Genomic DNA, 72089 nt, shown 5'->3' on the forward strand with positions numbered 1-72089 from the left:
TTAAATGACTTGCTCATGGAGACCTGGTCAGTGACATGGCAGCTAGAGGAATTCAGGTCTTCGGATCCCTTATGTACAGGCTTCTCTTTACTGCTCTGCACAAAATGTTAATTGCTAGATTAGACAAACCTCTAAGTAGAGGGTTGGCCAGTTTTGTGATGAGACAGCTACCGCTAGCAAAGGATACTAGTTCCCGTAAGTTTTGTACGGCAGTCCTGGACAGCTAGCTCCCTGGACACCCTATTGAATTAGTCTTAAGGTGTGATGGTGATTTTGGGCATGCTAGAATATAGCATCAGAGACCTGGGGAGGTCCACGTAGTGGACTGGAATAGCTGCAGCTATTAAATATCTAGGTCATCCTTTATAGAGGCTTGTGATATATACTCTAGCTTCTGATTTCAGAGCTGACAGAAAGGAAAAAAAATCCGTCTTGCTAAAATGTAGTCAGACAGCAGTTTGTCTTTCCAAAACATTATTAGGTATTATTACAGAATGTGAACACCTTTCATTCCTGACAAACAGGAAATGTATGCTGCACTACTGGTATGTCAATCAGAGTGATAGCATCAATTTTATGGTTTTTAATTCATCCCCACCTCCTGCCGAGCCTTTTGCTCATCCCAAATTATGAATCTTAAAAGGTACGTGATTAAGAAGAAAAAAAAAAATGTCTCTGCCTGTGTGAACTCCCGTGTGAAGAGCTTGGAGGCAGATATTTAAGAGATTTGTAAAGTGTATCCTGACTGCACAGTGACTGGACAGGTGACCTCCATTTCCTGCAGCCGGGATTGCCTCCTCGTGTTTTTGCTTTAGTACTTTGCCAGCAACTCAAATGGGTATAGTTTATATGCATGGCACCTTTACACTTTTAAGGAGCAGAAAGAAAATAAGTAATGTTATTAAAAGCTGTATTTGTCAGTTCATGATATGTCAGTTACATTTTCAATTTAAGTTTTTAGTATCTGTTTCTTTAGCTGTGGTGTTTTCCTTTATCTTGATTCACAGTCAATAATTAATACAAAGTCAGTGCTGGAGCCTGGCTTTGAAGGAATCAGAGCAATTTCTCTCAAAATTCTTGTCTTTCCACCTCTTAATTCTTTTTTTTTTCGACATGAAGAGCATTACCAGTGGAAAGTGAGGCTGATTAAAAATAAATAAATAATGTGTGCATGTGCACACGCATGCACACACAGACACACACACACTTTACTTCTCAACAGGGGGTTTGGGAGCCTGAGGTGTCTGAATCTGTCTCCCATGCTTGTTTCTTGTTTCTGGTGAGGAGCCATTTTTCTTGTTTTTTCTTTTGCGGCTCCACCTGGACTCCACTTGCTGCCACAAACTCGGCAATTATCACACACTTATTTAAGATTTGGGGGTGTGATCTGATAGCGACTGATTGAAAGGTGAAGCAACAATTAGCAGTTGGTCAATATCAGTCTCCTCTCCTGGTGCTGACTACAGAGTGAGTGTTTCATCTTTGACAGAAAATTCTCTCTCCACAGATAGCCCAAGCTCTTGGATCTCTAGTAAGAACTTTCAGTGTTTGGGGGCCTCCACATTTAAATCGCTCTTGGCCATTTTAACTTTTGCTTTCACGTTTTGAGTGCTTGAGTGTTTCCGCAACAGAGCATGGAGCCTTGAAGTAACCCATGTGGTGTTTGCTTGTGAAGAATTTCTCATTCCGCTTTTACCACAATTTCTTTATGATTCAGAGTTGAAGTATGCTGGTTCTCTCCCATGCAAGAGAGCAAATGCAGGAAACAAGCAAGAGCTCTTCTTTTCCTGGTGGAGCACTGGTGTGAAACACCGAGTTTTGAGACTGGTGATAAGCAGCCATGCACAAGTGTGGCTAGTGCAGCAGGGCCTGTCTTCCCAGCAGGCTGAGTCCTGCAGAGAAGCTTGCGGGGATGGAAGGTGTCACGAATCTTGTTAAAGGAGGCTTGGAGGAGTTGGCCACACTGCTTTTCTTTGTGTAGGTGGTATTAGCATTCCCAAAGCACATTTACTTACTCTCATTTGCTTCCTCAGCTAGGAATATGTCACCTGGGTGCTGAGTCTTAAGAGATGAGCAGCTTGCTTTCAGATCACCTGGATGGTGAAGCAGCAAAGCTGTGCTTTCTGACTCCAAATCCGGTGCTCTTTGTCCTACCCTATGATTGCTTATTATTAGAGCCACAGACTTGGAACACGTTTGTGTTTCAACTCCCAATTAGATTGTTTAAGTGTGAATTTCTTAATAATACTGATATGTTTTATGACAGGGCTTTGCACATGGTATACACTAAATGAGTACTTTTGATTAATGAGCTATCTGGTTTTCCTCCTCCCTTTGTGTGGTGTGGCGTTTAATCACATCATAGACATTTACAGACATCACAAGGACTTATGTTGGATATTGGGAATGCAAGGTGAATGCTATGGACTAGATGTTTGTGCCCCCCTCCCCAGCATTCATCTGTTGAAGCTTTAACCAGCCCCCACCCAGTGTAGCTGTATTTGGAGATGGGGCCTCCAAGGAAGTAATTAAGTTTGATGAGTTCATAAGGGAAGAACCCTGATCTGACAGGATTAGCGCCCTTAAGTCCTTAGAAGAGACAGCACAGAACTCCCTCTCTCTCTCTGCTATGTGAATGTACTAAGGAAAGGCCACGTGAGGACAAAGCAGGAAGGCAGCAGCCTTTAAGCCAGGAAGAGAGCTCTCACCAGAAACTGAATTGACTAGCACCTTGTTCTTGGACTTCTCAGTCTCCAGAACTGTGAGAAAATAATTCTCAGTTGTTTAAGCCATCCAGTCTATGGTATTTCCTTATGGCAGCCCAAGCAGACTAATACAGTTATTAAAACCAAACCTTGCTCAAGCACTGCATTACCCTGCAGAGTAGAAAGAGAATAGCTATAGTCAAACAGGTGGGTGAGTCAAACATGTTCATGTGCGTGGTCCCTTTGGGAATCAATCTCAGGGTTATCATCATACCACTGGGGTTCAAACACCCTCAAAGTCAGAATGGTTCAAAACATGCTGTAGTTTTTAGAACTGCATGTAGCAGTACTTGAGTGTGTATGGTCAGGGTGAAAGTGAGAAAGATGGCAAAAGCCTTCAAAGAGATGATGTGAATCTGTGTCATGGAGAGTGACTAGTGTGTTTCCAGGGAATAAGGCAGAAGAAAGTGCTCTGTTTTCGTCAGAGGAAACAGAAGTATAAATGAACATGGTGGAATCCTGGATTCTGAGACTTTAATTAGTTCATTAGGGCTGGAGCTTAGGATGGACATGGAGGAGTTTGAAAGATGAGGTTGGGAAGATAAGAAAGAGCTAGTTCCTTAAAAAATGTTCATGCGTTCAGCTTAGAAATTGGACTTTAATCTGTAAGCGATATGGGTGATATAAAAGAATTTAAACCTGTGTAGTTTTGTAGTTCTGAATCAGATTTGTAGTTTAGAAATCTACTTTGTATGTACTGTGGAGATTGAACTGAAACCTAATCTTGGGGTTAGGGCTTGGGATGGGATTTCAGGGAGTGATGCTGGCTCATAAATTCTCTATGAAAGATTTCACAAAAAATCAGGATGCTGCCTTTGATATTACCTCCTTAGCTAAAAGACACACTTCGAATTTTCAACCATTTTAGAATTCAAGTAAGCCTTCTTGCTTTTAATTACGGCATTGGAATAGCTCTTTTTAAAATTTTTTTCTGGAAGAAGAAGTGACTTTTGTTCATGGGAATGCCACACATCATGAGTGACACCCATGGCTCTGGTCCTCCTCCTCAAAACCAGAGTGGCTCCGAAATGAGCAAACCAGGGGCCTGGTGTGAAATTCAGCATTCTCTACTTCTTCTTCTGAACACTCTCTGGTTTCATTTTTAGGAGGTACCCCATTTTGCTATGCTGCTCACTGGAGCAACTTGAATGTTCTTAATTGGATGTTTCAGAGAGCAGTTAAAGAACAAGTAAACGTGCTCACTGAGCAATTCCTAATTCAAGCCCTGAGCCCAGAATTCATAAAAGACACAATCTCACCTTCACCTGGTCAGGGCGATTTAGCCTGCAGTTAGTTGAAGCACAGGGAAAAGTTCAAGCTTTTGTGGTATGAATTGGATGCTTGTGTGTGTGCCTAACTTATGTGTTTATAGCAACTGGGAACTCGCTCCTCTTTGACTCTCTGAAGAGTAACTCACACGTGGAAAAAGGTGGACAGACTGTCCTGTGGTCACTGTGCCTTCCTCTCAGCCTTCTGTTCGTTCTTTCCTCTTCAAAGTGTCAGTCCACTGGAGAGGGACTGTTCTCACTTTTATGTGTCACACAGAATCCTAAAAACTGACGTTACCTGTTGGTGCTAACGACAGTGGTGACTGGGTGTTGTGACACCTGCAAACGCCTTTCTTCCTGGGCGCTCATTGTCAATCTGGGAATTTTGTCACCCCGGTTACCCCAGAATGTTTCCTTATGACTACATTCTTACTAGCTCTAAGTAACTCTTTTACTCAACGGGAACAAGGGCCAGATGGCATGCAGACATGTGCTTGAGACTGGGTGAGTCTTATTTGTTCTCTATTTCTTGTTACTTACTGTCACTCCTCAGCTAACCACACATAAGGAACCCACCCTGTGGGCTGTGTTTTTTTTTTTTGCTGTGCATATCTGAAACATGATTATAGTAATGTGCTTTTTATTAACATTATTGCTATTATGGGTTTCTTTTTGTTGTTGTTGTTTCAATCCACCTCATTTTTTGAGGGGGAAGGTGAGATATAAATAAATTCAACAATGTCAGCAGGTCAGCCAGAACACAGATGTGTAAATACAATGAATTTCATCCCCTTCTAATTAAAAAAACCTTGAAATTGTTCCAACAACACTGTTATAGCTCAAAAATAATTTTATTTGGAAAATTCTCTTTTGAAAAATGTCTTCAGAGCTTTTGCCTATCAATCACAGCAAATCATTGTTCTCTGAGGGTGGATTTGATCTTTTTTTTTTTTTTAATTATTGAACAAGTAATTATTAGGTGCTTACTAAGTGGCAGGCAGTATACCAGGTGCAAGGAGCAAGACAGACATGGTTTCTGCCTTCAGAGACATTTAAGATCAAATCTGAGATGAATGTCTGAGCCCTGGAAAATACCTTTACTGATAAGAACAAGATGTGACTGTACAATGACAATCTTAACTGCCGCAAATGACAATTTTAAAGAAGAGATTTAAAACATTTTGAGTAATGGCAGCATCTCTGGAATAACTCAGACACACTGCGTGGAAGACAAGCACTGATTTTTCTTCATGCATCCAGTATAGTTCTATATAGTTTATAAAGCACTTTGTATATATTATGTTAGTCTCTTCTCTCCGGAGCTTCAAATTATCAATCAGGTTTGAGTACCAGTTTCCTCCACTGGAAAATGAATGATCTCTATGTAGGTGTCTTCTAGGCTAAACATTCTGTAATTCTTATGTCTCCGATCCCATGCATTTATGCTGTGTCCATCACTTAGAATAGTTCCTTGTGATGTCTTTTGCCAAGGACTTTCCAAGCAGAGATGGAAGTCTAGTATATTCTCCTGGGGTGGCGAGCAGTGGTAGGTGGCCTGGCGTTCCACTGAGCTGAGCATTTAGAAGCCTGGCAAGGGATGGATTGAGCTCATCTCTCAGCCATAGAAGGAGGAGCAGAGGGAAGCTGAAGTTGAAGTACTAAGTGAGGAAACTTCCTTTGCAGTGAAGAAAGTCTGAAACAGCAAGTTCAGGGGATCAGGCAGAAGGAGAAATAAGACTCAAAGACTGAAAAAAATAACTGGCTAGATAAAGAAGTTGAAGAGGTAGAACTTAAAAAGCTACCTGAAGAAACATGATTTATTCTTCTGGGTGCTAGAGTGAGAGCCTAAGAACCATTAGAATGATAAACAAACAAAAAAAAAAAACGGAAAAAAAAATTAAGTTGATTTTTTCCTTAACACCATTAGTGGCTGGACACAGAAAATAAAGTGAAAATGTAGCTCTGTTCTACAACATTACCTTATCAAATTTCCAAACCAGAAGCCCATTCCTGTTAAAAAAAAAAAAAATGCAGAGTGTTCATCAAAGAGAACATCTTGATGATTTCCAGATAGAACAAGTATTTAGAGATTGAAATGGAAATTTGTCTTGACAGCTCATCCTCAGCATTTTGGACCTTCTTTGTCCACATCGAAAATAAGATGCCAGTCAAAGTATTAAGTAGATATAACAATCTCTTCTTATGAAAAAAAAAATTGTATACAGCATAAAAAATACAGAAGTTTTATTTTAAGACTTTGCTGCTGGGGACTTCCCTGGTGGTTCAGTGGTTAAGAATCGGCCTGCCAATGTAGGGGACACCAGTTGGATCCCTGATCTGGGAAGATCCCACGTGCCTCAGAGTAACCGAACCTGTGAGCTACAACTACTGATGCCCAGGTTCTAGAACCCATGCTCCACAACAAGAAAAGCTACCTCAGCAAAACACCCACACACCGCAGCTAGAGAGTAGCCTCTGCTCGCTGCAACTAGAGAAAGCCCACTCACAGCAAAAGACCCAGCACAGCCAAAAAAAAAATAATTACTTTTGGTTATAATTCTACTGAAAATCTTCTCATAAAAATACTTTGCTGCTCATCCCAGAAAAGTAAGTGGAGTATTTGCAAATGTCATAGCCATAATAAGAGATCAAAGAAGCCCCTGGTGGCTTTGGCCACAAACACACACACACAGAGACACACAGACACACAGACACACAGACAACACACATACACGTTATGGATTCAGGAAAAATTGTGAGAGCATCTCCAGGAGCAGTGGGTATGACAGGGCCTCTTTGCTGAAACTTTTCCTTTGGGCCCAGCATTCTGGCTCATTTGTACTGCATGTTCAGAGTTCATACCTGTGTTCTCCTGGCACAGCTTACCCATGAGCACAACAAATTGTTCCAGGTGGGAAGAAGATACAGCGGATATAAGTATACAGAAATCATGGGTGTAAAAAGCTGCTGATAATGTGTTTCTAGTTTTCTACTTATGTTTTTGTGTCATTTGCACCTCTAGACACATTTTGGTAGCCGCATTTCAGCCTCATCTGCAGTTTGATTTTGCTTGCTGTCCTGCTTACTTTTCAACCTTTTTCTGGAAGTTTCCTAAGTATCTAGGTGTTTTGCTAGTCAGCCACCTTCCAGAATTTCAGCACCAAGAAGTCTGCTCACAGTACTTTTTGTTTTGCTGTTGCTGTTTTCTCTCCCTCAACAAATTTGTAGCAGTAGGTCACACTTTTATCGAGAAACTTTATTTTACATTTGCTCTCCATTTTGGCTCTATTATTAGGCTATGCTTCTGGTATTCTGATCCCGCTTCATTTCCAGGATGCTTGTTGACGTCAGTGGGGGACCTAGGTAGAAAGGTGGGCACAGTCCTTGGCTGGGCTGCACGGACTGTTTTGGGAAAAAGTGTATGGCCTCCTGGAGGTGGGACATCTGTAGGATGGACCCCTGTTCATTTCCTACAGACAGTGGAGCCTCTGCGTCATGTTTAATGCAACTGCCGGTACAGGATGATATACTTGCTCAACCACCCAAATATATTGACTTTCTGTTAAAAGGCTTTTAACATAAATTTTAGGAGATTAACAAAACACATCACAGACTGTTGCTGAGAAGGCAGGCTTTTTAACTCCGTTTCTCCTCCATTGATTTTAGTTAATATATTTCCACCCCCCCTCCTTAGTTTACTGTACCTTTTAATTTGTTATTCATTTGTTTGAAACCAGAACTCTGCTGAGGCGCTCTGGACCCACAGGAACTGAAATAGTTTGCCTTCATTATCGGGTAGACCTGCTCGAGTCTGTAGCCCCTGACAGAAACCACAAGACTGTACAAACTGGCAACTGTGGGTTTGTCTGTTCTCTATTGATTCTATTTCTGGAAAAAAACACGAACCAATGGGTGAGCCATGTGACTGTACAACTGACCCAAGGCTCCCATCAGAAGGGGGATGGAGACCTTTTTCAGACTGGCCGTAATGGGACCTCGACACTTTTCAGTTTGCTTCTTAACCATGGCCTTTGATAGCTCTGACTTAGAAGTTTAACTCCTTGTATTCTGGAATACAAAACTGCTATAGAATCTTAAGATTCTAGAGAATGTTATTCAAGATGCCATCCAACCATCTTGTCCTCTGTTGTCCCCTTCTCCTCCTGCCTTAAAAAAAAAAAAAAAATTTGGTCATTTTGTCCCAAATATTTAATACAAACGTGATGTAACTTTGCTTATAAAGTGTCTTTGTTCTTCTAATGTGAGAATTACAAGACAACTCCACCCAAACACTTCAAAAGAAAATGATACACGCGTACCTTTTAAACTATGGAACTGCAACTGCTGTAGTATTTATTTTTCTTGAGCTTTGGTACTGGCGCTAAATACCAATATTCAAGTAAATAGAATGCATGACGCCTATGTGGTATGGCCTAATGGGAGAGTTCTGGCCTTGCTGTAAACAAGCTCTGTGTCCTTATCTTCTCGTTCCTTCTCCCATTACATGTGAGATGATCAGATGATCTCTTAAGATCTATTCTAGCTCTAAGATTCAGAGTGAGTAAAAGCTCTTGATAACACCAGAGACATCCAGGTAGGGAGAACACATCCTATTAAACACACACACACTCAACAGAAAAACCAAAATAGCTCCCCACACCTCCTCCCCCAACAATGACAATGCAGCCATCTGTTGGACGTTCCATTTCACTTAGCAGCTGCTCGCAGATACAGAAATCTGCATTCCTCCCGCTCTCGTGCTGGTATGCATGCAGCATGTGTGGGTACTAGCATTTGACTCTCCCACCCAAAGGAATGGCTTTCATTGAATAAAAATGATCACAGAAGTTTTCCGTACTCTCCCAATGCTGTTTTCCTGATAATAAGCATTTGGAACTATCTCTCCTCCCCTGTGTATTAAAATAAACCCTCTTAAAGATATGCACATCAAACAGTCATCTGAAAATTGAAGAGGACAACCAGGAAAAGGCTTCCGTGAAACTCCTGTTTTGTCAGAAACTTCCGCTTTGCGGGAGCGTGGGAGAGGTTGGAATGTAAAGTTCCATTTTATTTCTATTTTGTCAATACCTCCAACACTGCACTTAAGCTCTGAGAAATAAATATTGTACAAAAAGGAACCAGGAGGCTTTTAAAAGCAATAATAATCTCACCCTCAAACTAAATGAAAAAAAAAAAAATAGGATGAATCTCCAAAGGGGATAGAAAGTGAAGTCCTTTAAATCCTTTCACCCCCACCCCCTTGCCTCTTCTCCAGGCTGAATTTTGTCCTCTACGTGGTGGACTGTATAAAGTGGTATATCACTTAAAAAGAGGCACTTGGGTTGGGGTTGGGAGGAGCCGCAGTTACGAACAACAAAAAGGGGTCCTACAAGCCATGCAGACGGAGAACCTTGGGTAAAATTGGATCTGCTTTTGAGTACATAATTTAGGACATTTGTTCCAAGATTACTGTGGTTTTCTATAAATGTTAGTTTGCCGTATTATTTTCCATGAACTACTTTTCCAAAATGCAGAATATTTTGCCCCCCAAACATGGAAGCACTAAAGCTCAGATGAGGCACTGATTCATGGGGAGTCACCCAGAAACAGCTGGTCAGCCATCTGCAGCCCCAGAGCCCTCTTATTTTTACTTTGTTCAGCTAATTCTTTATGTAGAGGGGAGGAAGATGCGTTGGTCCTGGGAGAAGTGTGTGACTCGTGTAAGAAAACGATGACTAACTCCTGCCCGAGACTGGGATCTGGTGGCCTGATGTGCTGATTTGGAGGGCACACGTTTCCTATGTGCATTAGGCTCTCAGCTCTTGACTACATGTGCATTATTTTCTGTGCATCCGGTTCTTTGGGAAAAGGAAAGAAATGATGATATGCCATTGATCGTTCTGTGGGAATTGTTCCAGGTTAGAGCACCCCAGAGAGCCATAACCAGTCTTTTCAAGGCAGGCAGAAGAGCCTGCAGAATCCAGGACTGGTCTGGAAGTCAGACCCAAGAGTCTGCTCCTTCCTCCCTCAAGGGCCCCCTGAATTAGGCCTTCGAACTGCCCTAGAGTCTGTGGTCAAAAAATGGTGGGGATAAAGGCACTGGTTGACACCATTTAAAAGAAAAACCATGGCTCAGTGCCATAGTCATGTGAAGTCAAAATGCGGAGTAAATGTTTAGGTGGTGCTGTTTGATTTTACGTTTTGTCGTTACTCTCATAAAGCTGTGGCTAATTCAAGCAGAATAGCCGTTTGCCTTCCAGAGTGAGTCAGGGGGTCTTGTTGACAGAAGGTGGATACTTCCATTATCCCTCCCTTGTGGTACCCAAGGCAGTTCATTCAGATGACAGAGCCAGATGACTGTGTGGGAAGGAAAATGCTCTTCCGGTTCTAGAAGGAAGGTTTTTTGGTGCACAGGTGTATGCTGCTTACAGGTAGGCATAATTATAGTTTAATCAGATTCTTCAGTGTCTCTAGAGACCACTTTTGGCACACCGTTTAATATTTTCCTCGAATCATCAAAATCTTTTACCCATTCCCCCCAAAACATGAGTATATGTGTGTGTACACACACATACACAATACATATGTATGTGTATCTTCCTTGTTTGATTGAATTTTTTAATTGAAGTATAGTTGGTTTACAGCATTGTGTTAGTTTCATGTGTGCAGCAAAGGGATTCAGTTATACATATATACATATATATATTTTTTTCAGATTCTTTTCTTATATTGAGTATAGCTTCTTGTGCTATGCAGTAGGTTCTTATCAGTTATCTATTTTATATATAGTAGCATGTATATGTTAACCTCAAACTCCTAATTTATCCTCCCCCCTACCTTTCCCCATTGTTTTCTATGTCTGTGGGTCTACTTCTGTTTTGTGTATAAGTTAATTTATATGTTTTCTTTTTATATATCCCACATACAAGCAATATTTTACGATATTTGTCTTTGGCTTACTTAGTATGATAATCTCTTTTTTATTTTGGCTTGTTTTCACTAAGGTTTTTAGTTTCCTTAATGACTTTCATAACTACATTGCAAGATAAATCGTAATGTTTCTCCATAAAAGGTAGAGAAGAGAAGCTTTTACTGCTACATGTCACCTGTGGGGCATTAACCCAGGATCTAATTCACCAACCACTTCTAACTTTTCCTGGTGTACAATTATGAAAAGGCTCTCGGACAGTTAACCAGAACAAAAGACAAGCACCTTTAATTGATGAGGCATACAGTTTTTAAAAAAGAATTGAAAAACCATCTGTACTGTCAACTTTTGTGTCTCTTATTCATTCCTGTTTACTCTGCTATTCAATCCAAATAAAGATTGTTTCCACCTCAGCAACACAAAAATCCCATGGACTACCCTTCAGGCTGTCAGTCAGAGGAAAGATATACATATGCCCAGAGTATACACTTGTGCTTGTTCACAGTGTTATTTGGGGAAAATATGTTGCATGTTCTCCTGGCTCTCCTAGTTTTACATTTTGAATTAATGCAATTTATTCTAATTTATGACAACTGTTTGAAAGGCTTGCTCTCCATTTTCCCATTTATAAAGAAGTTATTTACATAGAGGGGAAGAGCAGTAGGAGAGAATTGCTCTGTGTGGTCAGCTGGAAAAATCCAGTGGACTCTGTCTTGGAGTCAGCATTGTGCCCTGAAGCTGATGGTAACTCTCTCTTCTGCCACTTTGGTGATAGGAATGAAATTATGAGAACCTTTCTCCTACTTCTTAAAGAAAGTCTTATACAATTGAGCTAATTACCTCCCCCTCCTCTCTCGTTCTCTCTTCCTGTATTTATATAGCAGCTATCACCATAGTACCTACACTCGTTGATAAGAGTGCTATTTTAGAAAAAAAAGAAAAAAAGGCACAAGGCAAGGGGGGAAAAAAAAAAACCTAGATTCTTCCTTGTCATAGTATAAGGATCCTGTAAGGCCAAAAATCATAAGTCTGAATGATTTTAGAGATTTTTAAAGAGCCCTAAATAAAAGAGATTAACCTCATTGTACCTGGAACAGTGCTTCAACTATAGTGGGTATGCATAAAGGATGTTTGTTGATTGGCATCACTAGTATCTATTCTGGAGAAGGCAATGGCACCACACTCCAGTACTCTTGCCTGGAAAATCCCATGGACGGAGGAGCCTGGTAGGCTGCAGACCATGGGGACACGACTGAGCAACTTCACTTCCACTTTTCCCTTTCATGCATTGGAGAAGGAAATGGCAACCCACTCCAGTGTTCTTGCCTGGAGAATCCCAGGGATGGGGGAGCCTGGTGGGCTGCCGTCTATGGGGTCGCACAGAGTCGGACACGACTGAAGCGACTTAGCAGCAGCAGCAGCATTATAGAATCTGGTTCTTACTCGGGGCTTTCATGAAATTCTATTGGCATATGGTGCTTATCCAGCTAATTGTGCATACACACAAAGTTGTATATGGATACTTATAACTTCAATTACTTATATCATTAAAAGAAATCACAAGTCATAGAAACTAAGACTTGTTTTTATGGGCCAGATATTGTTCTAATTCATTCATTTTATTAACTCACTTAATTCTCATAACATCTCTGGGAGGTATCAGTTCAGTCAGTTCAGTCTCTCAGTAGTGTCTGACTCTTTGCAACCCCATGAACCACAGCACGCCAGGCTTTGCTGTCCGTCACCAACTCCCAGAGCTTACCCAGACTCACGTCCATTGAGTCGGTGATGCCATCCAGCCATCTCATCCTCTGTCGTCCCCTTCTCCTCCTGCCCTCCATCTTTCCCAGCATCAGGGTCTTTTCAAATGAGTCAGCTCTTTGCATTAGCTGGCCAAAGTATTGAATTTTTAGCTTCAACATCAGTCCTTCCAATGAACACCCAGGACTGATCTTTAGGACGGACTGGTTGGATCTCCTTGCAGTCCAAGGGACTCTCAAGAGTCTTCTCCAACACCACAGTTCAAAAGCATCAATTCTTCAGTGCTCAGCTTTCTTTATAGTCCAACTCTCACATCCATACATGACTACTGGAGAAACCATAGCCTTGACTAGACAGACCTTTGTTGACAAAGTAATGTGTCTGCTTTTTAATATGCTGTCTAGGTTGGTCATAACTTTCCTTCCAAGGAGTAAGCATCTTTTAATTTCATGGTCACAGTCACCATATGCAGTGATTTTGGAGCCCCCCAAAATAAAGTCAGCCACTGTTTCCCCATCTATTATAAATTAAGAAGCTGAGCAATGGAGAGGTTAATTAAATAGCCCATGATCATACAGTTGGTAATAACCAGTGAAAGGGATTTGAACCCAGGCATACCACATTATCATGGAGTAGGAAATGGCAACCTGCTTCAATATTCTTGTCTGGAAAATACCATGAATAGAGGTGCCTGGTTGGTTCCGGTCCATTGGCTCGCAAAGAGTCTGATGCAACTGAGCACATACCACGTTATGCCTTCTCTGTCTCAAACAATTTCATATTAGAAACTAGGACTACAACAAAAGCCCTCAGGGTAGTATGATTTTAGGGCCTGAATCTTGCCAGTACGTACTAATCTGCTGAACCTCAAATTTAATCTAACATCAGGGTAGGTAGAACTGTTCCATATTATTATTTGTTTATGTAGCTTTAAAATGTTTAATGCAGGGCCTACTTAGTCTGTGAAGTCCATGGCTTTACACTAAAACCATACATTCATTATGTAGACATTTATTGAGCAACTACTATATAAAATGCTGCACATAGAATGAGAAATCATTTTGCTTTTATGGATAGCTCAGTCTGTTGGGTGGGAGAAACTCAAATACATTAACAAATGGTTTAAATGATGCTTAAGTGTCACTGGCAGAATCTACAAAATGTGGCAGCAAGGAGGAAGGACTTTGGTGTGTGGATAATAGGGGCTGAGTAGAGGCCGGGCTACATGAGAACTAGATTCTTGAACTGAAGGTTTGCAGAGGCAACTCAGTGAGAACAATCTAGGGAGTGGAAGCAGTTTGTTTAAAGACTTGAAGGTATGAAAGAGCGTGATGCTGAATGTGGTAGAGCTGAAGCGAGATGCCAAGGTGATGAGCCCTGAGGTTAGAAGTGTAAGCAGGGATCAGACCGTGAAGGACCACCTCTGCCCCTCGTCTGTAGGTAAAGGCAAACGTGAGGGATGACAAGAAGGGTGCTCCGCCTAATCGAGTTTCTTTTTTGGAAAATGAGCTCAGAATGACCTCATGACTTGGAGGTCCTGATAAAACTAAGGGGAAGAGGGACAGTGAAGGGATATTCTGGCATAGTATTAGAGACTGAACATGCTTTTAATGCTCATACCAAGCTTGTGTACCAGGTATTATCTCCAGTGCCCTGCACTGTCCAGATCTTCTTCCTAACCCTTCGACCACATCTCCCCAACTGCTTCTGCTGCCTGTCTTCTTGAGCTTTCTTCTTGGCTCCTCTGTTTCTCACACTTCTCAGCACACTCCTCTTCTTGTCCTCTGCTCATGCCCTTCTCTCCCCCTTGAAAAGCACTCCTTCTGAAGCAAGCCCCTACATTTCACAGGTTCCATTCAGAAGTCCGGGAATCAGAAGCTCAGGAATCATCTTGCTCCCATGACTTCTCTCTCAGTACTGAACTCAACCCCATGTCCTGTTTCCAGTCTTAAGTATCTTTTGACAAGTCTCTTTGTTGCAGATTTGGTTAAAGTGAACCTTGTTCTTACCTATACTCTTGCAGCAGCATTTTAGCTAGTCTTAACTATATCTGGCTATCTGAGTAATGTTTTTTTACTAGTAACCTGACCTCTACTCTTCTATTTAAAATTCATTGGCTCCCTATTGTGTTTGTGTGTGTGTTAGTAGCTCAGTTGTGTCCAACTCTTTGTGACCCCACAGACTGTAACCTGCTAGACTTCTTTGTCCATGGGATTCTCCAGGCAAGAATACTGGAGTGGATTGCCATTCCCTTCTCCAGGCTCCCTATCAAACAAATATATATATATTATATATATATATATATATATACACAAATATATATAAACAAATATATATATATACACACAAATATATATAAACATATATATATATGTAGTTTTCTAAGAATGATCTATAGGGACCCCTAGATTGGGCCAACAATTTCATCTTAAACCTCATTTCCCATTGCTAGCTAGCACATGGCCTGGCAACAGTAAGAACTCAAAAAACATTTGTTGGATGAATAAATGAATGAATGAATGACCCCCAACTTGCTTAAACTGCTGTGTTTAAAAGAATTAGAGGTATAGATAATCTAAAATACCTTCATTTTCATTTTCAGTTACTATCCCAAGGTAGCTAGTGATACTCAAAATATTAATAATCAAAGCCTCAGCATTGACCAGTTAGAAGGGGCATGGGCTGCGTGTCACTGTACATGTTCACTATCAACCTGGCTGGACTTCTCTTTTCAACACAAGTTGAGTGTGTTCTCATTTGCACCAGGCTGAAGTGGTTCTGCATAGAGTTCTCTGCCTTTGGACATTATTCTAGAAGCCTCCTCCAGCCCCATTTTGATTCTTCTCTGAAGCAGCTTAAGAGCCAAGAGACTGGAAGGATGGTTTTATAGATGAGAGATTCACAGATCTTTAAGATGAGAGCAGCCCCAGTGTTCCTGGTGGATGTGATTCAGGGAGGACAGGCACTGTACACATTTTGTTGCTGTCCCTCCAGAATAGCCTTGGAGGGTACACATAGACTTTCCCTTTTTTTGAACCACTAGTGTTCCGTGAACTTTTCAGTCAAACCCTCTTTTCTCCCATTATACTCACCCCTTTCTCATCTTTTTCTGTTACCTATGAGTGTTTCTACCCTCCCAATGCTTCTTCCTCCCTTTCTTCCTCTTCCACAAACATTCCCAGATCCTTACTTGAAGAAAATTGTGATCTGTCTTATGAATTGCGAAAGGAGTACATCAAGGCTGTATATTGTCACCCTGCTTATTTAACTGTACATGATGCAGTGTACATCATGCGAAATGCCAGGCTGGATGAAGCACAAGCTGGAATCAAGATTGCCGGGAAAAATAACGATAACCTCAGACATGAAGATGACACCACCCTTATGGCAGAAAGTGAAGAAGAGCTAAAGAGCCACTTGATGAAAGTGAAAGAGGAGAGTGAAAATATTGACTTAAAGCTCAACATTCAGAAAACCAAGATCATGACATCTGATCCCATCACTTCATGGCAAATAGATGGGGAAATAATGGGAACAGTGAGAGACTTTATTTTGGGGGGCTCCAACACTGCAAATGGTGATTTCAGCCATGAAATTAAAAGATGCTTGCTCCTTGGAAGAAAAGCTATGACCAACCTAGACAGCATATTAAAAAGCAGAAACATTACTTTACCAACAAAGATCCTTCTAGTCAAAGCTATGGTTTTTCCAGTAGTCATGTATGGATGTGAGAGATGTACCTTAAAGAAAGCTGAGTGCCGAAGAATTGATGCTTTTGAACTGTGGTGTTGGAGAAGACCCTTGAGAGTCCCTTGGACTGCAAGGACATCCAACCAGTCCATCCTAAAGGAGATCAGTCCTGGGTGTTCATTGGAAGGACTGATGTTGAAGCTGAAACTCCAATACTTTGGCCAACTGATGTGAGGAGCTGACTCATTTGAAAAGACCCTGATGCTGGGAAAGATTGAAGGTGGGAAAAATGGATGACAGAGGGTGAGATGGTTGGATGGCATCACTGACTCAATGGACGTGAGTTTGAGTAAGCTCTGGGAGTTGGTGATGGACAGGGAGGCCTGGTGTGCTGCAGTCCATGGGGTCACAAAGTCCGACACGACTGAGCGACTGAACTGAACTGTCTTACATATTTAGCATATTCATTAAGAAACATCACCTAAGAATCAAATAAATATTGCTTTTGTGCCTCCTCTCACAAAACAAAATTAAAACAAGACAAAAAGGTAACTTTTTTACTTGACTAAAAAACAAAAATAAAAATTGATTTTTTTTAATTCAATGAGGCAGTGATTTTTATTAACGAGGCAGTTGATTTATTGTATTAAAAAACAAAAGAAACCAAAACCCTATTGTGGCCAGAGTACTTAAACAGATTTAAAAAAGGCGAATGAAAAGAGAGACTGATAAGGAGGAGGAGGAAAAGGTGCAGGAAGAGAAGGAGATTTCACAGGTCAAAAATTAAAAGGGAAGAGTGAAGTCAAAGAAAGGGAACTGGACAAATATATAAGTAGCCTGTAATGACCACACCCCCTTTCTGGTTGTCAATCTTTCCCTTCTCAACTCACATGGAATCCCTGTTCAACCAAAGGAAGATGAGCCAGAAGGGAAGAAATTACATCTGATTTTGTTCACAAACAGGGTTTGAGGACCCACTGTGTACTAGGTATTGTTCTAGACGGTTGGGAATCTTTACCAGTAATTTATGTTGTGGATCTTCTGTGTTTCTTTTTATGTTAAGAGGATGTTCTTTTCAGAGGAACATTTATTTTGTCAGCCTCCCTTTTTGTCAGTTGCTTTGTGCGCCAGCCAAAACCAAAGGCAAAAAAGTAGGTAAAAAAAAAAGCAAAAGAATAAAATCCTGCACATAAAAACCTTACAGAGATTTATATTCAGTATGCTGCAGCGAGAAGGTTCAGCCCTTTTCTTGTCGTATTTGCATCTGTTTCACTATCTCCAAAAGGAATTAGCAGAATAAACCCCCACTGTACCTGGTGGAAGTAATTCACAGCGGCAACTTCACTGGTGCGGCTGGATATTCATGCTAATGTACAGGAGTTAAATATAGCACAGAACAAGTGTGTCAGAAGGAAAAAACAAAGCAACTGACTTGACACTGCAAGGGGTGGGGTGGGGGAGGCGAGATGATTATACTTTTAAGCACCAGCATAAACTGCAAACTCGGTAAACTGATGAGACAAGAATGTGGTGACTACATTGAACTGAGTCATGCTAACCTAATATCCTCAGTGGTAAACAAACAAACAAACAAAACCCCCCAAAAGAACAACTAAAAATGCTGCCTAGATGAGTGTGGATAAGAGAGTCTGGAATAGAAACAAAAATGTGGTAATGTTGATTAATAAGCAGGTTCGATAGAAGAGATGCGGTTCTCTTAAGTTTTCTGGGGTTTTCCCCCATTTCTAATGGGAGACGGCGCTAAGACCACACACCATTGGGTATAATCAGCAGTTGCATATGCTTGTCGTGTAAATCGTATAGTTCCCGTTGCCTGATTGTTACATACCACTTTGAAAACTCTAGAGGAAATGCCTCATGGGCAGTGACTTAAAGGAAGGAGCTCTGTTCTGAGAAATTGATCCACGGTCATGAGATTTTTGCCTCTGGCTATGGAAATGTGGCTTCAACACGTATGTACCCCATTCTTCCCCCAGGAGACCGTGTGATGTATGAACAAAAGCACTGGATGCGGAATCGCGACAACGGTTAACGCTTCTTTCACTAACATTAGTGCCGTCTTGAAAAAATTAACTTCTTAGATGTCATTTCTTTATTTCATTTCTAAAGTAAGATGGTTACGCCAGATAACCTCAACCCCTCTTTCTGGCTCTGACATTCCAGATTCTCAGTAGATTGAAATGCCAAATGCCCCGTTCATCACTAAATGTAGAAATGGGGGAGGGGGAAATGCCTCAACCACAGAGGATGGAGTATGGCTTTCTGTGCTTGGAGGCTGCTGTGGACGAGCCTACCTTTCCTCAGGGCATTGAACACCATCTTTAGGGGGACTTATTTACGTTAAACCATAACTGCATTATCTATACCTTAGCACAGCTGGTTCTGTATAGCTACTACCTCTTTAGTTAACTGATATGTTCCCAGGGCTTGGTACAGTCACTAGCACTTACTGAGTACTCAGAAAATCTTTGGTGAATGAGTGAAATAATTATCTCCTGGGAAACTGATACCTAAATGAGATTTAGAAGGCTGTACAGGATAATGAGCACTTTCAGGGCAAAAGATACTGAGTGCAGCCATGGATAAGAGCAAGACCTTGGTGTTCAGACCTTGACTCTTATCACTTACTATCTTGTTGACCTTAGGCAAGTGACTTAATCTCTCCAAGTCTAATGCTCTTCCAGAGAAAGTGGGGTTAAAATGTTATCTCTCTCATATGGACAAGGTGAAGGTTGAATGAGTACTGAATTATGAGGAAATGAACAGATTGCCAGCTAGTATCCAGAGAAAAATAAATTCAGCAAAGAGAATGTACAGGATCTAGATTGGATGCAGGATGTGATATGAGCTTTGGCTGAGGCATTAATACAGGGCTTTCTGTGGGGAGAGTGAGCTGGAACCATAGTGAAGCTCATTTCCTGGGGCAAAGGGCACTGGCCAGGTCAACTCTAGTGCCTGGCTAACGTGAAGGCAGAGTATTCAGAGAATATTGCCCAAATTCATGTTGGGTCCCAGAAAATACGGGACTGGTGGTGTGCACATGGAATGGTAGAGAGTTTTCTGACATTCTCCAGATGCTTTTGGATTTGAAGGTAGCCTCTCTGTGTAGGGCAGGACCAGTTTCCCAGGTGGCGCTAGTGGTAAAGAACCTGCCTGCCAATCCCGATGCAGGAGATGTAAGAGACGTGGATTTGATCCCTGGGTTGGGAAGATCCTCTGGAGAAGGAAATGACAACCCTCTCCACTATTCTTGCCTGGAAAACCCCATGGACAAAGGAACCTGACAGGATGTAGTCCTATAGAGTCAGACACAACGGAAGTGACTTAGCACAGCAGACAGTGACTCAAGGGCTAGGAAGCAAGGGATTAGAAAGTGTTGGACAGGGTGTTAGACCTGGAACAAGTGAGGCTGAGATTCAGGATGGGCCCAAATCTTCTAGAACTAACACCAAACGAAGATGCCCTTTTCATCATAGGGGATTGGAATCCAAAAGTAGGAAGTCAGGAGATATTGAAATAACAGGCATGTTTGACCTCGGAGTACAAAATGAAGCAGGGCAAAGGCTAACAGAGTTTTCTCAAGAGAACATGCTGGTCATAGCAAACACTCTTTTCCAACCACCCAAGAGATGCTTCCACACATGAACATCGCCAGATGGTCAATACTGAAATCAGATTGATTATGTTCTTTGTAGCACAAGATGGAAAAGCTATATACAGTCGGTGAAAACAAGACCTGGAGCTGTCTGTGGCTCAGATCATGAGCTCCTTATTGAAAAATTCAGGCTTAAATGGAAGAAAGTAGGGAAAGCCACTAGGCAATTCAGGTATGACCTAAATCAAGTCCCTTACAGTTATACAGTGGAGGTGATAAATAGATTCAAGGGATTAGATCTGATAGAGTGCCTGAAGAACTATGGACAGAGGTTTCTAACACTGTATAGAAGGCAGTGACCAAAACCATCCCAAAAGAAAAAAAAAAAAAGAAGGCAAAATGGTTGTCTAAGGAAGCCTTACAAATAGCTGAGGAAAGAAGAGAAGCAAAAGGCAAGGGAGAAAGGGAAAGATATACCAAACTAGATGTAGAGTTCCAGAGAATACCAAGGAGAGATGAGAAGGCCTTCTTCATTGAGCAAGGCAAAGAAATAGAGGAAAACAATAGCCTGGAAAAGACTAGAGATCTCTTTAAGAAAAGTAGAGATATCGAGGGAATATTTCATGTAAGGATGGGCACAATTAAGGACAGAAATAGTAAGGACCTAATAGAAGCAGAAGAGGTGGCAAGAAAACACAGAAGAACTATATAAAAAAGGTCTTCATGACCCAGATAACCATGATGATGTGGTCACTCACCTAGAGCCAAACATCCTGGAGTATGAAGGCATGTGGGCCGTAGGAAGCATTACTATAAACAAAGCTAGTGAAGGTGACAGAATTCCAGCTGAGCTACTCAGAATCCTAAAAGATGATGCTGTTAAAGTGCCGCCCTCAATATGTGAACAGATTTGGAAAACTCAGCAGTGGCCACAGAATTGGAAAAGGTCAGTTTTCATTGTAGTTCCAAAGGCCGGTGTCAAAGAATGTTCAAACCACTGTACAGTTGTACTCACTTCACATGCTAGAAAGGTTATGCTTGAAATCCTTCAAGCTAGACTCCAGTGTTATGTGAACTGAGAACTTCTAGATGTACAGCTGAATTTAGAAAAGGTAGATCAACCAGAGATCTAATTGCCAACATTCATTGGATCATGGAGACAGCAAGGGAGTTCCAGAAAAACATCTACGCTAAAGCCTTTCACTGCGTGGATCACAAAAAACTGGAAAATTCTTAAAGAGATGATAATACCAGACCACCTTACCTGTCTCCTGAGAAACCTGTATGCAGGTAAGAAAGCAACAGTTAGTCTTGGACATGGAACAATGGATTGGTTCAAAATTGGGAAAGGGGAATGTTAAGGCTGTATATTGTCACCTTGCTTATTTAAGTTCTGTGCAGAGTACATTATGTGAATGAGAGGCTGGGTAAATCACACACTGGAATCAAGATTTCTGGGAGAAATATCAACAACCTCAGATATGCAGATAACACCACTCTAATGGCCGAAAGTGAAGAAGAACTAAAGATCATCCTAATGAGGGTGAAAGAGGAGAGTGAAAAAGCTGGCTTAAAGGTCAACATTCACAAAACTAAGATCCTGGCATCCCATGACATGGCAAATAGAAGGGGGAAAATTGGAAATGATAACAGATTTTACTTTCTTAGATTCCAAAATCACTGTAGACAGTGACTGTAGTCATGAAATTAAAAGACATTTGTTCCTTGGAAAAACAAACCTAGACAGCACATTAAAAAGCAGAGACATCACTTTGCCAACAAAAGTCCGTATAGTCAAAGCTATGGATTTTCCTGTAATCATGTATGGATGTGAGAGTTAAACCATAAAGAATGTTGAGCACCAAATAGATGATACTTTCTAACTGTGGTGCTGGAGAAGACTCTTGAGAATCCCTTGGACTTCAGAGAGACTAACTCAGTCAGTCCTAAAGGAAATCAATCCTGAATGTTCAGTGTAAATACTGATGCTGAACCTGAAGCTCCAATACATTGGCCAGCTCATGTGAAGAGCTGACTCATTAGAAAAGACCCTGATGCTGGGAAAGATTGAAGGCAGGGAGGAGAATGGGGTGACAAAGGATGAGATGGTTATATAGCATCACCCACTCAGTGGGCACAAATTTGAGCCAACTCCAGGAGATAGTGAAGGACAGAGGAGCCGGTTGTTCATGAGGTCTCAAAGAGTTGGATATGACTTAGTGACTGAACAACACCACCACCACCAATAGCAAAGCTTAGAAGAAAACTAGGCAAGAGGCTTGGAAAAAATCAAGGACATGGCTTTCCATTGAGTTAAAAATAACAGGAGGGGAAATAGAGATTTAGGAGAGAGCACTTTAATTTAGAGACCGTAGGGCCACCTACGTCTTACTCTGCTCATGGATTAAATATCTCGTAGGCATAAGAGATTAATTCCAAGTTGCACCATGTGAGATTGACAGTACCCATATGCATTCTGCTTTGACACCATTGGCTCAGAAAGTTAAGCTGGCTGTAGAGACAGATGATAAAGAGACTTGGCAGGGGCTAGCAGCAGAGCTACAGACAAGAAATAAAAGCAGAGAGGAATAAGGAGAAAAAACATGAAGCTAAACAACACTGACCACAGTAAAGAGAACTAAATGGTAAAAAAAAAAAAAAATGAATAAAAGGCATATTTCTCAGATCCAGGAGGCAAAACAGACTGATCCCAGTGACTGAAGAATTTTCATCTGTTTCCAAAGGGACCAGACCTAGGGCTTGATAAATGATAAACAGAATGCTTTCTTCCCCCACCTACTTCTCTTGGTGATCTAAGAGGCTAGGAAGAGTGATCTTATTAAATCAGGATAAAAGGAGGCTGATGTTTTCCAAACAGTCCATAGGTCAGGGTTCAAAGAGAAATCTGGAAAAGGAAAGTGACATCAAGAATTACCTGGAGCAAATCACTGAAGGCCAAAAACAGCAAGCATTATGATAAGAGAAGAGAGAGCTTGTCAGTGTAAAGCCCACAGGCATATTATGTCCCCATACAGGGCAGACATCTGCTGATCAGTTGCCATAGGAGAGGTACTGAATATGCAGTGGTGGGATGATGTAGCTGGGATGAGCTCTCAGCAGGAAATATGAAGTATACAAAGTAAGAAAAGGCCTAGGAGTCTGGGGTGTAAGTTTTATAATAGTAACCTCACAGATTTTTGAGGAAAGGTAAGTGGAATATGCAAACCCAGCTAGAGTGTTCCATAGGGGTGCCGTGTTTTAGTACCATCTTAGTCCATTTGGACTGCTATAACAAAAACAGCATATACCAAGTGGCTTAAGTAATAAACATTCATTACTCACAGTCTGCAAAGTCCACACATGCTTAAGGCACCGGCAGATTCAGCAGAGTCGGTGTCTCACGAGGGTTTTCTTCCTGATTCATAGATGGCCGTCTTCTCACTGTGTCCTCTCGTGACAGAGGGGTGAGAGAGCTCTCTGGGGTTTCTTTTCCAAGGGTACTAATCCCATTCATGGGGGCTACATCCCATGACCTTATCACTTCCCAAAGACCTCACCTTCTAATGCCCTTCCATTCCACTGGGGGTTAGGACTTCAACGTATGAATTTGGAGAGGTAACAGAACATAACACCAGTTCAGCCATTCTGTCAAGTTTTAACTCCTTGATCAGATCTTTACTGTTGCCCACTTTGAAACTTTACAGACATCTAGAATATCAGTTAAAATGTATTATAGGTCCAGGTAATTTTAGATCATTCCTTGCCTTCCTAAGGGCTTCCGGGTGGTGCTAGTGTTAAAGAATCTGCCTGTCAGTGCAGGAGATGCAAGAGATGTGGGTTTAATCCTGGATCGGGAAGATTCCCTGGAGTAGGAAATGGCAACTCACTCCAGTAATTCTTGGCTGGACAATTCCATGGACAGAGGAGTCTGGTGGGCTACAGTCCATGGGGTCACAGGCAGAGTCGAACATGACTGTATGACTGAACATATGTGCACGCTTGTCTTCCTGCATGACTTCAGGTATCCTGAGATGCCACCCAACTGATATGATTTGCAAGATGCCGGTGACTTACACAAATTCCTTTATGTCACTGTCAAGATGCAGCTATTTTCCTTGTGGCACCACGTGCTGGGAATTATGAGTCATGAGCTTAGTTTTGGCAGAAATTTGCCTGATAGATCTGAGGCGCTGAGGTCTAGGAAAACAGGAGAAACAAAGCATGACCAAAGTGGACTTGCACGTGAGTGATTGGTAGCAAAACTTAGAAATGATGTAGATCAGTAGTGATAATCATGGGGCAGCTTTATGTGTTCAAATAGAAGAATAAAATTATAACACAAATTGTGGATATGATTATGGATATAATCATCCTAAAATTTGTCAAATCTGACTCCTACAAAGGACATACCTGCAGTAGTTTGAGAACTTGCCCACTGTTGGAGGAAATGCTTGGCACTCAATGTTCTTTCCACTTGGTCTCTTCTTCTATACGAAGATCGCAGTGATGACAGACCTTCTTTGGTTAAATGGTGGGTATAATCTAATGCAGGTAAATTGCCTTCAAGTTACAAAGTAATCTAGAAACTGATTTAAAGTCTGAAAACCATTTTTGTTTTCAATTATAGCCACTTATTTTATACTTGTGGCACTCCACTCCAGTACTCTTGCCTGGAAAAATCCCATGGACAGAGGAGCCTGGTGGGCTGCAGTCCATGGGGTCGCTAAGAGTCAGACACGACTGAGCGACTTCACTTTCACTTTTCGCTTTCATGCATTGGAGAAGGAAATGCAACCCACTCCAGTGTTCTTGCCTGGAGAATCCCAGGGACGGGGGAGCCTGGTGGGCTGCCGTCTCTGGGGTCTCACAGAGTCGGACACGACTGAAGCGACTTAGTAGTAGTAGTAGTAGACTTCCACTCATTTACTCACTAAAAATTTATAAACAGTTAACAACTATAGGAATAACATATTGTTGACTCATTCAAAGCATACTTGAAAGTATTCTTTTATTAATGTCTATTATAATGAAAATTTTTTGTCAGCGTTACGGGAAATTTGCAGAGCACAGTCAGGGGGTATGATATGACCAAGCAAAGGATCTGTGTGATTTGAGGGGCAGTGGAGAACAGAACATTTGTTTGGCTTAAATTGGGCAGCTTGATTTAAGAAGCACCAGAACAATACACAAAACTACATATGCCATCCAACCCTGTTAAGAAATACCATTCCAATGCTGCAGAGCTGTGCCAATTCAGCGTAGAGTGCCATCTTCAGCCAGCCTCATATGGCAGTGAAGACTCAGTGAAGAGTCAAGCCATTTCCAGTTTTCTTTAATCCTGGGAAATGAATTCAAGCGGCCAGCATGTCTTTTCCACATTGCTGGGAAAATAAAGCAGCAAGCACAAGCCTCTGTGAGTTCTGCTATCTTCATAATGCTATACAGAGCAAGGAATCTTCTGATACATGCTGATTTTTATTGAGGACTGCACACTGACAAATTCCAGTTCTTTGTAAAACAAAATAAGACAATGAATACTGAATAGCAGCTTCAGATTAGGCCAAGTGAATTCCCTTGGTAGGAGTTGTTTTTGTTTTTGTTTTGGGTGATGTTTAGGTCAGTCTACCATTGTCAAAAGCTTACAGTCCTTGACAGTAAGGTTCCTTCATAACCAGGAGGGATCCTGGAGACTTAATTTTGACAATATGATGGATTCTGAGATTCCATCTTTAAGAGTCTTAGCCTCATGGCCTCCAGAGGATTAACAGTAGAAAGGGCACTTATTTTCACTAGTGACCAGAGAAAAAAAAATCTTATTGGATAGCACAAATGAATTCAATGTTATAGTAGAAATGGATTACTTTTGATTTTTATAGACACAGACACAGCCTTCAATTCAGCCAGGAAGCTGGAGCATCCTGAACTTTTTCTTTCTAATCCCCTGAATTTAGATAATCACCAAGCCTCCTCTGACCTGCTTTCTAAACTGCTCTTTTGCTCTCCCTTGCTCTGCATCTCCACTGCCACTGCCTGATCCTCAGCTCTCATCGTTTTTTCTGGGGTGTCCAATTGGCCTTGTTGGTGATCCTGCCTTTCTGTTCACAGCAATCCAAATCAGCTTGCATACTACTGAAAGTGCAAATTTCCTGACATTCCTGCCAAATGACGTTAACTATCCTGATTTAAAATAAAAAACAGTGACAACAGTAAACCAAGGAACAAACTTTGGTGACTGCCCATCACTTGAAAGACAAAGTTCGATTGTGTATCAGTTCAGTTCATTTCAGTCACTCAGTCATGTCTGACTCTGCAACCCCATGGACTGCAGCACACCAGGCCTCCCTGGCCATTGCCAACTCCTGGAGTTTACTCAAACTCATGTCCATTGAGTCAGTGATGCCATCCAACCATCTCATCCTCTGTCGTCCCCTTCTCCTCCTGCCTTCAATCTTTCCCAGCATCAGGGTCTTTTCAAATGAGTCAGCTCTTGGCCTCAGCCGGCCAAAGTGTTGAAGTTTCAGCTTCAACATCAGTCCTTCCAATGAACACCCAGGACTGATCTCCTTTAGGATGGACTGGTTGGACCTCCTTGCAGTCCAGGGGACTTGCAAGAGTCTTCTCCAACATCACAGTTCAAAAGCATCAATTCTTCGGCGCTCAGCTTTCTTTATAGTCCAACTCTCACATCCATACATGACTACTGGAGAAGCTATAGCCTTGACTAGACGGACCTTTGTTGGCAAAGTAATGTCTCTGCTTTTTAATATGCTGTCTAGGTTGGTCATAGCTTTCCTTCCATGGAGTAAGCATCTTTTAATTTCACGGCTGCAGTCACCATCTGCAGTGATTGGAGCCCCCACAAAAAGGACTTCTAAATAGATTCCCATGCTGGGCCCTGCCTATCTTGCTAGCCTTAACTTCTGCCTCACTTGCTCATGCTTCCAGTGTGCTAGCCAGACAAAACTATCTGCATTTGTCTAAAAGCTTCTATGGTTTCTCCTGCCACTGTGCCACTGTACAAAATGCTCTGTGTTATCCACCTTGCAAATTCATCTCTGAATTACCCTGGTGGAATAGAGCTGCTTACCACCAGGGACATCCTCTTTGGAATATTGTGTGAGCAAAGGATAACCTTCATTTATATTCAAGCAGTTATGGAAACTGGAGTCTTCTTGCTCCTATGGTCTGTATTGTCCTAATTCATTCATTCATTTTACAGCCATGACATACAGTTGCTCACATGCATAATCATGTAACCTTCTTGTTAATCATCACTATGCCGTGTTTTCTACTTGGTGAAGGAGGGTGTCTGTTATGGAGAAGCCAGGATCTTTGAGCTTTGAGTATTCTGCCATAGCTTCATTTGTATCTTCTGTCACAAGTCTGTGACAATCTTGATTGGTTTCTTTAAGAACTTATTATGAGTATCCAGAGTCACTGCTATTCAAAACTATAACTGAGCATAATTTAGGAAAATATGTTCCTTCCAGAGGTACATGGCTTATCAGAGGGAGTGGAAGGAGGCTGTCCTTTTGTGGCAGACTGGGTAGATGGGTTAGGAAAAGGCTCCCCCTTTTTGGTGACACAGACTGTGTCGTATGGATTGATCAGACAGAAGGACTATCCTTATTTTTCATAGGTCCACTCCTCAAAGTTTGTGTGTATGAATATGTAACCATGAAAAAATGTCATAGTCATACACAGTGGCCCAAGAGTTACCCGTGTGTAGGAGGAAGGACTTGACTAGGAAGAGCCAAGATGGACGTGTGGATTAAGGCCTCAAGGAGGCCTGAATAAGAAACTCGAGCCTAAAGGGCAGTGTGATGAATTCTTACAAGTGTACAAGTCACAGAACATCCAACGAGGGAAAGAGCACTTATAACTCAAAATAGTTTTATGTAGAAATTTGCATCTCTGCTGGGCCCTTACAATTGGTAGATTTTGATATCCAGAAAATAAAGAGTGCAGGAACATTCTATGTAGTTGGAAGAGTGTGGGAAAGATATTAAGATGCCTAAATGCATATAGTTATCTAGTTTATCTGGGATATGAGGGTGGAGAAAGATGAGAGTGGAAAGATAGGTTGGAAACTTATCACAAAATTGTTAAATGTCATGATAGGGAGCTTAGAGGTTGTTTTGGGCAAGGAGGATCCATGAAAAGTGAAAAAGTGAAAGTGAAGTTGCTCAGCCATGTCCGACTCTTTGCGACCCCTTGGACTGTAGCCCACCAGGCTCCTCCAACCATGGGGTTTTCCAGGCAAGAGTACTGGAGTGGGTTGCCATTTCCTTCTCCAGGAGATCTTCCCAACCCAGGGATTGAACCCAGGTCTCCCTCATTGTATGCAGATGCTTTATTGAGCCACCAGGGCAGTCTGAGGATCTATAGTAGGATTTTAACACAAATGTTCTGTAAACTATAAAAATGGAGTTGGAGGGAGTAACCTCAAGCTACAAAGACAAGTTAGGGAAGTTTGGAATTATTCGGGCAAGCAGTTGAGAGAGTATAAGTTAGGCCAATGGCAGTGAGCAGAGAAAGGAGGCAATTAATGTTGGGAAAAGCCTGGAATGCTTTTAGAAGTGAGGGAGAAGACAGAGGGAAGAAAAAGTGAAGCTTAAGCTTTAGAGGCTGAGTGTGTAGAAGAAAGTGATAGACTTAACAAAGATTGGAATGCTATGGAAAGGCACAAGTTTTTGTAGAAGATGAGTTGATTTGGGACTCAGTGTGTTTGATTGGATCTATACACAGAGACAAGTTTTACATCCTGTGTCCCTCTTTGAGTCGTAAATAGCAAACCCTTAAGAAGCTCTAACTGTATGCCAGGCACTGCTCTAAGCACTTTAAGCATATTAACTCAATAAATATTCCAGGAACAGTGAGGTACTTCCTAGTAGTAAACTCATTGGGCTGAGAGTTGACAGGCTTAGAGTTACCTAGGGAATGACAGAGTGGGGATTTTAACTTAGGAAGCCTGACTTAAAAATCCATGCTTTTGGAGCTAGCATAATACATGGTTTATTGTAAAATCAGGGAAAGAACACTCCAGAAACAACCAAGAAAGTATAATGTGAACATTTAGTAACATTTCTAATAATTTTTTCTACTCCCAATTCTACTAGTGCCTTTGTTTCTCCTTCATTGAGTAGGAGAAGCATTCTTTGGAAGCTTCCAGACCAGTTAGGGGCAATTAAATAGTAATATTTTTCAGATAGGGAAAAAAAATGTACAGAAACATATGGGAATGAGGAAAAAGGTAGAATTTGGTGTTAGGTTCTGTCATAGAGGTGATTTCAAAAATAATAGCATGTTAGTGGCCCATGACAAACGTGGGAATAGTTTGTCAGGCTGGGCTCTCACACTCGCCGTCTTCTCTATGGTTGGCCTTTAGCCAGAGCCAATCCTCCCAACTGGCAGCTGTCAACTGTCACAGGTTACTGATTAAAGTGACAAACTATTCAGAATGATGGATAAAAATACTACAAACTCAGAAGTTTTTGAGAAGAGTCCCTTTTAACTAGATTCCGAGCATTAGGAGTAGATGTCTCTCTCTCATATCCATCTCTGGAGCAATTTTGGCTTTGCAGTAGGATAACTAGCTGGAAATAATTCATTAATGTTACTTTATAGCTTATTTGGACCCTTAGTTTCTTCACCACTTCTCTGTCTAATTCAGATACATGGTGTGTCCAGTAGTCCAATTCTGCCATGTTTTATTCATATCCTAACATTGGAAAAGACTCTGATGCTGGGGGGGATTGGGGGCAGGAGGAGAAGGGGACACCAGAGGATGAGATGGCTGGATGGCATCACTGACTCGATGACGTGAGTCTGAGTGAACTCTGGGAGTTGGTGATGGACAGGGAGGCCTGGCGTGCTGCGATTCATGGGGTCGTAAAGAGTCGGACACGACTGAACGACTGAACTGAACTGAACAGAACATATTTCCAGTGAGAAATGACTGGTTGATTATTAGTAAACTGATACTTATATGAGATCTGGCATGTGAAGGGATCCAGTATAGAGGGTGATCTGGATGAAAGTACACCCCAATTTGCTCCCAACCATCCTAATTTGGTCTTGATGTTCCAGTGTAATTATTATGACCTCCCTTTCACACTCTCAAAAATATTCTGGTTTGGTCCATAAAGTATATGGACATCCTGTTGATGGGGAAAGCATCAGAATTCTTGGCCATAAACTTATAGGCCTAATTCTATGTCTGTAAGTAATTAAGTATTGTCAGTCATTTGAAGGCAGTCTCAGAACTGCCTTCACACAAAGATGAAGTGTAATAATGAGCCGGAGTCTTACTGATGTACCCCAGAACTTTATTTTTATCTTCACTTTATCTATAATTTGATTATTGAATGTTGAACATCTGGATTATTAAGACAATTAGGAATCTAAACCTGAACAAATGATAGGTAACGGGAGTTATGCTATGATTGTAGGAAGAGAAGCAGAGGTGGTGAGCTGCCCATCCCAACATCTCTTCTCCCCCTCCTCTTTCGTGTAAGAACTCTGAATACATTTCGGGTGGCAATGTGTCAAGCTAAAAAGACTATGTTTCCTAGAGTAATTTGCAGCATGATTTGGCAGTGTGACTAAGTCGTAGTTGAAAAAGTATATTCGAAGTGTATGGTACTTCCAGGAAGTCTTATTAATAAGGAAGGAGCAAAACTTTTTTATTCTTGCTGTCTGGAATGCAATGGAACGACTGGAACTGAAGCCATCTTCAGCCATAAGTCAAAAGACTGGGAGTGATGAAGGAGCATGAAAAAGGAGGCTGGTTTCCTGAGAATCTTGGAACCACTAAGTTATAGACCGTTTGCCTCTGGGTATCGTTCCTATGGACAAAAATAAATTCTTCTTGTTTATGCCACTGTTATTTTTCCTTGTGGTTACTTGCAGGCAGAGTTAATTCCAGTCAACTCAGGAGAAAAAAAAAACAATCATGAAAATTCCATACACAGGGTTCAGAGTGAATAGCATTGACCACTGAGGAAAGTGGGATGTAGTGGAAGGGAAGGGTGCAGCAAGGGAAGAATTTCTTTAAAGTATTCACAGTACTTAAAATGGTTCAAATTACCATTTGGAAGAAATGAAACTACTGAAAAAAAAAAGTCATGTAATCTTATGTGTAGCAATGGTGGTACTTCAGGTACGAGCAGTCGAATGCCCTAAGTAGATCACAAGTGTTCCTAGCTTTCTTAGCTGAACTAAAACCAATCAAGCATCCAAGCGTCCATGCTTCAGCCTGGAGCCCTGAAATGTCCAGACAATTTTCTTTAAAGGAAGGCATACTCTAAAGTACTATGGTATCAATAGACTACAAAACGCTTTCACAACTTCCCAGAAGAGTTTCAGCTCATTTCAGCATAACATGACCGGGTATGACTACCCATTACAATATGCTAGCATGTGCGTTCATTATGTGCACTATCTAAGCCCATCAATGTTGATCTAAGCATTTCAATGGCCGGAGCTCATAAATACATCTTAATTCAAAGTCTGAAGCTTTGACTTTCAGGAATACATCACGGACCCATTGCCTTACCTCTTTGTGGAATCAGAGGGCTTACACTTGGGTATCTAAGGGCTTGCTAGGAGTGGGAGCAGATGGTAGTTTTTATATGTTCTTTTTATAAATGCATTTTGAGCAGGTTTTTTTTTTGCATGAATATTTCATTTATGACAGGGTGCTGCTTAGTTATATAAAAAGTAAATACATAACGAGCGAGGTGTAAGTATAGCAGCAATGTAGTGTTGAGGCTAATGGGTGGAGAGGATTTTAAAAATACAAAGAATTCTCATTTTCAAAAAGTACTTTGCAAACTTTAAGATAAATGACTTGTTTCTTTCCTACTTCCTTTATCTCCATTTCCCACCCCCATTCTCTGAGTACTTGTCCAGGGAAAGGAGGAGCATTATATTCAAGAAGCCAAGCATTGGATTTTCAATCCTTATTCGGAGCACTATTTGACAAGTTTGGGAAAGGACAGAAACAGCCTACATAAAGTGAAAATAGTAAGGGCAAGTACCACAAAGAGTAGCAGTGGGAGGTTAGGAGACCCTAGATAACTGGATATACAGCCAGCAGCAGGAAGAAATGAGGATGGAAAACAACAGCTGCCATAAGCAGAAACGATGGGCCTTCATCTTGGGAAGGGACAGGTGGCCAAGATATGCCATATACTTCCCATTGGGCAGCATCATGTATATGGTCACCATGTTCTGGGCTTCAAAAAATATTTCCAGCCTTATTCTACCTAGAAAAAAAAATGGTTTCAGGCAACAGGAGAAAATATTGATACATCAAATCCCATTTTTCTATGGAGTTGTTTTAGTTCATGTCTATTTGATCTGTTGCCACAATTAATTGGAGTAGATGTTTCTGATTCTTAGCCTTATTTTAACCCAAGCTGTATTAGCTAGTACCTACAACTAAGAAGGCCTTCACAGGTCGCTCAGTGGTAAAGAATCTGTCTGCCAGTGCAGGAGACGCAGGAGACACGGGGTTCAATCCCTGGGTCGAGAAGATCCCTTGGAGTAGGAAATGGCAACCCACTCCAGTATTCTTGCTTGGAAAATTCCACGGACAGAGAAACCTGCAAAGAGTCAAATGCAACTGAGCAACCACAACTAAGAAAAAAAAACCTACCCCCCCACCCCCCAAAAAACAAAAAAACAGCTTTAGTTTTTAGTCAGCATCTTAAATCTTGTGTGGTAGGAAAGTAGATATTGTAGTGATTTTGTGCACAATTTTTAGAAAGATATAAATAACATGGATGTCCTGATCTTAAGGTGTAATTAAAATGGCATTCATGTCTGGAATACTATGAAGACAATTCAGGTTGTAAAAAGGTAACTTGGCAAAGAATTTTATATTTTTCTAAAAGATCCTTGAATTTTATATTTTTCTAAATGATCCTTGAAGATAAAGACTTTATTTTATTATTTTTTATTAATTTAATTTATTTATTAATATTAAGGCAGGCCCTTAATATTCATGAGGGATACCGCAGTCCCAAATTCATTAGCATCAGTTTGGCATGTAATTGTCTCCATAAAGCTCCTATTTTCTGGTTGAGAACCATCACTTTCTTGGATAGTTTTCCTTCCACTTTACTTTCATCACCAGAACTAGCTGATTTTATTTTGAAGAAAAGTATTCACAAAGAAAATATTTTTTTTTTAAATCATGTCATGAGAAATAGTACAGAGTAACTTGACCACAAGTAGAGAATATCTAAACCACTGTGAGAAGATATATGAGCCAGTCATCTAAGCACGCTCCAGCTAAAGGATTCCTGCTAGAGACCCGCCTCTTGCCACATGTAATTCAATTTCATGCCTCAGCAGAATTACAAATTGCTGCATGTCATGAACCTTTGACTATTGCTTGAGGGTAGTCAAAGTAGCAGTATAAATCCTGTCAGTAACATATTTCTTTGTATTCTTGAAAAATTGCCTACTATAATGCCTTATGTGTAGTAGATCATCAGTGAGCTTTTGGGTTAGTTGATCATCTGATTGATTCCTTTAAGTGTATCTATTTTAGTAAGTACTGAATGGATAAAATGTTGGGCAGGCCAATGGAACTCCCCACACCAAGTTACTCTTTGGCCCCCTCTAGTGCTTCTCTTCCAGGCAATTTAGTAATTTTAGTTAAGAATAGCATTAGACTAATGGGTGCTAAACAATGCCACAGCTGTTGTTAGGAGGGGGAGAGGATTACACAGAAAACAAATGTGGTCTACAAAGAAGGAATGGATGAAAACATTAGAATGCCTTCTAAACTTTGCTTAACTTAATGTTAAAAATATTTTTAGAGATTCCCTGGGAGTTAGCTTTAGTAATAAATCAGTGAATCAACAAGTCAACTTCTTCCCCAAGCCAAAAGTTCATTTATTACAAACCTCAAGAAAATGCATTATGGATAATCTTTTGGTTCAGTCGTAGATCTTGGGTTACCCACAGTAGTTACTTATTAAGAGTAATGGAAGATGTACACACAGGACTCAACCAAAAAATGATACTCTGTACTTGAACTTCCTATCTCCTCTACAAAGAGTTTTGCATATTTATAAATATTAATTGAATGTAAAATACAAACAATAATTATATCATCTTTTCTTAGCTTTTAGAAGTGTGGTTTGCTCCAAATTTCAATTTGCCCTGCAAAATTATTCCTCCTCACATCTAACTTTCTTCTTGGTAATCCAAAAATTTGATTCGATTGATTTCTGAATCAGGAAAGGCATAGTTTTGTACAAAACAATAATACTTAGAGTTTCATAAAAACTCACATTTCCATAAAAACCAAACAAAGGTTTTTAATAAAGAGAAATATATTAACATTTTTGTTTCAGTTCCACTTTTTGATTCTTACTAGGTCTTCTTTTATTTCTTTCAGGCGAAAGGCCCAAAGTCTAATTTCTATTTTTATAGCTGATTTACATGTTGTGTGAGCTTTCATCTCTTTTGTTTTGCCTTGGTGTTATAAAGAGCAAAGGGGAAAATGAATTACATTTCCTGAAGACTACAGAGTGAATTAATGAAAATAATCATTGCATTTAAATATGAATTGTATTAAATTGTTGTATGTTGAGAGTTGTATGAATTAGGGGGAAACGATGATTCTGAATACTGGTAAAATATTTCAAGTGTAAGGACGATGAAGGCCAAGAGTAAGAGAGATGATTGCAATATAGGTAAACTTACTGATTAAAGGACAAATACGGAATGGAGGAAAAAAGAGAAGTAAAATCAGGGCAAGTCAGTGAAGGAACTTGAAACTGAGGGTTTAAAGTCTAGTTTTAGAGTTTGGGATAAACCAAAGACTTAACAAAATACCATTCTATATTTTTTTTTAAAAAGCACACCATAATACAGTGCGGTTGTAAGAACGTTTATGAGATCATTTCCTGGGGTAAATTTTCCTTCTGTTATTTGGGCAGTGATTTCCAGTGCTACACAAAACTCCTGAACTCTCCTCATAAATTGTCAATATTTCAACATCAGCATGAATAATGTATATAAGAGATAGCATAGGAAGAAGAATTCAGATTTGTAAAAGAGGAACAGCAGATGCTGGAAACCCTAATTGTGGTTATTGGGCAATGTTGTCTAGTCCATAGCTCAAGACTTTGACACTTACTGACTTTAACAGGGTTGTGCAATTCATGGACGTGGGAATTTAGCTTGGCTGAAAATGAATGTATTTTACCTGATAGTTTTCTCAAGGAGGTGATGGTTCCCAAATGTCTAAATTAATATTTTGACTGAATTCCACCACATATGCCTCATCTCTGCTGAGCACAATGGAAGAGTTGTGTTTTGGGGTTGATTAACGGAGGACACAGGATTAGCACATAGTAGACTAAATTGTAAATGACTGAAAAGAAGCTCATTTGTGTCTATTTATTCATCCTTATTAATAGTTTTGGGCACTTAGAAATGCCTCAAGGAAAGGCAGAACTGCAAGTAAATAAGTTTGTGAATACTACCATTAAACTCTGGGGTATTTGAAATACACAAAAATGGCGAAAATTAATGGATACCAAAATTTCAAAAAATCAGATTTTCTAAAATACATTTATAATTCCAACTTAAATTATTGCCTTTTGCATACCAAATATTTACCTGTTAGCTTGTAGGTCATATAATAGCTCAATGAATTATTTATTCAGATGTTGATTTTGAAGGCTATTAAAAGAGTTTATTTAAGTAATTTTTAGTGAAATTCTAATGTTTTCTAAACCATTGAATTTTAAAGATCATTACTGAGCAACAGTTTCTATTTTCTTTCAGTAAAATTGAGATAGCTGGCTGAGGGCCAAAAAATGGATGAGTAAATCAACTATCTTTTAGTGACAATCCAGAACTTCAACATTTTTATCATAAAACCTGAAAAATCCTTTCATGCTTTTTGGATGCCTTTAGAAAAAAATTCATGTTTAAGTGGACGGTGGAAGAGACTGCTGAAAAAGGAAAATTGTGTTCAATGGGGAATCAGAATACCCATGTTCTTGTGTTCTCGTTCTATCTAGTTATATAACATGGAAATTCACCCAAATTATCTAAGCCTCATTTTTCACATCTGAAAAATTAAAGGGTTAGAATAAATAATGTATAAGCCATATTCCATCCCTTATATTTTACAGCTTTACGACTCTCTAATCTAACACAGAAGTTTGCAACCTCCTTTCCAGAAAGTTTTCCTCAAGCTGTATTAATGAAGAAGTTCTATTGTTAAAGTTGTATTTTCCCAATCCATTAGGAAAAATAGATGTAAGTTTTTTCCCAATTCAGTGCTGTCTTTGATAAAGGAAACATTATGGCCATCATTTATCTATATAAGAATAAAATATCTGATTTAGCATAAACCTGTATTTAGTTTAATACTACATGATGGCTAAGAGATGCTGTACATCTGGTTTCACTCAGGAGGCAGTGTTTAAGTCTTCTCTCTCTCTCTCTGTCTAAGCTGAGCAAATCTTGAACCTTTCGGAGTCTCATGTCTTCATGATAAGTTGGTCCTTCTTAATGATAAGGTAGCATTTCATATAAGAGCATATACTCAGTGGGATCATTCAGGAATTAGAACTCAAAAGAGGCCCAGAAAAATAGGAGAGCCCCCTCAAGAGCTTACCAGGTGGAGAACAAAGAAGAATAAACATACATAACTTTCACAGCATGTAAAGAAGTTCATAATTGATGATAGATATAACTTGGTAGATAAAGTAATTTAGGATGATGTTTTGTGTTCCCTCTATGGGGGCAGGGGGTAAACATTTGAACCAACAACTAAGTCTCCCATGAAAACTATACCATCAAACCTTGCAAGAAAAACTTATGGGCTGAGAAAGAAGGTTTCTTATTCACGGTAATTTGTTTGTTGCACTAAATTAACTCTCTTCTAATAATCATGATCTTTTACTAACTTTGCATTGTTCCTTAACTGTTTCTTAGGCAAGAGGCAGAAAACTCTTAGAAAATAAACATTATTTCTATCATATTTAGCAGATTTTCATGTTGGTGCTTAATAATTTTACAGTGACTTGTGCATCACAGATGTATTCTGAATTGGAAAACTGATTAGCATGGCTACGAGTCTGCTGGTGATTGTTTTCATGTGTGCACATACGTGTGCACACGTGCACACACACAGACACACTTCACTAAAGCTCCTCTTAAGTAAAAAGATGATAAATAGCATTTTATTTTGCCTAAACTTAGAAAACCTAAGAACCACCTGAATGATATTTTAAGGAATTGGTTGATGATGAGGTTCTGAGGACTAAAACAAACTGCTTCCTCTCAAATGTCAAAACCCAAAACATACAGGTGACTCCCTGATTAAAACACCTGTTCTGTAGGCATGTTGCCATTGGGTCAATGAGGAAGAGAGATTTGTCAGAGAAAGCATGGTTAGGAGATGGAAAACCAAGGCTATCCCATGTCAGCAATTCCCATGGAAGAAATAATAATTGTAAGATGGAAGTGGCGGTAAATCATGTTGAAACTTGCAAAGAAAATTTGGAGAGTTTTCTGAGGATTTTTTCCCCATTGATTGCTAATGATGGAAGCCAGATTAAAAGTACCTAGGTGGGGGTCATGTCATAATTAGGAAGAAACATGAAAGGATGCCCTTAAGGAATTTATCATATATGTGAGAAGAAAAAAATACCACTGTAGGCTTAGAAGAACATAGCTGTATCAAATTGAAAACTGGCACCATGGTTTTAATATCTCATGAGATTTGCTTCTGTATATAATTCTGGTTAAAGAAATATTTTCTTTTCTGTGTGGGAGCTCTCCTCCTATTAATCAATATTCTCAGTGCCAAAGATTGCATGTGTGACTTATAATGTCATTTGAGCACCCACTGCTGCTTTTCTGAATTTGGTGATGCCTGTGGTTAAGCAGTCTCACATCTTGAGTAGAGTCACAGAGTCACAGTGGTCTTGGTGTTTCTGCCATACAGACTGGAGAGAGGCAAGTTCACCTCTGACCCCAGCTCTGTCTCTTTGGTGTGGGTAGACTGTGGGCAGAATACTGCTATTTCTCATAAATTTCTTATAATCACAGCCATCTTTCACGTGCATCACTGAAGAAACCACAGAGACGTTCTGTTATTTCAGTACTGTGATTCTACTTGACAGAGACAAAAATTGCCCTCAACTGTCTGGCGGGTTCCTTTTGTTTTGTTTTGTATTCTGTGCTGTAGGTTCTGTAAATTCAAGGCAGACAGAAGCCAATAGTCTGATTTTCTTCTACTCTTTGGTCTCAGAAGATGTCCTCTACATTCACTAACGGTAGATCTGGATAAGACCTTAGATTTGAAGAGACGGCTGTGTTATAATTATTTAACGTCCAGAACAGATTTGAGTATCACCTTTGTTTTTACTATTTATTTTCTTTTGGTAGATATTCCTTTAAGGTGCCTAAAGTAATAGGGTGATGTTTGAACATTTCTCTCAAAACAGGATTTTCTTAAAAACTCCTCACAAGAATTTTCTCTTTATTCCTTTGTAAAGAGGCATGTTAAATTTTTTTTACAGCTATATAAAAATAACCAATGTTTTCAAAAAAGCTCTATGGAAACTTTTTCTATGATCTCTTTTCAAGAACATGTTCAAAATACACAGTAATGTTCTTTATTTATTTAGTCTTGTTAAAGTTTCTTCGCATTCATGTCATCTCTTTTTTTCTCAGGGTTTCTAGAGAAAACACTTTTTAGAGTCAAATGCTGGTTATGGTTATCAAGGTGCTCCCCATCTATACTTTTCACTGAAATACAGACAGAAAGTGACAGTTATACCTGGATGAAAATATTTTCCTACTGGTTGTTGACTCATCTCTTAGGTCTCTGACAATAAAATATTCTGCTTTTGTGTAGAAAATATACATGTTTTCACATGCATAAATGTTACTCTTTGAATTTTTTCAGGACATTTCTTGAATCTTCCCTAGCTTTGTGAAGTGAGTTATGTGGCCTTGTCGATTATTGGCTTGCATGCAGGCAGAAACTGAGGCGTTCTGAACCTTCATTTTCACTGAAGTAATAAATTTTCTGGACATTCATTAACATGACATTAAGTTCACTTTTTCCTGTAGTTCGTGTTCGCTCATAGAGTAACCATTGTTTTCGACAAAAAGAAATTTTATGACATGGTATATTGGAAACATGGTCAGCAAAGAAGGATGTGTGCATGCTAAGTCACTTCAGTCATGTCTGACTCATTGCACCCCATGGACTGTAGTCTTTTAGGCTAATAAGTCCATGGGATTCTCTGGGCAAGAATACTGGAGTGGGTTGCCATTTCCTTATTTGCTCATAGGGTAGCCATTGTTTCTGGCGAAAAGAAATTGTATGACGCGTTATATTGGAAACATGGTAAACAAAGAAGAGTCAATATTAAACCATTTTATGAGAAATGTTGGACTGCATGAAGCACAAGCTGAAATCAAGATTGCCAGGAGAAATATCAGATATGCAGATGACACCACATTTATGGCAGAAAACAAAGAACTAAAGAGCCTCTTAACGAAAGTGAAAGAGGAGAGTGAAAAAGTTGGCTTAAAAGTCAATATTCCTAAAACTAAGATCATGGCATCTGGTCCCATTACTTCATGGCAAATAGATGGGGAAACAGGGACAGACTTTAGTTTTTTGGGGGGCTCCAAAGTCACTGCAGATGGTGACTTCAGCCATGAAATTAAAAGACACTTGCTCCTTGGAATAAAAGTTATGACCAACCTAGACAGCATATTAAGAAGCAGAGACATTACTTTGCCAACAAAGGTCCGTCTAGTCAAAGCTATGGTTTTTCCAGTAGTCATGTATGGATGTGAGAGTTGGACTATAAAGAAAGCTGAGCACCAAAGAATTGATGCTTTTGAACCGTGGTGTTGGATAAGACTCTTGAGAGTCCCTTGGACTGCAAGGAGATCCAACCAGTCCATCCTAAAGGAAATCAATCCTGAATATTCATTGGAAGGACTGATGTTGAAGCTGAAACTCCAATACTTTGGCCACCTGATGTGAAGAACTGGAAAAGACCCTGATGCTGGGAAAGATTGAAGGCTGGAGGAGAAGGGGCTGACAGAGGATGAGATGGTTGGATGGCATCACTGACTCAATGGACATGAGTTTGAGTAAACTCTGGGAGTTGGTGATGGACAGGGAGGCCTTGTGTGCTGCAGTCCATGGGGTCGAAGAGTTGGACACGACTGAGTGACTGAACTGAACTGACTAAATAGCATTTTTGCTTTCTGTGTTTTAGATCTTGCTATTTTGAAAGGCTTAACTTTTGGATCAGTCAGGGTCCTCATAGGAATTATAATTTGCCAGATGGTTCAAATACAGTGACAAGGAATTAGTTAAAGAGGTATGAGAGAGGTTCGAGATCAACCAAAGGCTGACGCAGACACTGGGACTAGCAACAGTGGAAACTTGCTACTCTTGGGAGCAGAAGGCAAGGGAACAGTGTTTCTAGAGCCCAATGACAGCTGGAACTGTGGAGAAGGGTCTGCCCCTGGGAGCCATGAAGGGGGGGATGCAATTACTGCCATAGATGCAGCCATAAAGCAGATAGGGATTGAAAAAGAAATCAGGACCTCTTTATCTTCCCACAATCTGATCTCCCTCCACTGCCTTCCATTGGTTGACCCCCAACCAGAAGCCAACTAACAAGGAAGTCCGGGTGATAGGTAGAAAATAGAAGGGAGGAGATAGAGCTGGGAGCGCAAACAGAAAACTTCTAAGGGTAAAACTACTCTTCAGTCAGAGTTTTATTGATTTATTTTACTCTGGATTAAGCCACGATACCATAGATGAAAGAGTAGGTGTGCTATAATAAAAAAAAATCCTATTAGATGTAATCATATATATAAAATATATACATAATTATAAACAAAACTCCTAAGGCTCAAGATTTTGCAGTTATTAATTGGATCTATTGGATTTCTAAAGAATTTAAACATATTTAAGTCAATGTTTTTAAAAGTATTATTTTGAATGCCAGAGCCCCCTTTTTTCAAATAATACCTTATAAAAAGTACTGTTTAAAAAGAAAAAGTACTTGTATTAACCAAGAAAATTGGAGATGTTTGGCTGAAATAACAGGGTGTAGTCCTCCAACTTTGACTTCCCTTTTTGAATTTCATACTATAAAAACCAGTACAGATCCCACTGGAACACCTGGGTTCCAGGGACCCATTTTGAGAGACTTGTTTTTTTTGTGAAGAAATTATAAATTGAATTCTGTATTTCTTTGTTAATTCAGCTTCTTTGAGTGGGTACAGGAATACCTATAGTAGATTAGCTGTTTCTTTAGTTTGAAACTGTTTCTTCAGTTTTAGAAGTATTTGTTTTTGTTCAGTCACTCAGTCATGTCCCACTCTTTGCAACCCCATGGACAGCAGCACGCCAGGCTTTCCTGTCCTTCACTATCTCCCAGAACTTGCTCAAATTCATATCCACTGAGTCAATGATGCCATCCAACCTTCTCCTTCTGCCTTCAATCTTTCCCAGCATCAAGGTCTTTTCTAATGAGTTGGCTCTTTGCGTCAGGTGGCCAAAGTATTGGAGCATCAGTTTTCCCATCCGTCCTTCTAATGAATATCTGGGGTTGATTTCCTTTAAGATTGACTGATTTGATCTCCTTGCAGTTCAAGGGATTCTCAAGAGTCTTCTCCAGCACCACAGTTCAAAAGCATCAGTTCTTCAGCATTCAGCCTTCTTTATGGTTCAACTCTCACATCCATACATGAATACTGGAAAAACCGTAGCTTTGACTAGATGGACCTATGTTGCCAAAGTAATGTCTCTGCCTTTTGAAACAGTCTAGTTTTGTCATAGCTTTTCTTCCAAGGAGCAAGTGTTGTTACTTATGGCTGCAGTCACCATTTGCAGTGATTTTGGAGTCCAAGAAAATAAACTGTCACTGTTTCCATTGTTTCCCCACCTATTTGCCATGAAGTGATGGGACCGGATTCCATGATCCTAGTTTTTTTGAATGTTGAGTTTAAGTCAATTTTTTTCTCTCTCCTCCTTTACCTTCATCAAGAGGCTCTTTAGTTTTTCTTCGCTTTCTGCCATAAGGGAGGTGTCATGTGCATATCTGAGGTTATTGGTATTTCTCCCGGCAATCTTGGTTCCAGCGTGTGCTTCCTCCTGCCCAATGTTTTGCATGATGTACTCTGCATAGAAGTTAAAAGTTTCAGTGTTATACTTCAAGATGGAGCGGTCTTGTGTCTTTGTTGTTGTTTAGTCACTAAGTCATATCAAATTCTTTTTGTGACCCACAGACTGTGGCCTGGCAGGCTTCTCTGCCCATGGGATTTCCCAGGCAAGAATACTGGAGTGGGTTGCCATTTCCTTCTTCAGGGGATCTTCCTAACCCAGGGATTGAACTCACATCTCCTGCATTGGTGGGCAGATTCTTTACCACTGAGCCACTAGGGAAGCTTCCTTGTTCTTCTGCTTTTTCTTTAAATATGGGATGTGTCATTGAGAATTTTAAAACTGAAGGTTTCTCTTTGTAATAAAATGGCAGATAGGTGGTTAGTCCCTAGTGGGAAATGTGAAGGATGTTGGTAATTCTTGATTAGTATTTTCTCATCTCAAAATAAATTTGATCAACCACCTGCTCAGTTTATTCCTCCATCAAACTAATAATTAATGAGCATCTACTCTGTCCCAAATACTGCACTAAGCCTTTGCAATATAGAGAGGATGAGAATGGCAAATTGTCAGCTCTCGTTGGTATTACAGTTTAGCAGGAGGCACTGACGTATATTCAACAAATATATACCTAAATTCATTTAATTCTATTTATAATGTGTTGTTAAAAAGTTCAGTAGGTATCGAATACTTAAAATTTTATACTTGTAATATGTATATAAATACATATATATATATGCATGTATACATGCATAGATAAGTAGATAATACGATGTGTTTAATTCATAAAATTGCAATGCATAATTATATGTACTGTGGAGAATGCTCAAAAAAAAATTTATCACTCCAGTGGACCCAGAGTCTGCTGGTCCAGAGTAAGTTCCGAGGTCCTCAATATAGCAACCAAGGCCTTTGTCATATGTCTCCAATCCATTCTGTTCTGTTCCTTCCCCGCCTAGTCACCCTGAATTGGTCTCCTGTATGCTGCCCACATGCCTGTTGCATTCTGCCCCATGCCCAGATAGTCTTGTTCTTTTTGTTTTCTCTGCCTGAGACACCCTCTCTTATTTCTGCCTGCCAAATGATTCCCTGTTTGAATTCTTTCCTAATTTTAATTCTTACCAATTTATACAACGCTGTGAACTTTTTACTGATCGTTCAGTGAAAAGTGATTCCTGCTTCTTCTGAAGTCCTGTAACATTTAATCATGTTTGGAATTTATCTCCTGCATTATATTGAAATTATCTGATTTTATGTTTTATACACTCTCAGTAAGCGTATGTAGTAAGTACCTATTGTGTGCCAACAATGAGCAAATATATCTCGGCTTTAATGGGACTTGCTTTTTATTTCTTTGGTGAAATTTAGCTCCTGAAGAGTACAATTATATTTATGTATCTTTGCAATTGTATCCACTTTACAACAAACAAGATGCCTTGACTTTGACAGTTGATAGAGAAACTGGTGAATGTATGAAGTGATTTCATATAGCCATTAAATTAAAAACTGCCATATTGTTCATCTTTCTAAGTAGCTATCCTTCTTGCTAATTTTTTCTTTATGTAACACGTCTGTATTAAAACAGTTGAAGAATTTACCTTCTGAAATTTATGCTGAATTAATCTCTCTCTCTCTATATATATATATGTATATCTGTATGTATCAGAAGGAGAACTGTGAGAATAAATGAAAATACTCGGAAATACTTATATCTAAAAGGTATTGTCATTGGAATTACTTTTAGTTTGATTCATATAATAAATAATGCAAAAATTTTTGAAAGCCTTCAGTATTTCAATAATCTCAGTTCTCTACTTTATAATATATACACTGAGACTCAGTGATTCCTTCATCAAGGCTGATTCCCATCAGTGCCCAACAGAAAGAAAAGAAGAATAGAAAGGAGAAGTAGACACATCAAATTTTGCTTAGGTCTGCTGGCAAATTTCCATGATGTCAGCCCAGTTTTCTTTTTGTTCCAAAGTTAGAGGGTCATGGGCTTCCTTCTGTCTGTCTATGTCATTTCTCAATCATTAATCTGAGAATCTTCCAAATACAGAGTGTCTGATTACCTGTACAAGGGTTCCAGTTGTAAAGCACATTTCTGAAGACAGAAATGGTTTTATATGTGTGTATTTTTTTGTAGTTGATAGGTGGTTCTGAGTTGCAGTCTGACTGACCTCCTGAAAACAGTACTGAGAAGCTTGTCTATAAATAAGTAGTTTTGTTTACAGGAACTTACTGGGGAACTGGACTTGTACCACCTGCCATTTGGGCAGTGTTGAGAAGTAAGAGGAAGGGGTTTCAGTCCTCTAAGATAATTCAAATCAACCAATCCACCTCCCTGTAAGCTAGTTTCTTTTTCTTGCTTTTAACTGGATATAGACACCCTTTCTATCATTAATGCCCTTTATAGCTATTTGATAGCATTAAAAAATTTTTTTTCTAATTATACCTGGTCATCTCATCTATAAGCTTTCTAAGAATGCATTTCCTTTGCCTAATGTGTCAACTAAAAGAGGATTAGGTAGGATGAGAAGAACTATATGAAAATAAACTGCCTGGAAATATGCAAATAAATATCTTCAAAGTTTTATACTTATCCCCAAATTCTTAATTTAAGCCAGTTAAGAGATTTCAATTCTGTGGGCTAGTGGCAAACTGGAGTCCATATGGAGTTTCTCAATTAGTCCTCTGAGTAGGTGGGATATAAATATCATGCCAGCGTTTCTGTTGTGTCCCTTCCGTGGTCGGAGATGCTGTCTTTTCTGTCTCGTTGGTCCTATGCTTGTGTGTCATGACAAATATCACTGGTGAGTTTTGTTTCATGAGGTGACAGTTAGCAAGTGACTGAAGCCAGATACTTGTTTCCCAAGGTGTTTTGTAAACCTAAATGCTATTAGATGAGGGAGGCCACTCTGTTACTAAATTAAAGCTCACTGAAAGCTTGCTATTTATTAAGGCAAATAAGGAATGAGTAGACAAAATTTTCCATACATTCTTAAAACGTGAAGTAATGTGAGATGAAAGGAAGAAAGTCTGGGGGGAAAAAGAAAAAGCATTTCATTCTCTCCAATTTTTTACCCGTCTAGCCCACACTTACCAGTGTCATAGCCCACACTGACTCTGATGGTTGGGAACATCTGTAAGATGAAGAACTAGAACTGTATTCTGAGTCACATGTTCTATTTTTGTTTTAAAGTCCTATTTGGAGTTTGGTTACTATTAGGCTTGTCCTGATTTTCCTGAGTTAACTGTGAATTAGTCTTGATCATTTGCAAAATTAATGTTAGTAGTCAGAGACAGGTTTTCATGGATGTCTAGGATTTGATAGCTTGGAGAAAGGGTTAAATAACTTTAACCAATAGAGTGTTTTTCTTTAATTAGGAAAAGACAGAATTTCTTTTATTGTAAAGTAATTGGCCTCCAATTAAAATAAATAAATAATTTTTTTTTAAGTGGAAGAGAACTGTTCCAAAGCTTTCAGAGGAAGCTATCATTGAAAACAACAGAAGAACTGAAGCAGAGACCTATACACTGCCCTTAGCCTGCTCTTCTGCCGACTCTGTTTTCATTAGCAATTATAAGGAAGTAGATCCGGAAATAGAGATGCATGATAGCGAGACATCAGTACAGTAACCAGTCCTTTCAGGCATCACCACAAAAACATACACTCAGGATTTCACAACCCTCTCACACTGGCAATGTCACAATGCTGCCTCGGGCAAGGTTTTCGTCTCCTTTTTGGGTAATGTAGGGTTCCTTTTCTTTCCCCTCACACCAGCTCCTATAAATCACGCTTCTTGAAGGGCAAACTAAAGTTTCTTGGTTTCAAAATCGTACTTGTCCTGAGGAGGGAGATCCTGTTCATGCCATTAGAAAGAGAGCTTAACGTGACTGGTGAGTTTCAGAGAGTAACTGGATGCATCGTTCCCGAGCAAATGCCTTCAGACATGGAAAACCTTTAAAGCCAATCTAAGATGTGTTATTGATGACACAATTTACATCATTCTTGCGTATTTATAAATATATATATATATATTACCCTGTAGTTTTTGCTTTTTAAAAAGTATCTTAAGTCTCTGGTGTTATCACTGAATTCACCAAATCCCATCACATCTCTTCTTGTCAATATATTCTTCTTACCCTTATTAGTATAAAACCCTCTTGAGATACTCCTCCCCCCACCCCAAGCTTAACAAATACTAAGTGAAATGGAGAATTAATACATTCAGCAGTTTGAAGTAAAAAAAGAAAAAAAAAATTTAAAATACCTGACTTTCACCTTGGATATTCAGTGGGTTTTATTTTTATATTTGAATTAAGTGAGCACTGGCTTGAGTACAGCCCTAGTGAAGTGAAAGGGCAAAAAAAAAAAAAAGTGGTCATTTTTTATTTCTGGCTACTAGTAGAATTTTACAGGAAATCAGCACTAAGCAAGCTGTTTCTGAAATTAAAGACATTGCCATATATACAAAGGGCTTCCCTGGTGTCTCAGCTGGTAGAGAATCCAGCTGAGTTCCTGTTCAGTTCCTGGATCGGGAAGATGCTAGAAAAGCAAATGGCAACCACTCCAGTACTCTTGCCTAGAAAATCCCAGGGACAGAGGAGCCTGGTGGGCTACAGTCCATGGGGTTGCAAAGAGCTGGACACGACTGAGCACGCACACAAGCATATGTACAAATGGCCAGGGTTTGGAGCAGTGGGACCCAATTTTGCAGCTCTGTGAAGTGGTAGAGTTTAACAAGTCATCATGAAAGGAAAAAAATAAGCTAGACTTTCATATGGTCAATTCATGCAGCAGGGCTTGAATGGTGCCTCTGGAAAGTCGCTGTCATAGCAGCTCTGTGGTACTAATTTGATTCATTTTAGAGCAATTCATCAATTCATGAGGAGGAAAGAAAGTCTATAAAAAGTTATAGAGTTTCACCTCTAATTCTTACTGAAGAACAGGTTGCATGGTCCTCAGGAGAAATCTACTCTTGTCTTATTGTTTTCCTCGTTGTATTATGTATTGGTGATAATATCATCATAAAACTCATTTTAAAATGTAAAGCATCATGGCATAATTACATATGTAGTACTAGAGATATGTTTTCAAAATACCCATTTAAAAGAACTGCAATTCTCATAATATGCTAGAAAAATAATGACAAGCTACAAACATATCTAGAACATGTCACAGTATGAAAAATTTCAATCTGATGAAAATTGTGTCTTTGTCCTGCATCATTACATTCTGCAAGGCAATTAGTACAAATATTGCTTAATTTTATTATACTTTTTAAGCAAACAGACCCTTAATTCCTAAATGAAAGTTAGAAACTAAGTTCAAGCCTAGAGTTAACTTCCAGAGCAAGTTACAGCTATTCTAACTTTTGGATTTTTTCAACTAAGATATATCAGTCCTGAATATTCATTGGAGGACTGATGCTGAAGCTGAAACTCCAATACTTTGGCCACCTGATGTGAAGAACTGACTCATTTGAAAAGACCCTGATGCTGGGAAAGATTGAAGGTGGGAGGAGAAGGGGACGACAGAGGATGAGATGGTTGGATGGCATCACTGACTCAATGGACATGAGTGTCAGTGAACTCTGGGAGTTGGTGATAGACAGGGAAGCCTGGTGTGCTGCAGTCCATGAGATTGCAAAGAGCTGGACACGACTGAGCTACTGAACTGAACTGAATGTTGATTTATCTGAGATGAAACAAACCATATAATAGTAAGATAGAAAATACAGATAGTTTTAGGTAGGTTCCATCATGTTTGAGAGGGACTCATTCCTTAAGAGTTAGTTGAAAGAGTTTTCTTTGCTCTGGAACCTTTTCCAGGAATGTTACTAGTCCATATTGAGAGGAGATAGGCTTGGTTCCCACACAGAGTCACAAACCTCAGAGAAACTGAGAATTAGATGAAATACCTGTGTAATCTTTGAATAGTGGTAACCATGCCAGGAAATAGGAAGTGTATTTAACTTGCTGTAAGGTCCCTCTCTGCCTGTTTTACCAATAAAACATCAAGTTTGTCTTGGATATTGAATAAGTTGGGGGAAAACATCATTCATTCATTGACTCATTCTTTCATTGGATGAGCAAATATTTAATGAGCCAAAGTATAGGACACGACTGAAGTGACTTAGCATAGCATAGCATAGCATAGCACTTTAAATGCTGATGTCTAATTTACTGAATAGATTATCAACAAAATTTCTTGAAACATTATTTGGCAATAGATGAACTTCAGATGAATCTGTCATCTCAATTATCGTAAGAATGAGTTGTCTTGGTATATTTGGATTCACGGTATGGTTCACATTTCTCAATGCTGTACTTTGTGAAGTCTCCAAATGTGATGCACTGTGCCTACTGACTTGTCCTGTTCTGAGTTTTGTGCCTGCAACTGAAGATACGTGAAGTACGAGGTTTGTTGTATGTTGAAAGGTGTGTGTGTGTGTGTGTGTGTGTGTGTGTTAACCACAGATAATGTTTTAGATCGCTCTTGAGGAATCATATGAGAGTAATATCTAGCAAAGAACCTGGTACCCAGAAATGTTCCCTAAACTATTTTTATCAATGACCAGATGAACCGTTCTACTTTGTATGTCTTTCTATGTGAGAATGTGTTGGTCATGATCATTATAAATCCCACAAATAACACTTCTCCACTTTCACCCACAACTTACTCCTTTTTCTGTATTTCTCATTTTAGTAACTGGCATCGTTAACATCATTGCAGGCAGCAAAGCAGAATGTTTCACAGAGTCCCATATTCTAGACTTTTGTAGTCTGGTGGCAGGAGATGAGACCAGAAAGAGATGGCAGGAGATGGGATGAGCCATGTGGACAGACAGTGTATGTTACTTAGAGTGTTGGGTTCGGTGAAGGCACTGGTGTCAATGGAAGGTTAATCAGTCTGTGGCTGAGTGTGTCCTCATGAGTGCTGCCAGCTGAGCCCCATTCTGCCATATGTTTTTTTTTTAAGGTTTATACACTTTTAAATATAAACCTTAAAAAAAAAAAACCATATGGACATCACCAAATGGTCAATACCGAAATCAGATTGATTATACTCTTTGCAGCCAAAGATGGAGAAGCTCTATGCTGTCAGCAAAAACAAAACCTGGAACTCACTGTGGCTCAGATCATCAACTCCTTATTGCAAAATTCAGGCTTAAATTGAAGAAAGTAGGGAAAACGACTGGGCCATACAGGTATGACCTAAATCAAATCCCTTATGATTGTACAGTGGAGGTGGGAATAGATTCAAGGGATTAGATCTGGTAGACAGAGTGCCTGAAGGACTATGGAATGAGGTTTGTAACATTGGGACCAAAACCATCCCAAAGAAAAAGAAATGAAGGAAGGCAAAGTGGGTGTCTGATGAGGTCTTACAAATAGCTGAGGAAAGAAGAGAAGTGAAAAGCAAGGGAGAAAGGGAAAGATATATCCAACTGAATGCAGAGTTTCAAAGAATAGCAAGGTGAGAAAAGAAGTCCTTCTTCAATGAACAGTGCAGAGAAGTAGAGGAAAACAAGAGTGGGAAAGACTAGAGATCTCTTCAAGAAAAGTGGAGATATAAGGGAACGTTTCATGCAAGGATGGACACAGTAACAGAGGCAGAAGAGACTAAGAGGACATGGCAAGAATACTCAGAAGAACTATACAAAGAAGGTCTTAATGACCTGGATAACTGAGATGATGTGGTCAGTCACCTAGAGCTGGACATCCTGGCATATAAAGTCAGGTGGCCCTTAGAAAGCATTACTACAAACAAAGCTAGTGAAGGTGATGGAACTTCAGCTGAGCTATTCAGAATCCTAAAAGATGATGCTGTTAAAGTGCTGCACTCAATATGTCAGCAAATTTGAAAAACTCAGCAGTGGCCACAGGATTGGAAAATGTCAGTTTTCATTACAATCCCAAAGAAATTCAGTGCCAAAGAATGTTCCAACTATTGGATTATTGCACTCATTTTTCATGCTAGCCAGGTTATGCTCAAAATCCTTCAAGCTAGGCTTCAGCAGTACATGAACTGAGAATTTACAGATGTGTAAGCTGATTTAGAAAATGTAGAGGAACCAGAGATCAAATTGCCAATATTCATTAGGTCATGGAGAAAGAAAGAGAATTCCAGAAAAACACCTACTTCGGCTTCATTGACTACACTAAAGCCTTTGACTGTGTGGATCACAACAAACTGTGGAAAATTCTTAAAGAGATGAGAATACCAGACCACCTTACTTGCCTCCTACAAAATCTGTATGCAGGTCAGGAGGTGGCAGAACCAGAAACAGAACAACTGATCTGTTCAAAATTGGGAAAGGAATACAACAAAGCTGTATTTTGTCATCCTGCTTATTTAACATATATGCAGAGTACATTACACAAAATGTCAGGCTGGATGAATCACACACTGGAATCGAGATTGCCAGGAGAAATATCAATAACCTCAAATATTTAGATACTACCACTCTAATGGCAGAAAGGGAAGAGGAACTAAAGAGCTTCTTGATGAGGGTGAAAAACAAGAGTGAAAAAGCTGGCTTAAAACTTAGCATTAAAAAAATAAGATCATGGCAACCAGTCCCATCACTTCATGGCAAATAGAAGGGGAAAATATAGAAGCAGTGACAGATTTTATTTTCTTGGGCTCCAAAATCACTGATGGCTGTGACAGCAGCCATGAAGTTAAAAGATACTTGCTCCTTTGAAGGAAAGCTATGACAAACCTAGACAGCATATTCAAAAGCAGAGACATCATTTTGCCATCAAAAGGTCTGTGTGTGTAGTCACAGCTATGGTTTTTCCAGTAGTCCTAGATGGATGTGAGAGTTGGACCAGAAAGATGGCTGAGCACAGAAGAATTAATGCTTTCAAATTGTGTTGGAGAAGACTCTTGAGAGTCTCTTGGACAGGAAGGAGATCAAACCAGTCAATCCTAAAGGAAATGAACCCTAAATATTCATGGGAAGGACTGATGCTGAAGCTGAAGCTCCAATACTTTGGCTGCTTTATGTGAAGAACCAACTCATTGGAAAAGACCCTGATGCTGGGAAGGATTGAAGGTGGGAGGAGAAGGGAACGACAGAGGATGAGATGGTTGGATGGCATCACTGACTCAACGGACATGAGTTTGAGCTAACTTTGGAAGATAATGAAGGACAGGGAAGCCTGGCATACTGCAACCCATGCTATCACAAAGAGTCAGACATGATTTAATGACTAAACAACAACACACTTTTTAATAAAATCTTTATATAAGAAAAACTTCTATAATGAGTTCTTGAGTGAGACTGTTCCTGTTATCTCATTTTAGTTTAAGCCTCAAGGCTGATAAATGATAAATAACACTGTAGTCTAAAGAATAAAACAAGTAGTCAGTGCTCCCTCTGCTGCTGCTGCTGGTTTTTAGTTGCTCAGTCCGGTCTGACTCTTTGCAACCCCAGGGACTGTAGCCCGCCAGGCTCCTCTGTCCATGGAATTTTCCAGGCACGAATACTGGAGTGGGTTGCCATTTTCTTCTCCAGGGGATCTTCCCGACCCAGGGACGGAACCTGTGTCTCCTACTTGGCAGGGGGACTATTTACAATTGAGCCACCTGGGAAGTCCAAGACTCCCTCAGAAATAGTCAGATTTGTCTTTCATATTCACCTCCATGACTCCAACCAGGCTTTATAATGATAAGACTAAAAATTCAAGGAAAGTGGTTGAAATAGTAAGAGTTTGTGAGAAAGCAGACGGCTACAGCCAGGGGAAAACTGCATACCGTCTCCTCAGCCACGTGAAAGAGGCCCCGAAGAAATCACTCTTAGAGGTTGGGGTGGGGGTGTTGCTTTTTACAGAGACTGACATTTCATTATTGGTTGGATATTTGTGTATGCAGTTGACTCTCTGATCTGCCCCTTGATACTGCCTGAACAGGTAAAGAGGCAATTGGAGAGATGAGAAGGAAAGGGAGGGTGGTAGTCTCACATCCTATACCACTGCTGTTAGGCAAGACTGTGAAGGATTTTTGTGAGCCACATAGATGTCACAACAGGTGATCAGACCTGAGCTATCTAAAAGTAGCCCAGCCAGGAGGCTGGCTTGACATTTGTGCAAAAGAAGCTGTAGTAGGGACCTCAGCGCTCAGGAACTAGAGGAGAGGTGGTTTAAAGAAGTCTTCTGAGGTCATGTAGAGAGAGCATTGCCTGTGTCAGGTAAGTCTGCCCCAAGAACCCATGTTATATGCTTATCCCAGAGAGCTAATCTACAGCCAAGAGGAATCCAGTGGTATGAAGTGCTTCTTTCTTGCAAGCCTCCTCTTCTGCTCTAACACCGGAGGGATGAGGGGTAGCACCAAGTGAGGGGGAAGAGGACAGTGAAAGAATAGACTAGCCCCCTTGCTTCTTCCTATGCGTCCTTGAGGCATATACTGCCAGGATAGGGGAATCTAGGTTTGTAGGATCTTATATAATTCAGGGAACCATCTTTACTGAGTCTGAATACATATTTACAGTTTTGTATGAGGCCCCTGAAAGTTCAGAGCCCTGACCTTCATTATCTTTGCGGGAAATCCAGTGCTTAAGGGGTCAAAGAAAAGAACCATGAATTGCGTATGACATTGATGTCTGTCTTTAGTAGAGGCAGACTTTTAAAAGTCCCAAATCAATCAATCTATCTATCTGTCTATCACCATAATGGGGGTGTTCCTATAATTGAAAGTAATGGAAATCTCGGTTATGCCCAAGATGTTATCAAAGAGCACAGAAAGTAGGTCTGTCGTGGTATATTAAAAGGCAGCGGTTAGAGAACAATAAAGTCACTTCCTGATGGTACTCCCAGAATATGTAATAGCCTCAGCTCTAATTCCTTGTAAAACAGTCAGGAAAAAATTAGTACTTTATAATTACCTAAGCTAAACCCATTAATTAGATGTTAATAATTATAGATAAATGATTAATGATAAAATGAGTACAATAACTTCAGAGTTCCTAGAAGTGGACAAAAATCCCAGAAGAACAAGGTCTGGAAGGCAGATTGTTTGTTAAGACAGAGGTCGCCTAGGTTCATTTTATTTTTGATCTCACAGAGGACATAGGGACCATTCCTTTGCCTGAGTCATTTTGCATCCTTGTCTTAACAGTTTCAATTGTGAACAGGAATTTTTTTTTTCAGAAGGCATTCTCTACTAGTCTTATAATCAAATTATAAGAGACTGTGACCACTCTATTAATTCAGCCCATGCCCCAAAGCAGAATATCTTCTTTAGGCACATGATATCTGATCAACTTTACCCCATACTTCTGTGTCCACCTAGTCCCCTGTATATAAATGGGAACATAAGAACTCCAGAAACAACTGTCCAGGAAGCAGCCTTTCATTTTTATGAGGATTTCTGACAGCAAATACATGAAACATTAGAAGTCTGGCTAAAGGCTATAAAAAATACTCAGATAAATGATATTTAGAAAGTTCATCCATGAGTTTATACTGTAAGGTAGTAACCTGTATTGTCTTAAGACTTCATTGGACACTTAGTGGATAAGATAGCTTCTCAAATTTTTGGACAAAAGAATTCTCAAAAAAGTGTCTTTGTTGTTGTTGTTGTTGCTTGTTTCTGGCCCTAGGCAATAAACAACTTGAAGATAAAACTTTTATTCATATTTCTGGTGAGCCTCAAATCTGGCTTGGAACACAACAGGTATGCAAGAATATTTGTGAACCAATCATCTGAATCATCAAACCTATTACCAGTGTGATGAGTTGGGAAATGTAACATTAATAATTAGGATGATGACAAGAGGGATGAGAGACTCGGATGTAGCTTTACTTCCGAATGTCCATTTTGGTAGTTGCCCAAAATTTAAGTTCACACAACTAGACAACCTTCTATGTAACAGGATTGATGAAGCCTAGGTTTCTAAAGTAGAAATTAACCCATCCTGGGTTAAATGAGTTTGTGACCAGAATCTAAAATATAATTAGAGTCCAAGGCTGTGGGATACCAGATCACTACCACTGGCGTTGCACTGAACTGGAATCAGAGTACAGACTGAAGGGCACGGCTGTCAATCACTCAGAAGTGACAGCTGTAAGTGACCGTAGGGGTCTGCTCTATTGAGAGTTTTAGAAAGAGCAAGAGCAGCACAAGAAAACGCACACTCTCGCTGACCTTAGCTTGGAAAGCCAGGAGCTTTGTCAGTCTTGTCTATAAGACTTTTCCTTCCAGTCTCAGTGAGAGACTGCATCAGGTGCTCTTTTTATCAGGGGAACACTCACACCACAGGAAGTAACACTCTCAAAGTAGAACACATGTAAGTAACAATAGTAGCGCCTTCAACTTGAAAGCTCAAAGTTACCCAAGTGCTAGCACTTTCATCTGGAACAAAAAGACCTGGAGGATATTTTTAGTAATAGTCCTGATCATGGAAAATGCATCTGCTCTGGTGATTTCAAGTTGCGAGTCTACTTTGGTGACTAAGCTGGGGTGGGAGTAGGGTTTGAGAGGTCTTTTAACAGCCTTACACACACTAAACTGCCTGCAGCCTCTAATAAATGGATGCTTAATATTAGGACCATCTCGTTTTACATCACTATTTCTCCCTGCGATGTTCCTTGTACTCTTCAAGGCTTAAAAACATTTTAAGAATTCATAGTCCTTAACTCAGGTTGAAAATCTAATCAGATGACAGATTCTCTAAGTTCCTCGTCAACGGTGAATCACAGATCCTCTCTTGTCACATTCCTCCTGTTGCCTTTCTAGACCCTGAGGGCTCATCATGTTACCCTAGTTTAACACATGTGTATGTGCTTCTGATTAGGCTTTGCTGTCTGTCTGTCTAGTCTTCCTTCTAGTTTATCCGTCTTGCAAATCACTGCCGGACATACTCGCAAAAAAGGTAACTCCAATGACCCTCCTCGAGATTTTTTTTTAAGACAAGAGATGAAATCCAGAGTAACTCTTCATTTTGATGTTTAAATCCATTTTTCTCATTTTATAGTGCTTCAAAGGCACTATACCTCTGTTCAATTTGTCTCTCTACTGTTTTTCCTATTGATACCATGTTTGACATCAATTTTTGACTTTTGGATTGCTTATTTCATTGCAAGGCATGTACAAGCCTTGGCCCATTTTTCTACTTTCTAGGACCTCTTTCCAAGCCTATTTTGAGCTATCCATCCATCACTCAAAGCCCCTCTCAGATGCATTCTCTCCCTGAAACATTCTGATGTTTGAATTCATTTGAATTCTTCAAATATATTGTTGACATTTTTGATTGTTGTATTGTTGACAGTATCCACTGTTAATTATCAACAACTCCTTTTATAGGAGGTATTCTTATACTTCTCTTATTCTTCCCTCGAAGCTGTAAATTTCTGGGACTAAAGGTCTGGGACTCGCTTATTCAGCCTGCAGTGCCTGAAGTGGTACCCTGGTTAGGAGTCAATCTGTATGACTACAGCTTATGTAACTGCATGTTTCATTACATATATATTTAAACATATTTGAATTAAATAGGTAAAATAATTAGAGTCACATCAAAGAGAAAATGGGCCACATCTTACTTTATGGTTACTTAATTCTTCAGTTGGCTTCCTTTTCTTTTCCTATTGAAAACAGCCCCTAAACTACTGTGTAAGTGGCAGGTTTTTTGTTTTCTGTTTTTTTTTTTTTTTTAATGGAAAGGTTACAAAGCTTGAACACATGATTCAGAAGCCGAAAAGGATAATTAAGTCACTCTTGCAATGACATGTTTTAAATGGAATGCTTTTCTATCAGTTATATCTACCTGGAGAAGAGTATTAAGGATTTTTTTCCCCACCTACGACTTTGTCACATAATAAATTGTATTGGAAACTTTTGTGTGCTCCTTCTTTAAAATAGCTTACCCAACTTCAACATTGCCTTAGATGGCATGCCGATCACTTAAGAACATCACTTACAAATTATTTGCCAAGTTATTTTTACAGACCAGAGTTTCTACTGAGGGAAATGATTTTAAATGTTTGGCTGACTTGGGCCTCCAACAAATAGTGCTTGTCAATAAATATTAAAGAATCATATGAATATGGAGCTGGAAGTCTGAATTATACCTCCGCCATGGGATTTATTATCCTCCTCTCACCATACCTGGGGTATGGAGGCTAAAAGGTCTGTTGCAAATCCTGTTTTATTCATTGAGAAACATCCACTGAGAACTATTCTTGAAACTTCTGCAACTGTTGAGGACTTCTATAATAAAGCAGGTTTTTCATTATCAGAAAAGAAAAACGCTGATGAGACTGTAGTGCTGCTTTCAAAAATGCCATCTTCCTTTTGAGTTCTGGATATAAAATGTAGGATCTGAGATACTAAGTGAGGGAATTTGGAATGTGAGACTTTGTTTTGTTTTCATTGAACACTTCAGGAACAAAAGATTAAATAATTAACCTAAAAAAAGCCACATTCAAAGGGCTGGATTTTGTCCAGGGTAGCTTGGGCCGTGGAAGAACTGACGGACATTTCTCAGCTCTCTTTTGGCTGTGTTTCAGAGGCCTAACCACAAGTGGTCAGGGGTTCAGAAGTGGATGGATTGTCTTCTTGCTTTTATCATCAGCGTGTACTGTGACCTCAGTAGTCATTTACCCAGCACTGTTTCTGTTCGTGTTTAATGATCCTGGAATGTGAGAGTGCAGTGATTAGGGGCCTGGACTCGGAGCCAGGCTGCCTGGCTTGAATCACTGCTCTGCCACCTACTAGTCCTCTAGCCTGCGGCAAGTCATTCGACCTCTCTGAATCGGTTTCCTCACCTCTTTGACCACTGCTGCTGCTGCTGCTAAGTTGTTTCAGTCGTGTCCGACTCTGTGAGACCCCATAGACGGCAGCCCACCAGACTCCCCCGTCCCTGGGAGTCTCCAGGCAAGAACACTGGAGTGGGTTGCCATTTCCTTCTCCAATGTATGAAAGTGAAAAGTGAAAGTGAGGTTGCTCAGTCATGTCTGACTCTTCTCGACCCCATGGACTGTAGCCTACCAGGCTCCTCCGTCCATGGGATTTTCCAGGCAAGAGTACTGGGATGGGTTGCCATTGCCTTCTCCAGGAGTGGGTTGCTAGGCCTGGGTAAAACATCAGTGCAGCTTAGAACTCCTCTCACCTGGGTCCTTGCCCATGAGTCTTTTCTGATTGTGCTAAGCCCCAGACTCTTGAACTGAAGAATTCAGATTGCTCTTCTGAAGGAGTGTGAACGCCATGACTTCTGAATGCCTGAGTAAGTTAGAACAGAGAAATAACCTGGGCTCCTATGATTTTTCTCAAGAATGGGGGTAGGGGTTATCCAGGCTTCATTTTGAGCCTCTGTTTCTACTGCTAATGGACCTGAAACCCTGGGGGGATTTCCAGCTCTGACTCACCCTAACCTGAACTCACTGGATACAGTCAGAACCCACTGGGTTGGAGAATGAAGCAAGTTAAATCCTTTCTTGACTTACTCTTCTTGACTCCCTCTAAACATGAGGCCTTATCTTTTCCAGCGTCTCATCTCACCGTTGGCCTTTTCTTTCCTGAAGTGGAACTTTAGCCATGCTAGAAAGGCTGACCGTCTTGCTACTGCTTTTCTGCAAGGGCTGATGCTGTTCTCTGAGGCTGGTTGTCTGAGTAGCAGAGCGTGATCTCCCATGCCCAGGGCTGAGTAACAGTTTCTGGGAGACTGTGGAAAGTATGCATTATTGGCATAATAGATCAAGACTTTCATCAACATAAAAGGAAAGGAATTACAAGGTACTTGCTGACAGGGAATTGTAGCTTGAGAGGGCACTCAGGGGCCAGATACACTAAAAGCATTTTGGCACAGCGAAGTGTATTTCCTGGACAGATGTGTTTCATTCGTGATGGAAGGGCCTCACACTTCTCTCACGTTCTAACACGCTGGTTACAAGTCAGCTGCGGCCATGTTGTGTCAGATACTGTTATCACAGGAAGTTCAATGTTGTCACCCCTTACGGGGACATTGCTTCAAGGAAACCAGACCAGAGCTGTCTTGCGAGAGGAGAAAACGTTTTTATTTCGTGTTTTCTCCTTTCATCTTGGTGGTCAGATCAGGTTAAAAGTGGCAGTGTTGGTCTTGGTGTTTATTCCACGTTTTGCCTTTTCTGATTTCTCCTTATAGATTCCATGCAGTGTGAGAATTGCATTCAGAAGGGCTAGCTTGCAAAAGCGTCGCTTAGAAAGAACGGAGGTTTTTTTTTTTTTTTTCATTTTCTCACAGAGAGAAAGAAAGAATTCTTTTATCAACATTTTATTTCATGGAAGTATAATTGATTTATAATGTTGTGTCAGTTTCTGGTGTACAGCAAAGTGTTCAGATACACACATATATAATATAGTTTGTATTTGCAAATCCTAAACTCCCTATCTACTCCCTTCCCCACTTCCCCTCCCCCCTTGACAATCACAAGTCTGTTCTCCAAAGAATTCTTCATAAAAAAAAATTATTAACATGTTAGTGAAATCACAAAATATAATCTTTTCTTATTGTTATGTATGAGAAAATCTGGAAGGTAGAAGTTATTTTCCTCCAATTTTCACACCGACTACAATGTTTCAGCTCTTCTTTATGCCCGTTATTTTCTGCAGAGCCAAATAAGTAGATTCAGAGTTTTCCTTGCCCTCGAGAGCCCCTTTTCATCATAAAGTCTAATAAGAAGGTCCCAGACATAACTCCAGTGTCCCAGACTGCCCTTTACACCAGACGAAAGGTAAAACGAGCCGATCAAGTAACAAACTACAAATTGATGCAGGCAGTGAGAACAGAAGACTGGTTTTGTGCCCTGTAACGTCTGCATAAAAGTGGAGAATATGGTTAAAAACATTGGCGGCAGCCAGTTACCGGAATAGCTAGCACTTCCAGGAACAAATGCATTCCTAATGAATCTGCGGACACTGCATTTACCGCAACAACAGCAGACTTTCTCACACATGCACTCCACGGTGCCCGCCTGCACGGGCTTTATTGACCTTCTGCAAACACTGATGGAGGAGCAGGCTGCCAGAGAGTGAGAGGCAGAGAGCCATCCAAAACATCTTGGAAAGGCCTCTGAGAGAATTTTTTAGTGTTTAGAAGACATACTATTCTTTTCTCTGCCAAAAGTCTTTTTTTTTTTTTTTGGTTGTTGTTGAAGAATTCAAAGACTGAAAAAAAAAATATATATATGGTTTTCTAATGACATAGTCACGCAATCCTTTCCAAGACCCACAATACCTGCTGAGATTTTGTATCATTCTAAAGCGGCTCAAGTGTCTTGATTATAGTATAAACACACATTCTGACTGACTGAGAAAGGCTTTTTTCCCCCTTTCACTGCTCATTTACATGGTTTTATAATCTTCCTGTGTAATGAACAGTAAGTCTAGCATGAAGAAATATCTTCTACAGAACACAACCTTGCTTAAACACTAAATAGTTTGGGCCTTGGAACTGAAGAGAGAACAGCTTTTTCACATCTGACTACAGCCAGAGGGATGAAAGGCTTTATAGAGTATTTTAGACAGCTCAAAGTCACCACCTGATTCACTGTTGGCTACTAATGGCAACTTAATACATCCTGATAAATATGAAGCTACAAGTTTCATGTTGGAGGAAAATTCTCTATAAATGAAACATTTTTTCCATATATATAACTGAATCACTTTGCTGTATAGCAGAAATTAAGACAAAGTTATAAATCAACTATACTTCAAAAAATATTTTTAACAGAATCAGAAAAAAAAATAATTCTTTTCCTGGGAAGTGTTTTACATTTTTACACTTGGCCAAACTGGCTAAAGGTTAAAAATTTCAGGTAATCAAACATTACCACCTTGTTTTTCTTTATGGAAGAGCTGACCTCCCCCCAAATATCTCACTAACTGAAATAAATTAGTTCTTCTGGCAAAATACTATAACTAAAACTGGAATCCATTTGCCTCTTCTTTTAGGCACTGAAATTAAAGTCACTGCATTCTTCATCCAAGATCTGTTATGTCTGTGAACAGTAAAAACCGATGGTGATATTAGTTGCTGGACTCCAGGTAAATTACTCATAGCTGTCATCACCATCATATTCTCTGCTCCGCCCTAAACCAAACACAGAGACAATGGTGCCAGAACAAATTGCAATAAAACATCGAATCCTCAAGCAGCTAGTCTGTATATAGATCTGGGGTAAATAAATTATACAACTGCCACGAATGCACATTTATCATTTCATTTTATCTGTGATGTTACTGACTCAACTAAAGACCACATCCAGTAAAACCCTGTTTTAATGACCAGCTCCAGACATCAAATTTATGCTGCTCTGGTTGCTTGTGGTTGGAACTCTTAACTATTGAATAAACGGCTCTATCTTCAAAAGATTGGGTTGACCTGCTGATTTGAAACCGCTTCCCAACAGCAGTTAACGGTGGCCACCCAGCTGAGATCAGAGGAGTTGAAACAGGCCTTTATGACAGACACAAGGGAAGAAGTTATCTGTCAGACAATCATGACTTAAAAGCATCCCGGAATCCTAGATCTGTAAATACCCAAAGGCACTACCTACCACGTGTTCACCCCAAACATCACCAGTTCCTGTGTAATTGAAGAAGTATCTTTAATTTTCACCCTGACTACAAACTCATTGGTCCATTTCTCTGCTTGTTAGCATGTGAATCAATGGTAATCAAGGCAAGTGAAAGAATAAACAGCTCATATGTGAGACTTAGTAATAACTGAGCAAATGAAAAGAGATACACACTTGACTAAAATATTGTGAAAATAATGTTTTGAGACTTTGCATTTCAAGGGTATGAGATACATAAGAATATGATACCTTGAAAGATCTCCCCTACTTAATATATTTCATTAACTCTAGTCACCTCTTTCTAGTTTTTGTTGCAGTTATTCCCCCTGACTCTGGTTATTGCTGCATTTGGGAAACATTTCTTTTCAGCATGTAAGCAGCTGGTCCAATGTGTGTTGTATTTGTTTATGATTTTTGCTGATGTTTCTTTAAATTAGCCTATTGGTAATATTATCACCTAGCCACATTTTATGGTGGGAGATTTTTATTTTCCTGTAATATCTGCTTGGCTGAAAAGATTAGTTGGTATAAAATTATCCATAGCCTTGAGTGGGATTATAATATGTTTGAACTTTCCCTGGCGGCTCAGCTGGTAAAGAATCCACCTGCAATGCAGTAGACCTGAGTTCGATCCTTGGGTTGGGAAGATCCCCTGGAAAAAGGGAAGGCTACCCAGTCCAGTATTCTGGCCTGGAGAATTCCACAGATGCAAAGAGTCAGACATGACTGAGCAACTTTCACTGTCTTTATAACCTACAAGGAAGAGCTTTTATAAGGACTTCTACCTAGACCCACACACAAGGCTTATGATTTTACTGGCCTGGAGTAAAGTCTGAGCATTGTATTTAAAAAAGAAAATCTCTTCACATACATTTATTAGGGTTCCAAAAAAATGATTCAAAGGAAAAAGCTTTATTGAAGGGATAACTTATAAAAGTATGAGCAAGATTAATATGACAAAAGAAGGTGGCCAGAAATTAGTAACATCTGGAATCCATTTAGCTTCTAAGCCAGAACTGTAAGGACAAAGCTATTGCTAGAGAAGTGATTCCCCAAAAGAAAAAGACTTAGGAAAAAATACTCTGATCTGTCTCCTCTGTCTACCTATCTTCTATCAGGGCCTCCCATTGGCTAAACCCAGTGGGCAAGGGAATCCAGGTGGTGCACTGTGTGGGGTTATCCTCCCGGGGCCAGAACATGGTAGAGAGGATGAAGAATGTATAACAAATGGAAAATAACAATATTACAGGTGACTTTTCTGTACAACCAAGTTTAAGAACTTCTTCTATAGACAGTGGGAGGATCAGAAAGCTCCACTTCACACTTGAAACAGAGACCAGAGAGGAATACTACACTACACATCCAGTGTCACACAGTTAGGGCACACGAGGTTCATGGGTTGAAGGTCTCCCAAGTTACCAAACATGCAGCTGCTGTGATGAAAATGATATTCAAGGAAAATTAATTTGGCAATAAGGTACAGAAATGTCTTTAAAGAAAAAGGTGTTACAGGCAAAGACGGAAGTTTGGAAAATAGGTGAGAGTTCAAGGGTGAAATTTTAGGATGCTATGGATGTGAGAGTTGGACTATAAAGAAAACTGAATGCTGAAGAATTGATGCTTTTGAACTGTGGTGTTGGAGAAGACTCTTGAGAGTCCCTTGAACTGCAAGGAGATCCAACCAGTCCATCCTAAAGGAGATCAGTCCTGGGTGTTCATTGGAAGGACTGATGTTGAAGCTGAAACTCCAATACTTTGGCCACCTGATGCGAAGAGCTGACTCATTTGAGAAGACCCTGATGCTGGGAAAGATTGAGGGCAGGAGAAGAAGGGGATGACAGAAGATGAGATGGTTAGATGGCATCACCGACTCAATGGACATGAGTTTGGGTGGACTCTGGGAGTTGGTGATGGACAGGGAGGACTCGCGTGCTGCACTTCATGGGGTCACAAAGAGTTGGACACGACGGAGTGACTGAATTGAACTGAACTGCAACTAAAGCAATGAACATTGGAATGGAAAGGAGGAAACAGATTTTTCAGAGTGTGCAAAAAAAAAAAAAAAAAGGATAAACTTTTGTGTATTACTGTGTTGATGAAAAAGGTAAATGAAAAAGAATTTGGAATCGAATATGACTTGGGTAATTCTAGTCCAGGAAAATAGGAGAGAGGTGATAATAGTAATAAAATAAGGACAAGAGTAGAAGTTGTTTCTGTAAGGAAGAAGAATTCACTTTTGGCCAACTTAACAGAATATATGAGTTGACAAGTCCATTGTTAGTTGGTCATATAGGAACTGGAGTGTGTGGTTTAAATATATAGTGTGACAGTAAGCATGTCTGCAGCCCTTAGTTATTTGTAGTTAAATTGAAATACTTAGGTCTCAGTTTTTATCCATGTTATACGTTGTGCTAATTTATCAGGTAGGGAAAATTCTGGAGCCATGTTAAAACATTTTACTAAGAGAACATGGGGGCCTTTCCTAGCTGTTTTCATCCCTAGCTTACTAGACCAAATGAATTATGTGTCCTTTAGTAAGTTTCAAGACTGTATTATTCTTGAATTTGATACTGATGCATCTGCAGGTTTCTTAAAAAATCCAATAGAAAATTTTCCTATATCAGCTTATGATAAATATAATTTATATTTTACTTATTCCTTTTCTGTTTTTTTTTTTTGTTTTATGCCAACAAAGAATGAGATATATGAAATATATGAAAATATTAACTTGGCTAAAATTATGAGACATAAATGATGTATACTTAATTCAGGCTGAGTTCCTATCATCCAGATGAAGGGTTTCCAAGTAAATATGATCATTATAAATATTCTTAGACTCTTTGGGAAAAAACATACTATCAAGGAAGAAAGAGTGTTTATCACTCAGTCTCTGAATGTATTAATTTATTTTGCTATCTGTTCTTCTAGCTAAATAGGTTTATTTATCATCCATTAAACTCCATTTGCACCAAGCCAAACCAAACCAGTTTCTCAGAACTAAGTAGTCATTTGGAACAGTGTAACTTAACCTACTACTACTTTCTATGTTTTGTCCTATAACCCTTCCCCTGTAATTTCATTCATGTCCCTTTAATAAGGATGTTTGTTCTGACAACAGTTTCAAAAGATATTTTCTCAAAATGGTTATCTGTATTTCCCTTTTTATTCTACCATCTCATTTGTATTGCAGGAAAAAAGGGGGGATGGGAAAGTAAATTTTAAAATTCTAACTTTAGTAAAATTCTGGATTTTAAGTAAATCACTCAACAATTTTTAAAGAGCCATTCCAGCATGGAATAATGAAAAAAAAAAAGATGGAAAAACTAAAGAAATTCCTTTCAAATAAATCTTATTAAGTGGTACAAGAATATTTTCTTTATGCTGATAAGTATATTTATTTGAAATTGATAGATGTCTCCAATAGGCAAGTCTCTTTAAAGAGTTAACAAGTACTTCTTTCTTCTACTCTGAAAATAGTCATATTCTTTCTCAGACTTTTTTTAATCCCAGTAAAACCAGTGATAAATTACCTAGATGTATTAACTCATTCTGCTTTTTAAGTCATATAATTTACTTTGCATGCTTTGTTCAATTATATGCAACTACAGTCTCTTTGTTAAGGTCAATGTTAAGTTCTTAAGGCACACATTTCCATTTAAGCTTTTCAGAAATGTTGAACATATCAGGGTCTAAATTATTAGGATCTCAGTTAACCTCTACTGGGTCTACAGTTTGTTATTAAAAGACTAATATGGGCATTTGTAACCCACATACCATATTGAAATCATGGTAATTAATTTTGAAATATCATGAATTCAAGATCAACTGTATTTTTGGAGGATATTCTCTGATGAGTTTTTTGGTAACTCTGAAGTCTCTGTGAACCAAGGGAAAAATATAATCTATGTTACATTAATTCACATTCTACTGTCAGCCTCATTACTTTGAGACTTTGCTCTCAGTTTCACGCCTTGTCCTATTCCCAGATGAAGCTGACTTCTGAAGAAATGCACAAATTTTCTGGTCTGCCCACTCCTCAAGGGTAGATCATAAATAAAATGAGGCAGTGTGATTTTTTTTTACTGCCCACTTCTAAAGGTTTCCACAGACTCTTGGAATGAAACACTTTAAGGCACAGTGTTTATTCTTGCCTCATGATATTTATATTTGCATGATGCTATAAATATGAATTCAAATGCATTTTTAAACAAGCTGATGAATAATACCGCCCAAACCTTTACATTTTAGTTTTTAGAAGTAAGATGTCATAGTCTAAGGTGTAAAATCCAAATGTAGTTTGTGGGAGGCAAGAAGTGAAAATGAGCGAGGATTTTTTTCTTTTTCTTTTTTGTAATGGAAAGTCCAAATGACCACATCCCTGACCAGCTGTGTCCTTGTTTGTAGGTTTTACTCAATGCAAGGAAGTCAGGTCAATTCGGTGTTTTTTTTTGTTTTTTTTTTTTTTAAATACAGATGCACATAGTGGTTCAACAATCATAACCCTATGGGTTGTTATTACTGTAGTTAAGAGTCCTAAACCAGTCTCAGTTTCCAGGTAGAATGCTGTTCTGATGGTCCATCTCCCACCTACTCAAAGTTTCCTAAATGTTGAGCTTGGACTTAGTTTGGGAAAGCTTGGGAATGCAGGGTGGGAGCAAGAACAGTTCATGTTGTTCAATCATTATTTTCCAGCCCTGATAATTATTTTTCCATGATCTATCTGCATGATCCTCATCTCTCTGTCTCCAACCCGACCCAGTTCCTTTGTAAAGCATGCTTCTTACATGGCATGTGTTGGAGATAGTTGCTCCTGTGTGAAGACCACTGACTGTGTTACATGGGTTGAAAACTGTTGTCATTATCACTAGTTGTATCTAGATATAGGTTAAGCTTCTGTAACAGAGACCAAAAAAAAAAAAAAATGCCCTTGGTAGCTGTAAATTTCTTTCTCTATTTATATAATGGCTGCAGGAGAAAATGCTCAGTGTGGTAATCCAGAAGAATTCACACCGATGGGTTGACACCACTTTCTTTGTCATATGGTTTCTATCTCTGGGTCCAAGAAAATTTCCTTCTCTTGCCTTTTGCCAACCAATGGGAAGAGAAAAAGAGGTGACTAAAACAAATTAAGGACAAGACCTGAAAGTTGTACATGTATCTCCTCATATCCCACTAGAAACAACTTAGTTATAAGATACAAATAACTGGATGAGATGCCGGGCGGTGGAGAACATAACTGGGTAACCATGCAGGGAGGGTCTGTAACCAAAGGAAAGACCAGCAGGATGAATAATACAAGAAATTATCAACCTCCACTATAACACCCATATCCTAACCAACTGAGCTAAGTTAATATAAAATGATTGTATAATACAGTTTATTCTCTAAGATACTGTTAGGTAAAATAATTTAATAAAAAAAATAAGGTGAAATTCTATTGAGAAAATATTGTCCTTTCATATTTGTATCAGGAATAATATTCTTTTCATTATTGGTACACATTCTCAGAGAACTGAAATATGTATGAAATAGTCAATGTTCATCAAATATATCAGAGATATGTGTCTTATCCATACTCAACATGTGTCCTAAATTTATAGTTTTCTGGGTGAAGAAAAGTTCAATCTGTTATCTGGATATCTCCTTTGATGGAATTTCCAGAAGAATCTGTACAGCATATTTTAATATCTCAATGTTCTATCAATTATGTGTCTTATCTTTCCACTGGTATGGGTCCGTATAATGCAGTTTGTCACTGGTTGGCTTTTCTATCATGAGAAACTCTTTGGTGCATTTAAAAGTTCCTCAGGGTAATAACCAGTGAAATATTAGTAGAAAATATGTAGTTAGCTGGCATCAAGCAGAGGAGCTCATGGCATGTCATCTGTCCAGCTCTTCACTTAAGAGGGTAAGGGGAGTGTGATATCAAAGGAACCAATGGATGAAGGGATAACTTTCAAGGAAAAAAAGTAGTGATTTTATGTAATGCAAAGCAGTAGCCCTGGAATCCAGTCTCCTAAGTGAGAAACCTTCTTGTAACCCACACCCCCTCTTCGTCTAGCTTTCTCTCAATTTCTAATTCATTATTAAGTCTTGGTGCATAGCCTACTTAAATATCTCATATCTATTTCCTGTTCTTCTCTCAGTGTCAGTAGTCTACTCCACATCTAAATTATTGCCAAGAAATCCCCAGCTAGTTTTTCTTCTGCTCATCACATACTTATGTACTATATTCTATATTCCTGTCATAGTGCTGTACCCTAAATGCACATCTAGACATGTCCCATTGGGTAAAATAAAATGTTCATAGCTCAGCAGAGATGGCTTCTTAATCTGACCTTTGTCATCTATTTGTTCTTACCAGCAGCAGCTTCTAAATATAATATATCCCCACCAAGAGAATAAAATGATTAGTCATTCTCTGAGTGTATCCTACAGTTCTACTCCTCTAACCCTCGAAAAGCATCTTTAATATGTCCACTTGGCTTTCTTCAACTTCATCTTCAAGATTCGGTTTAGATTTCATTTTTTTTAAATAAAACCTCTCCCAGGATAATTTTCTGCATCTCACATCAGCATTAAATGGTCCTCCTTAGGGCACTGATCATATTGTGTTCTTGTCCCTGTCATACCACTTATTTGAGCTATATTCTTTGTCATCACTCCATAGTACATTATATGCTCTGTATCAGTCTAGGGGCTTCCCTGATAGCTCAGCTCATAAAGAATCCACCTGCAATGTGGGAGACCTCGGTTCAATCCCTGGGTTGGGAAGATCCCTTGGAGCAAGGAAAGGCTACCCACTCCAGTATTCTGCTTGGAGAATTCCATGGACTGTATAGTCCATGGGGTTGCAAAGTGTCGGACTCGACTGAGGCGACTTTCACTTTCATCAGTCTAGTCTGTGTCTTAAGAGCATAGGCTATGTCTTATATCCCTTCCTTGCATATGATTTCCTTGCACCTAGAATATTTATAAAAGGTAAGAGGTGCTCTTTGAGGACTTGCTTAAAATAATTAGTTGACATAGTAAAGAGAGAAAAATGTGGTAATATTTTTAAGGCTTGCAAGCATTTTTCCTATTTAGACAAATCTCTTCAACCCTATCTCCATCAGCTAGTGGTATCAAAGAGATATATGAGATGGTTTCGATTTCCAGGAATCCCAGATAAGATGTTATTCACTTTATTTTTTAAATTAATTTTTATTGGAGTATAGTTGATTTACAATGTTGTGTTAGTTTCTGTTGTACAGCAAAGTGAATCATACACATATATAATAAATATATATATCCACTCTTTTTTAGATTTTGTTCCATAAAGTCATTTCAGAGTACTGAGTAGAGTTCTTTGTGTTATTCAGCAGGTTATTATTAATTATTTTTATATATAGTGGCGTGTATATGTGTCAATTCCAGTCTCCCAATTTGTCCCTCCTCCACTGTTCCCTCTGATCATAGAGGTGACCATAGGTTTGTTTTCTACATCTGTGACTCTTTTTCTGTTTTGTAAATAGATTCATTTGTACCAATTTTTTATTTTTTTAGATTCCACATGTAAGTGATGTCATATGATATTTGTCTTTATCATCTGACTTACTTAACTCAGGATCACAATCTCTAGGTCAATTCATGTCACTGCAAAGGCATTATTTTGTTCTTTTATATGGCTGAATAATATTCCATGGTATGTATGCACCACATCTTTACCCATTCCTCCCTCAGTGGACATTTAGGTTTCTTCCATGACTTGGCTATTGTCCATAGTGCTGCAGTGAACATCAGGGTACATGTATCTTTTCAAATTATGATTTTCTCCAGTTATATTCCCAGGAGTGTGATTGCTGGAGCATATGGCAGCCCTATTTTCAGTTTGAAAGGGAACCTCCATACTGTTCTTCTTAGTGGCTGCACAAATTTACATTCCCACAAATGGTGTAAAAGTGTTCCCTTTTCTCAACAACCCATGTGCCTCTTGTCCATCTATATGTCTTCTTTGGAGAAACGTCTATTCGGATCTTCCACCCATTTTTTGATTGGGTTCTTTGTTTTATTGATATTGAGCTGCATAAGATGATTGTATATTTTGGAGATTAACCCCTTGCTGGTCGTGGCGTTGGCAAATATTTGCTCCCATTCTGAAGCTTATATTTTTACTTTGTTTACAGTTTCCTTTGTTGTGCAAAAGCTTTTAAGTATAATTAGGTCCCATTTGTTTCTTTTTATTTTCATTACTCTAGGAGGTGGATTAAAAAATATCTTGCTGTCATTGATGTCAGAGTGTTCTGCCTGCTTTTCTCTAAGAGTTTTATAGTATCCTATCTTACATTTAGGCCTTTACTCCATTTCAAGTTTAGTTTCATGTAGGCTGTTAGGGAATGTTCTAATTTCATTTTTTTTACATGTAGCTGTTCAGTTTTCCCAGCACCACTTATTGTAGAGACTGTCTATTTTATATTGTATATTCTGGTCTCCTTTGTCATACATTAGGTGACAATAGAAGCATGCGTTTATCTTTGGACTTTCTATGCTGTTCATTGATCTATATTTCTGTTTTGTGCTGCTGCTGCTGCTGCTAAGTCGCCTCAGTCGTGTCCGACTCTGTGCGACCCCATAGAGGGCAGCCCACTAGGCTCCTCTGTCCCTGGGATTCTCTAGGCAAGAATACTGGAGTGGGTTGCCATTTCCTTCTCCAATGCACCATACTATTTTTTATTACTGTAGCTTTGTAGTATAATCTGAAGTCAGGGAGCCTGATTCCCCCAGCTTAATTTTTGTTTCTCAAGATTACTTTGGCTATTCAAGGTCTTTTTTGTTTCCATACAAACTAAAATTTTTTTTTCTAATTCTATGAAAAAATGCTCTTGGTAAATTGGCAGGGATTATATTGAATCTGTAGATTACTTTTGGTAGTATAGTCATTTTGACAGTATTGGTTCTTTCAATCCAAGAACATGATATGTCTCTCCATCTGTTTCTGATAATCCTTGATTTATTTGACCAGTATCTTATAGTTTTCTGGGTATAGGTCTTTTGCCTCTTTAGGTGGGTTTGTGTGTGCTCAGTCGCTTCAGTGGTGTCCAATTCTGTGCAACCCTATGGACTGCAGCCTGCCAGGCTCCTCTGTCCATGGGATTCTTCAGGCAAGAATACTGGGTGGGTTACCGTTCCCTTCTCCAGGGAATCTTCCCGACCCAGGGATCAAACCTGCAGCATCTCCTGTGTCCTCTGCATCACAGGCGATTCTTTACCGCGGATGCACCCAGGAAGCCCCATAGGTAGGTTTATTCCTAGGTATCTTATTCTTTTTGATGCAGTGACAAATGGAATTGTTTTCTTAATTTCCCTTTCTGATCTTTTGTTGTTAACGTGTATATGCACTTTACAAACCAGACACCAAATTTACCTATTTGAATACTTACTTATATGAAACTAAAAAAGCAAAACAAAAAGCATAGGAAGAAAAAAGGTTTTCGATTACTCTGTATTTACATAGCAGGTATTGAAGATGTTGGGGTTTCCCATGTGGCTCAGGTGGTAAAGAATCTGCCTGCAGTCCTGGAGGCCCGACTTTGACTCCTGGGTTGGGAAGATCTCCTGGAGAAGGGAATGGCAACCCCCTCCAATATTCTTGCCTGGAGAATTCCATGGTCTGAGGAGCTTGCCAGGCTACAGTCCACGGAGTCTCAAAGAGTCAGGCACAACTGAGTGACCTAAAACACACACACACATTAAAGATGCTGAATGAGAATTGAAACAAAAATGATTCCCTTGGTACAAATACTTAGAAGGCATTGTAGCTGAGTTTGGGATTATGTAGCAAGCCGTCAGTGAATCCATTAAATACCAATGCAAGTGTCTGTGTTTACATTTGGAAAAAAAGCCACATTGGTAAGACAGTATTTAATCACAAAAATTAAGAGATCTTGACCAAGCTTCTTTTACAAGGAAATTATTTTTTAAAATATTTCTAAACACTGAAGAGGTATTTGTAATAATATTTACTATACTGTTTTACTGCTGCTACTGCTAAGTCGCCTCAGTCATGTCCGACTCTGTGCGACCCCATAGACGGCAGCCCACCAGGCTCCCCAGTCCCTGGGATTCTCCAGGCAAGAACACTGGAGTGGGTTGCCATTTCCTTCTCCAATGCAGGAAAATGAAAACTACTAATCTGCAAAATAATTTAAACACCCTCCAGAAATTCCCTTTAAGAAGATTTGGCCAGTTTGAACTATTTTTGCCTCTGAGTATTTCTTTTTAACCTTTTTACTCTCTAATTTTGTCTAGGGTAAAATGTGTTCTTTTTAGGGTGAACCAAGATTATTACCAGGTCATTTAAATAAAACTATAGAATCAATTGGTTTGAGTGAAATTTCTACTAATTTAATTATTTCTTCAATTCTGGTTCTTTGGTAGAATAACTACTTAGTTTTGTTTCTAGCATTTACTTAAATTGTCAGCTCATTTGATGTTAACCTATATAAGGATAAAGCTCATTTTGCTGGAACATTCTAATAAAATTGACTATCAGTTTTATTTTTGTTGTTATTACTGCTCCTTTCCTTAAGAAACAGGTATTGAATGGACACTAGATATAGAGAGTCTTTTCACCTAAAGAGAATTTCTTTGGATTAGAAGAAACTTAAGAAGTCAGTCGTTTCTAAATTATGTTGCTTTTAATTCTTGTTTTTAAAAAAAGGATATGGAATTTCTAAAATAACATTGTATGCAAAAAAAAGAAGAAAATAACTTCTATTTAGTAGACTAAGGAAACTCATGGGTTGAAGCAGTTCTTTCCCCTGAATTCTTTATAAACTTCCTCTCTGTGCCTCTCTATACCACTTTCAATTTTAAATAAACATTTACAATAGACACTGAAATGGTTCTTTGATATTCTTGAAAACAACCTCCCACCTATTTTCCTCTTCCTCTTTCCTTCTACTTCCTCCTTTATTAGGTCTCATGTCTTCAAATATCTGATTCAAACATGAAAATTAATTCAAAGACTTTGCTGGGTCTTCATTTACCACTTTCTCAGAATGGAGGCCACGTTCTCTATAATGTAGAATTAAAACTACGAAAAAAAAAGTCTTGATTTACATTTGGAATGACACTTTTATTCTTTAAAACAGTATAATTCAGTTTTATGGATATTTGAGAGAAAAAGAAATCTGTTGTGTTTTTTATCAGAGGACTTTTGTGTGACCATGCTTTGTAATTATCAGAATCACATTTGTGACAAAGTCACCTGGTTTTCTTGTTTTAAATCTTAATGTATGCCTATAATGTTTCTTCCTGAGCTTAA

The 72089-nt window shown here is 39.4% G+C and overlaps 1 long non-coding RNA gene across 2 annotated transcripts; it reads left to right on the top strand.

Annotated features, from left to right (window-relative positions):
• The first annotated feature begins 4412 nt into the window (after window positions 1-4412).
• Window positions 4413-60411, top strand: LOC133251659 (uncharacterized). Of its 2 annotated transcripts, XR_009737719.1 has the most exons (3): window positions 4441-4537; window positions 53833-53906; window positions 60159-60411. It is a non-coding gene; the product is annotated as an uncharacterized LOC133251659 (long non-coding RNA). The 2 variants fall into 2 exon arrangements; XR_009737718.1 differs by lacking the exon at window positions 53833-53906 and having other exon boundaries at window positions 4413-4537.
• Window positions 60412-72089: the final 11678 nt, after the last annotated feature.

This window comes from Bos javanicus, chromosome 7 (assembly GCF_032452875.1).
Source record: "Bos javanicus breed banteng chromosome 7, ARS-OSU_banteng_1.0, whole genome shotgun sequence".
NCBI lineage: Eukaryota > Metazoa > Chordata > Mammalia > Artiodactyla > Bovidae > Bos > Bos javanicus.